This window comes from Cajanus cajan, chromosome 7, assembly GCF_000230855.2.
Source record: "Cajanus cajan strain Asha chromosome 7, NIPB_CcT2T_4, whole genome shotgun sequence".
Lineage (NCBI taxonomy): Eukaryota > Viridiplantae > Streptophyta > Magnoliopsida > Fabales > Fabaceae > Cajanus > Cajanus cajan.
In genome coordinates this window covers 10103770-10156688 of record NC_138523.1, presented here as the reverse complement: position 1 = coordinate 10156688, position 52919 = coordinate 10103770, and the positions used below count along the sequence as shown (strand labels likewise).

Genomic DNA, 52919 nt, shown 5'->3' with positions numbered 1-52919 from the left:
CAAAATTCAAATTCAAAACTTTGTTTACAAATATTGAGATTAATTATACTCAAATTAATGACTTGTTACATGTTAGTGCAAGTACATTATTATTATTATTATTATTATTATTATTATTATTATTATTATTGTATATATTCTATTTTTAAAGTATTAATTGTAAATAGTTTAAGGTATGGAGTCAAAAATACCTAGTATAAATAATATCAGGAATAAATCATTACTACAATATCATTAATAAATAAATGAAAACTATTATTTCAAGAGTACCAAAATATCAAAATTTTACCCATATTTTCTAACAATGTGATATTATATTTGGAGAATATTTTTAGTTAACAACTATTATTAAGAATATTGATTTTAAAATAAAAAACTTTTTTCCAATATGTCATTTTCCAATTAAAGAAATAAAAAATATTTCTTTAATTTAAAAAGAAGTTTACCTTGCTTATGTTATATATCGTTGGATACTCGAGATTCACACATACACATGTCTTAATATTAATATGATATTATTTACTTTAAGTCTAAAATCTCATTGTTTTGTTTTCGAACATCACCCAAAAAGTCTTATACCAATGAAGATTATGTGTATTTTTTAAACCTTTATTCTCCCTTGTGATCCAATGATTTAGGAATTTGTTTCTACTCCAATAAATCTCCCCTCAAACAAAGGATTATGGTTTAACCTCCCTTTAAACGAAAATCATTTTTTTTATCTATGAGTATTCAATGGTGACCCTTAGAGTTGTAGTCACTGCCAACTCTAGATATTTACATTATCGTTAACTCATATCAACGGGACACGTCATTTGATCTCCACACCGTCAGGAAGACTTTCAACGTAAGATATTTCATACTTGATTCCATCGTCTCCCAGTTCCAAATACTTGTTCAAGACTCTAAGCCAATCATCTGGTCAAAACCATCAATTCTAATATGACTCTTGGGAACAAAATAAACTTATTCTTTTATGCATAATAATGAAAGAACACAAACAAGTCAATGTTATAAATAAATTGAAAAAGATCACATAAAATTTTATTTGATGTGGTTCGGCCCTTCATGTTTATGTCTACAAGGATATTCATTATCTCAAAATGTATTACACATATATATATTCTTAAAAATCCTCTCTTCAAGTTTTGTGGGTGAAACTTGAAAATCTTTCTTCACAAGTTTTATGGATGAAACTTGAAAATTCTTTTCTCACAAGTTATATGGTGAAACTTGAAAATTCCTTTATCACAAGTTTTATGGATAAAACTTGGAAACCTCTCACATGTTTTCTAACAAGACTTGGAAACCTTACTTCAAATGATCCTCTCTCTCATTTAAAGCAGTGACCCTCTCTACAGGTTGGATGTTCTTCTCATCTCAAGAGTTTCCAATTATTGACCTAACATCCTAATCTTAAAAAAAAAATACATCTTTAAAATAAATATAATATATTTCAATTCTAAACAATATCTTAAAATAATTAATATTTTTGAAAACTTAAATAGTGTGTTAAAAATTTTGATTTAAAAATTTGAATTATTTTCAACGTGTACATTTACCTCCTTTGATAGTGCACGCATGCAGTATAAATTCATCATTCTTGGAGTATCTATGTACATGTATAATTTTCAAGATAAGTACTGGATATCAACTCTGGTGTTAAAAGCACACGCATTAATTTATTTTTATTGGATGTGAATGGAGGCATTTTCCTTTGAATGATTCGAGGGTTGAAAATATGAGAAAATTTTATAATGGGGATGGAGAAGAAGTGGAGTGCAGAGGAGAAAAATATTAATTGGCTGATTGTGACTGGATAAGGATATGCACAAACAAATTAAATAAATTTTACAGGGAATTATATAAAAATGAAGAAAATGTGAAATAAAATAAATAATATAAATTAAATAAGATGCTATAAACTACTTGGATAAATAATATGAGTACACGACCGTTCGAGGTGATAGAAATCAAAACTTTGATAACCGCAACTCTTCGGAATTTAATAAGTAAACAATTAAGTTGGTGACCTATTATCGACAAATATCAAAAGCGCATTTTTTTATATACTTTTTAAATATTTTTTATTAGTTTAAATTTTTGAAACTTACAAAATTTGGAGGGATGTATTGATTTAGGATTTTGTAAGATTTTAAAAAACTTTTTTTTGAGTAAAAAAGTCTATTGGTATTCAATCAGAATTTTATGTCACTTAAAAATAATCTAGTGGTATTCAATCTGGATTTTCAAAATTTTTTAAAGAGTTCATTAAAATCCATTGGTATTAAAAAATATAAGAATTTTAAAGGATTGTTGTGGGAGAGAGATTTTGAAGGACTTTATAGTGTTACCTATAAATACCAAATTCATAAAATAATCACATCCAAACCCATCGGATTTTGAAGGATTGTTTGAAGTGACTTTTCAAGAATTTTCAAGTGAATTTTTTATCTTTTTTTTTTTCTATGCTCCTGTCTTCTCCATTTTTTCTCTGCTAATAATACTGCACTATTGTTCATTGCTCATACATAATATTGTAGTACTGTTCTCATCCCATTCCCCTATTTTGTGAAACTCCGATATGTAAATGATAGTGTCATTGACTTGCTCTATTTTTTTGTTCGTTCTCTTTAATTGACTTGCTTTATTTTATTCTATATAGTTGAATTTATTCCTTTATATAACACAAAAAAATGCTTGAATTTTCAATTTTTAAGTGGTAATTTTTTTTTATAACACACGTCAAGAAAAAAAAAGGTGAAAGATGAAATTGATATCATAATCTCTACAACAAATATATATATATATATAAGATGAATTTGTTAGGGTTTTTGTGAGTAGAATGAGATGAAAATGCATCTTAGTTGGGGAAGAACCCTCTCAGCATAAAAACTGCGATCTCTCTCCTTCCTTTAAGTTTGTTACTTTTATCCCTCCTCCTTTTATGACTCAACAATTATTTTATTTTTTTTACTATGAATTTTTATTTTTATTTTTATATTGTGAAATTAAGACTTTTTATATTTTAAAAAAATAAAATTAACATAAGACATTGCAGTATCTAATTTTTTAGAGTTTAGGATTTATGTCTTCATTAGCTCATTTTTTAAAAAAGGAAATATTATTAAAATATTTATTAGAATAATTTACATTTATAAATATCGTTAAAAATTATCATATAATATATAACTAAAATAATATACATATATATATATATAGATATATATATTCTCTATATCTAAATGCTTATTCTTTAAATAATAATAATTATAATAATAATAATAATTATTATTATTATATTAATATTATATATATTGCATATGTAATTAGGTAAATATTTTTTGGTAGATTGTGGATTTCCTAATTGATGCCAATTTTTAGCTCCATTTCGAGGTGTAAGATATCTACAAGATTTTGCAAGTCAGGGTAATGACCCTGAAAATGAGAAAGAATTGTTCAATCTTCGTCATGTGTCTTTAAAGAATGTGATCGAGAGAATATTTGGTATTTTTAAATCAAGGTTCACAAATTTTAAGTCAGCACCTCCATTTTTATTTAAGACACACATAACTTTCTACGCAAAGAATGTCGTTAATGAAGATCATACTTTTTAGCCTATTATTCAAACCTAGAAGCAAGAACGAAAAGACGCTAATGCTTGGAGGACTAGTATAGCTATGAATATATGGGTGAATGCTATTTAAAAGGATAAGATATTATAGAGAATTATTATTATTATTATTTATCTAGACATTATTATTTTTTATTATTTTTGTCTTTGACTCTTTTTAAATTTGAATGTATGAAATTTTTTTTTGAAATCTTATCCAATGTCAAAAATCCACAAAAATTCTACAAAAATCTACAAAATCCCACATAATCCATTAAAATATTGATTTAAAAGTCTTGCAGAATCCATTAAAATCCTGATTTTAAGTCTTGTAAAATCTTAAAAGTCATGAAAATCCTGCAAAGTCTTTTAAAATCCGTAGGATTTTTTTTAACCAGAAAAGTCCTTTAAAATCCTAATCCAATACACCCACCTTAGTGAATTACGTGTAACCATCAGACAAATTCTTTCACTTAATAGTTTATAACTATCAGGGGATAACACATATATAACTAAGATAGATATATGACAATTTATGGATATACAAGTGATATATACATGTACAAAATTTGTAGGAACAACTTAAATATTATACAAGTATATACGTATAAACAGTAATTCAAAAATTATAATATATAAACTTAGATTGTCGGTCAATAATTAATAACTACAAAATTATCTACTTTGAGATAGTCCAAAATTAGCACTACCAATCTCGGTAGAAATAATTTTCTCACTTCACGTTTGACATTATTCAAATCACGTCTGACATCATTTTAATTTTAATAATTCTTTCTTCTCATACTTGATACCACTAATCATGTGCTTGACATGAGCTAAGATAGAGAACTTTCTAATTGAAATTGTGTACGACACTATGAAGGCGCGTTCAGCGTAATGGTGAAATATGCTCGTACAAATTTACAAAAATGGCCCAAACCACAAGAAAATCAAAAGATACCAAACATGCAACACTACATTTCATATATAGACATTTCAAGCAACTCAAATCCAACCAGAACTACAACATGCAACATCATGTTCTCAAAATCACCAAAATTTTCACATTGAAAAATCAAGAACCCAAACCAACTTCAAAATTCATACAATTCAACAACACAATTGCAGTCATTTAGTAATCATTTCATGCAACACAATTCAACAATCAACAAACAAATAAATTTTAGTTTCCCTTACCTCGAGATCAAAGTGAATTGAGGAAGAAGAGGAAGAAGAAAGACGTCTCCGAACTAGCTTAGCAACGAAACAACTACGATGATAAATCTTCAGTTGGGCCTTCAAATCACCACTCCGAATTGGAACAATGAACTTCTATAACTCTTGAAAAATTGGAAAAGGAAGAAGAAGAACTTCAAAACTTATCTCATTACTATCTCTCTAAAGTTCTATAAGAAATGAAATTATCAAGCTCAAGTCTCAAAATAAGTCTTATATATTCTTTTTTTCGTGATCAAACCCTGTCCAGTAAAAACCTCTAAACCACTTAAACTCAAGAAAATTCCTTAAGTTCTCAGAATTTATCAACCACCAATACCTAATAACACCATCACATATAATTATTATTAAAAAGAAAATAATTAATAAAACTTACAGTGTTACACTATGCATCTTATTTAATAAATTTATCTTGATTTTGTAGATTCAATGAGTTTTAATTAATAAAATAATAATAATACATATTTAACAATTCATATAACAATTTTATATAATATTTTTCTGCCCATTTTATAAATCATATTATTTATTACATTTAATAATAATTATTAATAACTAGAATGTAAATATATATATATATATATAATTAATATTATACAACTATCAATTCGTTAAAAAAAATGTGAGTTCAACAATTACTAACATTTTTGTTGAAGTATATCCACCAATAGTAACAAGTCATATGATTTTCGAGATCATATGGTACACTGTTCAAATCTATGTTTCAGGTGAGGCCACGTGTCTTATTCCTAACAAGTAGTTAATGAAGCTTTCGGAAGAAAAGAAATTAAATTGATAAACTCAATATGAGTTCCAATTGGAGAAAATCTTTAATTCAAATTACATAAAAATTAAGAGACCAAATATGAAATAATAAATAAAAAATCACAATCAACATTTGTCTTAATCAACTGAAACCGTAAGCAAGTGCTGTATACATATCTATCTTCTATTTGTCTTACATCCCATAAACACAAAAAATCACATCACAAATGACTTTTATTCTCTGAAATTGCAACCGGCATGACTCATGAGTCATAATCATGATTAACTATTAACTATGTCTGGCTACTTGTGGTCAAGATAAAATCAAACTAATAATCTTGATTAATCTTCATACACGATCAATACTATAATTTTAAAAAATTGGCATATTGATTTGATACTTTGATTGATGACAGAAAACGAATAAAGTATTTGATAGTTGCTGTTTTGTTTTCTACTCGCTAAATGCCAATGCAGACCACGCAATAAATATAAAGAATCTCTTCCATTAAAAAATTGAAAACACCCAATTTACAAGGCTATTTTTTTCCCCGCATATATTTTTCATGACTATGAGCATGTGGCTTAGAAAATTATGTACGTTGTTTTTTCCCCTTAGATCTTCTTTTCTTGGAAAATAACTTTGAATTTTGAATAATTTAAATTGAGTCGGATAAATCTATTTAAGTAATCCAATACTTTCTAACATTTATAACAATAAATAAAGATGACAATATTTTTTTTTTATATTTTATTGAAAAAAATTCGTTGTGATTACTTTTTATTGTGAGAATAATTAAATGATTAATTTTGTAAGAATATTTGTAAAGATACAAGGGTTAAAAGCTAAAAGTGAATATAATTATAAATAAATAAACAAGTTATGATACGTACCATTTGTAACTTAATTACGTACCAAGTTATGATATGAAAATGGGATACACTTCATGTCCATGTGCTGCATTTCTTAAATCTTAATACTTCCTTAAACCGACTAAGCTTGTTGCAGCCACTTGATAAATGCTGGGAACATTTTTATCTTATATATATTTTTAAACACACTTCTAATTAGTTTAAATTTATTAAAAAAAGTTGATAAATATAACATGGATTTTTCTTACAATCCTATAATTTTTAATAAATCATAACCGCATTTTGTAAATTAGCTTTCTGTCAAAAGGTGGGCAAAAAAACACATTTTCTACTACACTTTTTCTTTTCATTATCAATGCATAAATCTAGGTATAATTGAATTGTGTATTATTTTTTCGGATGCAAGTAAAGTTCTATATCGTTTAAATCAGAAGATGTATACACACGATTGTTACTATTGGAAGAAAAATCTTTTAGGTGGTATCCAAAAATAAAATCATAAGAACGAAACTTAAAATGGACAATATTTTACTATATTAAACAAAAATTAAATATCATTCAAATTGTATTAACAAAGTTTTAATATCTCAATTATGTATTGTTAATTATATGGTTAGATTAATATAATAACACACACCAAATAAAATTGTAATGATATATTAACGAATAATAAAATTAAGAAATAAAAAGTAAACATCGTTCTAATTTTATAAGAATGAATTTAGAAGAAAAATATGCCACCTTAATCCAAATTTAAATATGTGGATTTATTATGAAAAAAGTGTCTTTACTCGAGTGAAATAAATAAAAATATTCATACACTAATTTAATTTAATATAAATTGTAAAATGAATTAAAAATATAAAACTCACTAACAATAATTGAAGCTAAAATCTGAAAATACCCAATTTTAGTTATTGAATTTTGGATATAATTTTAAAAACTAATTCAAATTTTGAACAAGTGGTATTTTATTTATGAGTTAACCATATCACTCATATTAGTTTATGTAGATGTTTATGAAATGAATATATCAATTCATTTTCTCTTTATAATCTTAATATTTAAATTATGTTTTGTTATTCTAATATAGCTAAAAATATTAAAATATAATCAATCCAATTTTTAAACAAAAATTAATTATTAATAAAATTAAATAAATATTTCATATCTATAATATGATAATTATAAAAATATCATACTTATTATAAATAATGAATGATTAATTGAACAAATATATAATTTTTTTACACCAATACATATTTTTTTTAGATACCTATTTTATTTTTAGAGCATTTTATTTAAATTTAAAATAAGTTAAATTACCTTTTCAGTTATTATAATTTGACTGACTTCACTTTTTAGTTTCTATAATTTTACTAATAACTACATAGTAAATTATTAAATGATATATCAACATTTATAAAATTAAATATGTGACTATTACGTAGATTTAATAAACTTATATTATTTATATAAAAATAACATTTTAAAAAATTAATTATAAAAATTAAATGAGGCACAGATGAACGGTTAAATTACTGATAACTAGTAAATTATTAAATGATATATCAACATTCATAAAATTAAATAAATGACTGTTAATAGATTTAATGAACTCATATTACTTAGATGAAAATAACATTTAAAAAAAATATAAATATAAGATTAAAAATTCTATTATAAACTATAAAACTAAAATATAAAATTAGTGAAATTATAGATAATAAAAAAATATTTAAACCATCAAAATATTATTTGTATATAGTGAGACAAACCTGCTCCAATCAGAGACGTTGGTTCTGATACCTTCTTTACTCAGCAATCAATGTGAACCATCGGCTCAATTATCTATGCCCCATATTCCCAAACCTTAACTAACGGCCGTAGATATAATTTATTGTAAGATTCGAAGCTTACAAAATTTAATCTTGTTGATTAAATCACGACGAATGGCGAAAATGGGTAGAGAATTTATGATTTAGATGTTGACGAAATTTTGGGGATTAAAGAAAGGCGTTAAAAAATGCCGCCCAGTGCTTCAAAATACGAAAACAATGAAGCAGAAGGTGATCGACCTTTAACGCCGCGGCAAACTGTATATAAACGCGTGAACTGCACCTTTATTGGTCCTTTTTTCTTACCATAAATATTCAATGCTTCGGCCTCATCTATTGGGTTCGTTCCTACCTCCCTTCTGTCAACAGTGGTTTCTGATTCCCTTTGTTTATTGCTGTTGCTGTGTTTCTCTTTTAATGCTTCAGAATTGTCTGAATTGGGTTGGTGCTGAATCCGAGGTGGGCTGGTTCTCAACTTTGATGTTTTGCTTAGTTAATTACTTCTGATGTTCAATTTCTGGTTCTTTATTAGTGGTGGATCATTTTGTCGTTAGTTGAATTCCAAGTTGGAACCTTTTCCATTGGAGAAATTTTGGGTTTGTTTTGGATTGGTATAAGCAATCATCTAGAGGGGTGTGATGGAGTTTTTTTTTATTGCTGGATTCTAATGAATTAAAAGAAAAAAAAATATATTTTCTTAGGATGCTTTGGATTTTAATTATGGTGCATCACTTGCCGATTGTTCATCATTGCTAAGCCTACTGTTGTCTCACACTAAAGTTGTGGTTGTGGGGGAGTAGAGTGGTCAGATACATGGAATCAATGGTTTTGTGCATGTTTTCCCATTTTATAATGCATATACTGGGACTAGAGATAGTTAATTTGGATCCAGATAGTATCAGGACAAGAATGGTTGTGATTTGCTTTTAGATGATGAAGCAAGTCTAAGAAGACGACCATAGAGATTAAAACATAACAGTTGTTTGATCTCAGTAGCAATAATGAATTGCGTGTTTGGAAACAGATCAGGAATGTGATTTTTTACATCAAATTAAAAGCCACTAGTTCTAGCTTTTACGTTTTTTATGTCAAGGACACGATTTGCTGGATGTTGAATGTTTCCAAACATGCTCTAAAATGGGTTGTACGCAAAAGCTACACTGGGTAAGGTTTATTTTGATATGCATCTGTGTGTTTGTGAGTCGGTAAGACCGTGAAGATTCCTCACATCATTTATGTACGAGTCTAATCTCTGCTTAGGCATTGACTTTGACCTCACCCAAAGGTTTTTCCTAGAGGGCTGAGTTTGAGCCCTTGCACTGCTAGTAAAATCTACTGCCTCTTGACCTGGTTATCATTGGGCTGAGGCTGCGTACATTTGATATTCTCAATTCTTCCCCAAATCTTAGAATGATAGAGCCTTGTGTTCCAAATCACTCTTTTTTCTTATCAGAGCCATGGAGGAGGGTGATTTTATTTTGTTCTCTGGAAAGGAAAACAAAGTAGACCTTTCCTTTCATAATATTGGTTAGTGTTGAAATCAATCATCATTTACTTTTGTTATTCAAATAATTAACTTCATATTTGTCTATCAATGAGGGTGTATTATTACTTAGGTTAGCTCAAGTTCCTTGGCCAGTCATGCTAGAGCAGGTAGTTGTGTTTGTGATTGCATTTAGAGATACTCAACGTCAAACTATAATGTGCAGGAATATATTATACTTGAATGGTTTTTTGGTGAAATTTTTTTTTGTTGATAAAATATAATGATCCTGATTTGTCCATGCAAGTTGTTGCTATTGTGAAAACACTGAAAAGCAAAAAATCTTCTAATATTAAATATCACCTATAGGTCATGATATTGTATAGATAAAATTTACTTGTCAAATTTGTTGTGAAAAATTCAGATAGTTATATAAATTATACCTGACGGACAAGTAGCAGTTTTTGTTTCATTAACTGTTATGCAATCTATTTTTTTTTTTTATCGAATTCTCTCAGACTTGCATCAATGACTCTAATGTGGATCCTTAATGATTCATTTTAATGGGACACACAACACATGCTTCCAACTCTGATGTATTCAATGACATGATTTGTTCTTGATTTATCATATTTTCATAATTACTGGTAAAGGTCCAATCTGTTAATGTACATCTTATTTTGACAGTTGTCTTGCTGGTGTGGAATCATTTCAACAATTTTCTGGTAGAAGACTTTCAGATTTGTAATCAGGTTTAATACTTAAATATGGGGTTATATGAGCATTCAGACGTTGTGCAGTGGGGTATTAATCTTTTTGACAGTGACCCTGCTTATAGTCCTGGATACTATGGTGACATAATTCAACATGATACGGGTGATGTCTATAATGGACATTACTTCCATAGCCATTATGATCCTGAGCGGAACCAAATAGAGAATGATGAGATCATTGCACGGGCTCTTCAAGAAGAGTTTTCACGGCTAGACATTAATGAGTGTTCAAGATATTCACAGACAGATGAAGAACAGTTCCGTGCTTCTGAGCCTGCATATAATTGGCACAACACATCAATGATGAACTATTGTTCAGGAGGTATCATTTAAGGCACAAAGCTTCTATGTGCTTGTTTTTAGTTTAGAATTATCTTTATTGCATGATTTTGGTTAGTTCAATCAGATTTTTTCACATTCAGGTCATGATTATGCCTATGATGGAGTTGGTGAGTTAGAACCTTCTAGTTCATCGTGTTGTAGTCCTTCTGAAGCAGAGGAATGCTCCTTGGAGCTTACCGACAATTATCCACTTGATGATGAAATAGGGAGGAGATTGAGCCAGATGGTTCCAATTCCTGTATGTTTAGCCTCCTTTGCTTCTGTCAATTTCTTTTTGGATCTGCTGTTGAATATATATACTGTGCTGTTTGCAACCTTTAATGGTCACTTAAGTATGAAATGGATTATTCATTATGTTCCATATTGGTTTTTTTGTGAACTTATGGTGATAAGCTTCTTTCCGACCTACATTTTCTACTCATTACATTAGTTGGCATTTAGAGTAAGTCATAATTGTTTTTCAAATTTTAATTGTGGATTACCAAAGCATTTAATCCTACAGTTTACAAGTTTTCTTACGCAATGATGAAAGAAGCAGCTTCTGGTTTGAATCTTCTGTTTTGATACATGGTGGTTAGTTTTGGGGGAGGCGTTGGAAAGTATATAAAAGATTATTTTCTTCATTCTTGTGTGATGGTTTCTCCAAGCGCTCAGTTTTGGAAGTTCTAGATATTGTTATTTCTCTCTCTTTTTAATGATTGTTTTTATCTCTTTGTTTTCTTCCTACTATCCAGGACGTGTATGATTTTAGAAAGTTCATTCTTTTGATCAGTTGTATGATCTGTACATTGGACTGTGGTGCCTAAAATTTGGTCTTTTCCCCTCTTTTGTAGCATGTTCCAAAAATTAATGGAGAAATTCCTTCAATTGATGAAGCAAGTTCAGATCATCAAAGGCTTCTGGATAGGTACTAGTGAGAAGCATTATTCCTCCTTGGTGTAAAGCTAATAAATTTTTTGTCATGATGCATGTTTTATTGTCCAAATAATTGCCATTAGGGTGAAACTATTGCAACAGATAGGCTTCATTATGTGTCTTCTTTTTAAGGATTATACTTTTTTTACGAGTCTTTAAGTTTTATGCTGATTTAAAGAATATTTTATCTCATGTACGATAAGCCGCTTTATTTTTAAACAGATTGCAGTTATATGACTTTGTGGAGCATATGGTGCAAGGTGATGGTAATTGTCAGGTTTGTTGCTTTAGATATTCATTTCCTTCCAAAATTTTTGTTTATCAGCATGTGCAGAGCAACTCATCAGTTTTTGATCTTTAGTTTCCATTTTATAATAAGTATCAAATCATAATTCTTTTTTTTTTTTTTTATTCCTCTCCAGTTCCGTGCATTGTCTGATCAATTGTATAACACACCTGATCACCACAAGTATGTGAGACGACAAGTTGTGAACCAGGTTTGTACTCTAGTCTAGTGGATTTTATTTTATTATGCTTGCCTAAATTTTAATGTCTGCTTTTTTCTTTTTATGCATTATTCTTGGATTCTGATTATTGAATGATGTTTTTAACTAGCTGAAGTCTCATCCAGAGATTTATGAGGGATATGTTCCCATGGAATATAGCGAATATTTGGAGAAGATGTCTAAGTAATAATTTGCACTCTTATCTCTCTCTTTCTATTTATCTATATGTAAATCTTCTTTTGAGCTAACTAATAGTTCCTTTTTCTTTCGTTGTCAATGAAACTAGGAGTGGTGAATGGGGGGATCATGTTACTCTTCAAGCAGCTGCAGATTCGGTATAAGTTTTGCAACTTAGTATTTCTCTTCTGTTGAACTTTGTTTGATTATATGTTCCGCTGTTCTTCCATTTGCTGTGTGAGACTTTTTTGTTGCTGAACTTCTAGAGAAATAATGACTCAGTAGGGTGATCATTTGATTTTGACAAGAAGTTGCAAGTTTCAAATTTGGTTGTTTTCTTTATGCTTAATAATTATTTTGTTATAGTGGTTACTTCTAATTTTTCTAGAAAATACCTTATATATTAATTTAGCTGTTGACAACCAAACTGTTGTACGTACTTTACAAAATGGACCAGTTATTGTCTTATTGATGAATATTTTCAATTGACACTTTGGTAGTGTTTGGCATAACCATTTTTAAGTTTCCCTTATTCATAAAAGGAGAACTTGGATCAAAATAATTTTGAAGGAAAAGTTTTTAAAAAGTAGCTTTCTTAATGAAAAAAAAAAAAAAAAAAACTTTGAAAAAGTTAGTTTTAGGAGCTTTTGGCTTCTCCTCTTTTTCCTTCTCTATTCCAAATTCCAAGGTCCAAGAACACATACCAAACATTTAGTTTTACAACAGGTGTTAAACTTTTAATAAAGAGTCTTCAATGCAGGGTTGTAAGCCTTCAAAAGAAACTGTTGATTTAAATTTGAAGAATCCATGAATCAAAATTTCCAGGCATAGTTTGCCTGATTTGAGACTGTTGACCCTCTTTCCCTATTTAATTATGCCCGAGTTTTTCAGCCGCCATTTTCTGCTCCCAAATGATGCCATTTTAGTTTATAGCAATAAAATTATATCTGAAATTAGCAATAAATGAATGATATAATGATATGTCGTTTTACTTATGATGGATATACCTTTAAAATTGTTTTCCTTCTTTTTTTCTTTAGTATGGTGTAAGAATATTTGTGATGACTTCTTTCAAGGACACCTGTTGCATAGAGATTATTCCTCATTTTGAGAAGCCAAAAGGAGGTAAGATTTTCTTCCATCTGTTCTAAATTTTCCTTTTGCTTTTTGGGTCTCATTTTCTCTTTAAATTTTTTTGTTTCCTTTGTTAAACCTTGACAACTTCACATCACATTGTTTCTTGAAATCTTTCTGAACCTTGACCATATTTTAACATTCTTTTATAAGCATTGGTGCATTCACAAGATGATAATAAACAAAACTGTAACTTTGGTATTCTGTTATGTAGAAACCTAATTATGGAAATTGTTTTAATGAAGTTTGATTTTTGTGTCGTGTGATCAATATTTTGTGTTATACTTGTTCCACGAATTTTTGAATCATTGATGACTTTGGCACTTGGGCACTGATTGCTTTACTACATTTTTTCATTGTTCATCAATCATATATGATCAACTCGCATTGTCTATTTGTATTGCAGTGATTTTCCTTAGTTTTTGGGCAGAGGTGCATTACAACTCCATCTATCCTCAAGGAGGTAATTTTACAAAATTTCCATATTCAGCTTTAATCAGTTTTAAAACAACTTGGTTGGAGTATGATATATTTGATTGACAAATCCTGTGTATGGTTAAATTACCACCATTTATCTCTAAAATGAGTCTTTGACTCCCCAGGTCAATTGGAATTGTTATCTGTTAGCATTTAGATATTTATTTTCCAAATATTTGGCATGGGGTTGGTTTATCATATATGTATTATTGACCTACTGATTCAGATATACCTTCAAATGAGTCGAGAAAGAAGAAAAGGTGGTGGAACTTTGGGACTAAGCATTAATAGCAGACCAAGAAACAGCTCAAGAATGTACCCAAACGTTTGGTGCCTTTGCATTTTGAACTATTAGCCTGTTTCGATAAATATTTAAAAGTGCTTTTGAGAATTTCTCTACTAAAAAATACTCTTTATTTTTAATAGATAAATTCTCAAAAACGCTTTTAACTTATATCTAAACAGATTTTATGTATCAAAATTCATCCAAGAGTCACCCACCAGCCAATAAGGATGCTTTCAACTCAGCAGGGATACCGAACCTTTAGGGTGCAATAGAATAGCCCTTAGTTTATATTTCCATTGCTTTTCCGGTTATTTTTGTATGACTAATTTGATTTTCATATTTATTAATTATAAAACTGGATGTGCTGAGGCAGCTTCATCCCAATGACATGTTATACATAAAAGGGTTAAAAGTTATAGCAATTTATCTAGTTGGTTTCTTCTTGACCGGCTTATAAGGTGAGGGTTGTTTTCCACTTATATACTATTTAATTGCCTAATCTCTAGTTAATGTGGGACTTGGGTTTTTCTCAATACACCCTCTCACGTCCAGCACTATTGGGTTTGGTACGTGGATAAATGGTGGGTGACCCTTTTTAATGATCTAGGATTGGCGGGACTTGGGTTTTTCCCAATACACCCCTTCATGCCTATGGCGCATGCATTAATGGTGGGTGACCCATTTAAAGTGGATCTAAATGGCTCTGATACCATCTTAGAATAGTGGATTTAAGCCTAATTCAACCCTACAAAACCGGTTTATAAGGTGAGGGTTGTTTTCCACTTATATACTATTTAATTGCCTAATCTCTAGTCGATGTGGGACTTGAGTTTTTCCTAATACACTCCCTCACGTCCAACACTATTGGACTTGGTACGTGGATAAATGGTAGGTGACCCTTTTTAATGATCTAGGATTGGCGGAACTTGAGTTTTTCTCAATACACCCCTTCATACCTATGACACATGTATTAATGGTGGGTGGTCCATTTAAAGTGTATCTAAATAGCTCTGATACCATCTTAGAATAGTAGATTTAAGCCTAACTCAACCCTACAAAACTGGCTTGTAAGGTGAGGGTTGTTTTCCACTTATATATTATTCAATTGCCTAATCTCTAGTCGATGTGGGACTTGGGTTTTTTCCCAATACACCCTCTCACGTCCAGTATTATTGGGCTTAATACGTGGATAAATGGTGGGTGACCCATTTTTAAGAATTTAGGATAGCTCTGATACCATCTTAGAATATTGGATTTAAATCTAACTCAACCCTACAAAACCGACTTATAAGGTGAGGGTTGCTTTCCACTTATATACTATTCAATTGTCTAATCTCTAGTTAATGTGGGACTTGGATTTTTCCCAATATCTTGGTTGACGAGTAATAAAAATATCAATAATATTAAAGAAATTAATCCCTATATATTAAATATGAGTTTTTAGGAACTTTTTTTACAACAAAAGAGTTTGTAGACAATTTTTTTAACTTTTTTTATAATTCAATTTTTATTTATTATAATAATTATGAATTAAATATTAATATTTTAAAATAATTTATCAATAAATAAAAATAAATTTTTGTTATTATACAAATTATTTATCATAAATTTAAACTATAAATTATATGTTTAAAATATTTGTGTGTATTAATTTAAAATATAATTTATATATTCAAATATAATATATATATATATATATATAATTTTAATTATGTATAATAAACATGTCTATGTATTACACAGGTTAAGATACTAGTAAATAATTAATTATAGTTAAAAGTTAGTTAATTATTCACAGATTTAAATTTTATATTATAAATACTCTTTAAATTAAATGGTTTAACATTTAATGATATTATACTTAATTGAGGGGCTAATTTTTTCACTATCGAGTATAAGTTAGATAGTTTTTTTTTGAGGGGGTATAAGTTAGATAGTTAATAAATACATTTATTTATTAATAAATTTCACAACAAATAAAGGCTATTAAAAAAAATTACAATTGATACATCAATATTAGATTTATATTTCTTATAATTAGAAAAGAAAAAGTACTTGTTTGTTATTTATCTAAAAGACAATTGTTTTTTCTTTATATAAAAGACAGAAGAAGTACTATCACCAAAGTTTGTTAGATTAAAATAACGTGTAATTATACTCAGATTGTTTTTTTGGATATGACGATCATTCTTCATCATTAAAAGTTTAAATTTTAAAAATGTTTTTAATCTTTATAATATTTTTTAATATTTGATCTAGTTATTTTACTTGAGGTTTGGTTTCTAAGTTCATATAATTTTAAATTTATTAAGAATTGATCGTTTTCAAGATTACATTTTATTTTCGGTGCTTACAACATAGACTAATTTGTAGCGGTTTTAAAGTTATAGGAACTGAATTACATGTATAAAATATAGTAACTAAAATTAAAATCGAGAAAAAAAAAACTTAAGATAATGACGTATTTAAAGCTTTTGGTCCTTACACGAAAGATGTGATTCACTACTCCCCAAACTTTTCTAAATGTTTTTTATATATACTCATATATATATATATATATACACCGTATGGACCCGAGGCCGGACCGAATCGACCGTGCTGGTTCGATGCCGAAACCGACCCGACCAAATCGACCGAAAACCCGAATCCAAAAATAATCGAACCTTATACCCGAGCAAACCGATCTCTCACGAAATAGAAGGGGTCGGCTTGCTCGGTCCATCCACGGGACTCCACCAGTATGATTACGAAAGGATTAATTCGAGTAATGAGCCAGATTAGCCCCCTAATTTTTCGGGGTACAGTTCCTAATCACGGCCCAATAAGGAACACTATAAATAGACCCCCTTCGAGGTATATAACTAACTTTCAACTACCGCATTTATTACGCCGAGCACTGACTTGAGCATCGGAGTGTCTTTGCAGGCACCCCCCACCTTGCTCCGGACTACTCGGATAAAGACGAGAAGATCGAGACCCGAAACGACCCATCGCAGCTAGGATAATTGGAGTGTGTATCCTAACACAGGAACATTTGGCACCCACCGTGGGGCCGAAGAGACGTTTTCAGCCCCTTAGAACTCTACGACTGAGACCGAGACATGGTAGTAACCCGCAAAGGACCTTCAACATCGACTCAACTGATCCCTAATCCCGAGAACAATCCCGTTATGGCTGGCCAAGAACGATATCCGTACGGAATGCCCCAAACCCAACCGGAGCCTGTGATACAAGAGGTACGGCCCGATGCCGACCAAGCCCAACCCGATCTCCAAAATGAATTTCGCGCGTTGCGCGAGGAAATGGCAGCGATACGAAGACAGAGAGAGGCCGACGCCAAGGAGTTGGCTGAACTGCGTCGACAAAACGCCGAACTCCGAAATCTGAACCAAACCTACGTGCCGACTACCCCGACTCTTTTGGAGGAGTCAGCCTATCATGCTCCGACCGACCAATTTACTCGCACACCGATAACCTCTTTGATAGGCAACAAGGCCGACACCACCACTCACTCACTAAGGCATCCTTTCTCCCGAAGGATAATGGAAGCAACCTTGTTAGACCACTGGAAAAACTTGCCGATCGAGAAGTATGATGGGTCGACCGACCCGAAGAGCACTTGAACGTTTTCCTAACACAAGCAACCCTCTCTACTCAAGACGACTCTGCTTTATGCCGAATATTTCCCACGTCGTTGAAAGGAAGGGCCCTGAGTTGGTTCACGAGGTTGCCGAGCTCTTCTATCGACTCGTTTAACGAGTTGTCATCCCAATTCACCCTCCAATTCGCGACGAGTAAACCGTACAAGACGACCTCGCTAGCCTTAGCGGGGGTTCATCAAGAGAAGAAAGAAAATTTGAGAAGTTTTATGGACCGATTCAGCAAAATCGCCATGGACATCGGCGACCTCAACCCGGCCGTGGCAATGGATCGGCTAAGCACTGCCCTCAGGCCGGGGCCTTTCGTGAATAGCTTGTGCAAGAAGCCTCCAGTCGATATGAATGATCTCCGGCGCCGAGCCGAGAAGTATATGCAAATGGAGGAGCTTGCGGAGACCCGAAACCAGGCTAGGGCTAAGGAAGGCTATGGCAGGAAGGAACCCGGCCGAGATCCGATGAAAAAGACTAATGCCGAGCCTTCGAACGCTCGCCCCCCAAGAGGACCACGCTACACAGTGTATACTCCCCTTAATGCGAGTAGGGCAAAGGTGATGGAGCAGGCCCTCGCATCGGAGATCCTTGTGATGCCGAAACGGGCGAACACACCCCCTAGGGTCGACAAAGCCAAGACGTGTCGATTCCACCGAAACAGGGGACACTCGACGGAAGAATGCTCAGCTCTAAAAGACAAGCTTGAGGACCTTATCAAATAGGGCCACCTCAGAGGCTTTGTCAAACCCCAGGGCCATCAGTCAAGGGAAATGGACCACCACTCTCAAGCTCGCCAACCGAGAGATCGACGTCGCCGATCCTGTTCAGTGGAGAGGCAAGATCGGTCACGGCATTCCAGGGAAGGCAGTGACCGACCACGGAAGGTGATCAACACAATAGCCGGAGGCTTCGCCGGGGGCGGCTCCACCTCTTCCGCACGAAGGCGACACCTTCGCGCAGTCCGATCAGTGAACAGTGTGAATCAACCGAGACTGCCGATAATGCCACCTATCACCTTTTCCGACCGGGATTTCCGTGGTGCCGATCCCGTCCAAGACGACCCCATGGTGATTTCGGTCGAGATGCACAACTGCATTGTAAAGAAAACATTGGTCGACCAGGGAAGCTCGGCTGATATCTTGTACTGGAACACTTTCGTGCAGCTGGGAATTCTGGAAGAGAGCCTAGAACCGTATCACGAGCCACTAGTAGGATTCGCCGGCGAAAGAGTGATGACGAGAGGATGCATTGACCTGTACACCCGCTTTGGTTTCGACCAAGAGTCTTCCCGAGAGATAAAAATCCGTTACATCGTGGTGCATGCGAGTACATCTTACAATATCTTACTCGGCCGACCCTCCATCAACGCGCTGCAAGCCATCGTGTTGACCCCTCACCTATGCATGAAGTTCCCGTCGAGAGATGGGCAGGTAATAACCGTTCACGCCGATCAGAAAACGGCAAGAGAATGTTATCTCTCCAGTCTAAAGGTCCAACCCATCGCCGACCCCCCGTCGACGGCGAAAGGTGTTAACGTAATAAGACAGGAGATGACGAAAGGTCTGGACCTCGACCCTCGCCTAGGTGAAGAAGAGCGAATCGAACCGGCCGAAGACCTCGTTTCTTTTGAACTCGGACGGACCCTCGAGCAGGTCACCCATATGGGATCTCAGCTGAATAAAGACGATTCGAACCAGGTGAAACGAACGGTTCGAGATAACAAAGATCTGTTCGCGTGGACGGCGTCTGACATGCCGGGGATCGATCCTAAATTCCTGTGTCACCGACTAGCCGTATGTCGAGACGCCCGACCAGTCGCACAGAAGAAAAGAAAGATGGGCGACGAGAAGAGGAAAGCGGCCGATGCCGAGGTGAAAAAATTGTTACAGGCTGGATTCATAAGGGAAGTCACCTACACCACCTGGCTAGCTAACGTGGTTCTGGTCAAAAAGTCGAGCGGAAAGTGGAGAATGTGCACCGACTACACCGACCTCAACAAGGCCTGTCCCAAGGACGCCTATCCACTGCCTTGCATCGACCGACTTGTTGATGCTGCCTCCGGACACTCCATATTTAGCTTCCTCGACGCCTATTCCGGTTACAACCAGATAAAGATGCACTCGGCCGACGAGGAGAAGATGGCGTTCATCATTGAGAACGCCAACTTTTGTTACCGAGTCATGCCGTTTGGATTGAAGAACGCCGAGGCCACCTACCAAAGGTTAATGGACAAAGTGTTTCGAGGTCAAATCGGCCGAAACATTGAGATTTATGTGGACGACATGGTGGTGAAGTCCGATTCCGTGGCCGATCATGTGGCCGACCTAGCCGAAATCTTCGATGAACTATGCAAGCACAACATGAGACTCAACCCCGAGAAGTGCACCTTCGGAGTCAAGGGGGGCAAGTTCCTAGGGTTTATGCTTTCGGAAATGGGGATAGAGGCAAACCGAGACAAGTGCTAGGCCGTGTTGGACGTGCGAAGCCCGAGCAACCTCAAAGAATTACAGCGACTGTCAGGAAGATTGGTTGCGCTGTCCCGATTCCTCCCCCGTTTGGCCGACAAGATCAGTCCGATGACGAAGCTCTTACGCAAGGCTTCGACATTCTCGTGGAACGAAACGTGCAAAGAAGCCTTTGTAACATTGAAAGCGACCTTAGCGACGCCGCCGATCCTCACGAGACCAGATCCTCTAAACCCACTACTCGTGTATTTGGCCGTTTCCGAAGAGGCGATCAGCTCGGTTATAGTGCAAGAAAAAGAAGGCACCCAAGCTCCCATATATTTTGTCAGCCTACTCCTACAAGATTCCGAAACCCGATACCAGTTGATCGAAAAGGTGGCACTTGGCCTAGTACACACTTCCCGACGCCTACGACATTATTTCCAGAGCCATCGAGTAGTCGTTCACACCGACTGTCCGATCTCAAAAGTCTTAGGCAAGCCTGAGCTCGCCGGAAGAATGATGGCCTGGTCGGTGGAGCTCTCACAATTTGACATAACCTTCAAACCGAGAGGACCGATCAAAGCTTAGTGTCTGGTCGATTTTGTGAACGAGCTCCACCCCCACGGTCATTTCGAGGAGCAATGGTGGACCCTCCACGTGGATGGTTCGTCAAATTGCCGAGGAAGCGGAGCATGTGTAATTCTGGAGGGACCCAAAGGGATAGTTTTGGAACAATCCCTCCGCTTTCGGTTCAAGGCTTCCAACAACCAAGCCGAGTATGAAGCCCTACTGGCCGGACTGAGACTAGCCGAAGACATGGGTGCCTCGAGAGTCAAATGTTTGACCGACTCCAAAGTTGTGGCCGAGCAGGTCGACGACAATTTCCAAGTAAAAGACCACAATATGATGAAGTACTATCATGCCTATCAAAAGTTGAAGACGAACTTTCAGGAGGTGTTGGTCGAGCACATCCCACGCGAGGACAACGCCCGAGCCGATCAGTTGGCTAGATTGGCCGCGACTAAAAAACCAGGCCATTTGAGAATGATCATTCAGCAAGAGATCGACCACCCTAGTGTCGATGCAGAAGTGGTCGCAAATGTCAATGCTGACCTTGCCGATAAGGACGACACCCAAGACTGGCGAGCCGAAATCAAAACGTTTCTCATAAGTGGAATCACGCCGAACGATCCGACCGAGGCCAAACGGCTAAGAACCCAAGCCAGTAGATACGTTGTCATCGCTGACCAGTTGTACAAACGCGGGTTCTCTACCCCGTTACTCAAGTGCCTAAACCCCGCCGAGGCTGACTACGTGACGAGAGAAGTACACGAGGGTATATGCGAAATGCACTCGAGAGCGAGGACGACCGTCTCCAAACTCTTATGAGTCGGCTACTATTGGCCGACCATGAACACCGACTGCGCAACATTCGTAAAGAGATGCCAACCATGTCAGAGACATGGCAACTTGATTCATCAACCGGCCGAGCAGCTACATTCCTTTCCTCCAGCATGGCCATTCGCCACTTGGGGGCCGACATACTCGGACCCTTCCCAGTTGCCAAGGGACAATGCAAGTTCCTCATCGTCGTCGTGGATCTATTCACCAAATGGATCGAAGCCGAGCCCCTGGCATGTATCTCGGCTCATCAAGTCCAGAAGTTTCTATGGAGGAATATCATCACCCGATTCGGTGTCCCACACACCCTGGTGACCGACAACGGCCTTCAATTTACCGACCAGAAACTCAATGAGTTCCTAAACGGCCTGGGAGTACAGCACAAGGTCACATCGGTCGAACACCCGCAGACGAACGGTCAGGCCGAGTCGGGTAATAAAGTCATCTTAGCTGAGTTGAAGAAACGCCTTGGAGAAGCAAAGGGGGCATGGGCCGACCAGTTACCCGAGGTACTATGGGCCTACTGATGCACGCCCCAGTCGACTACACAAGAAACTCCTTTTCGCCTAGTCTACGGATCTGACGCAATGACCCCAGTGGAAATCGGGAAACCCTCGTTCCGCCGAGCCCACTACGACGAGTCGAACAACGAAGCCGAGCTCCGTGTAAACCTGGACACCGTGGAAGGCGTTCGAGACAGGGCACAAGTCGTGGCCGAGGCCACCAAGCAACGTTACAAAAGGAGATTTGACAGCAAGGTGAAACCTAGAGAATTCCGCAAGGGCGATCTTGTTTGGAGAGCCACAGGCGAGGCAAGGAAAGATCCGAGACATGGAAAACTCGCCCCAAACTGGGACGGTCCTTTCCGAATCCGACACAACTTGAACAACGGAGCGTACAAGCTGGAGCACCTATCGGGAGAACCAATTCCGAGAACCTGGAACTCCTCTCATCTGAAAATGTATTACAGCTGATGTAACGGTGCACTCTTTTCTTTGGCCGACTCTTTTTTCCCTAAGGAGGGTTTTGGGTGAGCAAGGTTTTTAACGAGGCACTTCAATAATAAAAGTTTAAAAATTTCATATTGTTTGCGTTTTTATTGTGTTTTAGGCCGAGCACTACGCTGCGCACCGACGCCGAGCAACTCTCGGCCGATCACTAAAACGGTGCAATCGAGCCTACAGGTTTCCCTCCCGAGCACCCTCCTCAACTAAGGATGTACCTAGGCCGAGCACTACGTCGCGCACCGACGCCGAGCAACTCTCAGCCATCACTAAAATGGTGCAATCGAGCCTACAGGTTTCCCTCTCGAGCACCCTCCTCGGCTAAGGATGTACCTAGGCTGAGCACTACGCCGCGCACCGACGCCGAGCAACTCTCGGCTGATCACTAAAACGGTGCAATCGAGCCTACAGGTTTCCCTCTCGAGCACCCTCCTCGGCTAAGGATGTACCTAGGCTGAGCACTACGCCGCGCACCGACGCCGAGCAACTCTCGGCCGATCACTAAAACGGTGCAATCGAGCCTACAGGTTTCCCTCCCGAGCACCCTCCTCAACTAAGGATGTACCTAGGCCGAGCACTACGTCGCGCACCGACGCCGAGCAACTCTCGGCCATCACTAAAATGGTGCAATCGAGCCTACAGGTTTCCCTCTCGAGCACCCTCCTCGGCTAAGGATGTACCTAGGCTGAGCACTACGCCGCGCACCGACGCCGAGCAACTCTCGGCTGATCACTAAAATGGTGCAATCGAGCCTACAGGTTTCCCTCTCGAGCACCCTCCTCGGCTAAGGATGTACCTAGGCTGAGCACTACGCCGCGCACCGACGCCGAGCAACTCTCGGCTGATCACTAAAACGGTGCAATCGAGCCTACAAGTTTCCCTCCCGAGCACCCTCCTCGGCTAAGGATGTACCTAGGCTGAGCACTACGCCGCGCACCGACGCCGATCAACTCTCGGCCGATCACTAAAACGGTGCAATCGAGCCTACAGGTTTCCCTCCTGAGCACCCTCCTCGGCTAAGGATGTACCTAGGCCGAGCACTACGCCGCACACCGACGCCGAGCAACTCTCGGCCGATCACTAAAACGGTGCAGTCGAGCCTACAGGTTTCGGGGTCGGCTTGCTCGGTCCATCCACGGGACTCCACCAGTATCATTACGAAAGGATTAATTTGAGTAATGAGCCGGATTAGCCCCCTTGGCTAAGCACACAAGTCGCTTTACTTTCACGTTGCGAAATAAACAAGCCAAAAACAAACGCAGAAGGTAAAATTCATTAAAGTATGGCCGACCAATCCGGCTACTTACAAAAAAAATCATAAACTACCGGTGCCAACGGCCAAAATTACAAAAAAGGCACTAACAGCCCAATTACAAAGAAAGAAAAAAATGCTAAGTCCCGACCCACTACACCGCAGCTGAACTCTCTGGATCCCCTTGGCCGACCACATCAATGATCGGATCGTCCTCCTCCTCGGTTGGTGGCACTGAAGGTTGGGTAGAAATACCTCGACCGGGGGCCTCGGCATCCGGCTCGGCCCCTTGAGTGAATTCAGCGTAACTTATGAATTTCCCCCCATAAAAGTCCCGACTAACATCGAAGTTAAAATCAGCCGGGACCTCGCAGTAGTGGTACGCTTGTTGGACGGCATGCCTAAACCCCGCATCGTGCTGCTCTAGAATCTTGTCGGTGGCCTCGGCCTCGAACTTAGCAGCTTCCTCCTTCAGCCGAGCAATTTCGCTCTCATAACTGGAAGCCTCGGCCTTCAACTTCTGAACGGCCAACTTCAGGTCGTCGACCTCTCTTCGGTGGGTGTCGGCGGCCTTCTTCAGATCGTCAGCCAAAGCTGTCACCTTGGCATTTGTAGCCAATGCTTCTCTCACCGTGGCCTCGGCCTCCTTGAGTCGGCCGTGGAGCCTCGACTCGGAGACGACATGCCTCATCATAACATGCTTAGCCACCAGGGAGGTCCGAGCATCCAGCTCACAGAACAGCTTATACTCGGCCTCCGTCGTCATGCTTTCCAGGTATTGCAACCCTCCCTCGGTTGTGAGGTCTAGGCTGACCAAGTTCTCGGTCTGCACCTCCGGAACAAGGAAGTTTGACCCGGCGACGACGACCGGAATGGCGAAGGCACCGCAGCCGGACTGCTCCAAAGACAATTGCTTCGCCCGCTTTGAAGAGGAGCTCGGACGTTCTGGCTCTATATTTTGCTCGGCCGCTCGCACCCGAGAGGTGCTACCCTTCTTCTTCGACTCACCTATGGGGATTAATACGTGAGCAGGCTGATCCCTTTGCATCATGAGGGCCGACCTCGCCGGCGACACTTGTCCACTGGCCTTCGCTTCTTTCGCCCTCTTGGCGAGCATGGCGGTCACATCTAGCTTGCCTCCGGCCATTAATCCTACAAAAACAAATTTTAACATCAATTCAACACACTGTTAAACTACCGAAGCCTAAAGCACATACCTAGCAAAGCCATCTCAAAATGAGATGTTTTTAAAATGTCTAAAAGGCCTCGGACAGGCAAGAGGAATGGGATGATCTTAAAGACCTTTTTCATATATTTTGTACATAGTTCCTTTGTATAGGTTATTTTTGCCTATGTATTTGTGAGGCACTTTACTTGCTTTTTCCTAGTGTTTGTATATTGTTTTTAAGGTAGGCTACTTGGAGAGTTTAGCTCCATTTAACCTCCTTAGTTGATACATTCATTTTGTATTTTTTTCAGTAGGGAAAAAAGGGTGGCATTTAGCAATGCTTGAGGGTGTGACCAGTAATTGGGTCAGAACTGGGCCTAGGCAAAATTTTGCATATTGGACTCATTTTGCTCCTAATTTTTCATAGATTTGATTTAGCTAGGTCTCATCATCATATGATGAACCTAACTAAACCAAATCAAGGATTTTTGAATTAATTCATGGAGCAAAAAGGACCCAAGGCCGCCTAGCCTTCTTCCTTTGTTCATGGCCGAAATTGCTTGTCTCCTCTTCAAGGTTTGAAGCTTGCCTTGCAAGCTTCTAAACCTTAGTAGGTTAAGCCTACCTTACCATGGTTCTTAAGTGAACCATGGTCAATGTTAGCTTCTCCTACAAGCTTGCTAAACCGTGGGAAGTTAAGCTTACCTTACCATGGTTCCTAGTGAACCATGGTTAAGGTTAGCTTCTCCTAGAAGCTACCTCTACCCTATATATTTGTAATTACCTCTCTTGTACTCACTTTTGACAAAATTGAGAAATAAACTTCAGATTTCTCTCATCAAGAGTCTCTCAAAACCGTGGAGAATTTCTTCTCTAAGGTTTCACCAAAGGTTTCAAACCTTGCCTAGGTTCCTTAAGCTTCTACAACAAGCTAAGGAGAACCGAATCTCTTCAAGGCTTCTACTCCATGAAGAACACTTCGTGGAGCTTCTATGTGTCTTTGAAGGTGTCAACTCAAGAGCATTTTCGGTCCTAAGCATGGAATCATTGAAGGAACTTCAATCTCCTTCAACTAGTTCCATCACATCGCCTCGTAACGCGTCGGACGCTTCGTCCAGTAAAAGGGGAACAAGGGGATGCCTTCTCGATCATAAAAACAATCCTTCATATCCGACCCCCATCGAACCCTAAAGAAGCCACTCTTAAAACCTTTATAAGAAGAGGTAAAGGCCCGAAGGAACCCATGCTTCGACTCTCGAGCCAATGACACCCATTTCACAGGCTTGCTCGGGCGACAAGTATAACAGTAAAGGAAAGCTAGGGGTCGGGGAGTGAGACCCAAGCTTAGGCATAGATTCCGAAACGCCTGCATCGCGGCCCAAGCATTCGGATGCAACTGAGTCGGGGCCACGTTGAGCACTCGGAGTACCCCCATTTGAAAATCATCAAAGGGAAGCTGAATGCCGAGGTCTTGAAACCAACACATATAAGCGTAAAAGTAGTCGTCTTCGTCGGGCCCCGGCTCCAAAAAAATGAAGTCAGTGTCCGGCCCGTCGTCCACGCACGCCTCGGCAAGTAGTGGAAATTGATCCTCCCCACTCCCGAAGTAATTTTCCAAAGACACGAATGTATCCAATAGTCCTTGGTCGGACAGCTTAGAGAAGTAGATGCCAACTTCTCTGTCGACCCATTCATACCCCGACATCTCCACCGTGCCGTAGTCGATCTTTGCCTTGGGCTGAGTACTCGAGCCGACGACGCCTTTGCCTCGTATATCACCAACAAACTCCAACTCATCCTCTTTGCCCTCGGCCTGAACCACCTCGATATTTATTTTCGACTGACCGATTCGACCTAAGCTTCTCGCATCTACCTCGGTGGCCTGCGCCAAAGCCACAGCCAAAGACGTCGGGGCCATTACTTCGACCACATCATCCCCACTATCCTCCTGTTTGGGGTGATCGGAAGGGAAAACCACTTCACATTGTAGTGAAGGCAACCTAGATATCTCGCTTGAACCCAACCCCTCCTTGTCTGACTCAGCGCCCGACGCGTCCGACGACGTCCAACTCCTAACCGAGCAATAGTCCTTCTCCATTTATTACTAAAAATAAATAATACAAAAATTACCTTGATCGGTATGCTCGAAATTCTTTAATTTCGAGAGAGCTCAGAGAAATTACGGCAAGTAAATTCTCTCACACCCACCCCCCTATTTATAGGCAAGGTAAATGGGGGAGGTGAAGAGACGTGCCCGGGTCACGACCGTTCGATCTGTCTCATCCAACGGTCCAAATTTAATAACCGTTGCACTTGTAACCGCTAGGGCCAGCGTGGCAGGTCCCACTCACCTTAGACCTCGGGGAAGGTATCGTTCATCCAACGTCTCGGCCTCGGCCCAACCCGACCAAGACCCTGGCATGAAATCCAAACATTAAAGGTCTCGGTATATATCCCACCAATTACCGAGGTCTCATCACTGACACCCAATACTCAAGGTCTCGGTGTAAACCCCTACTTTTACCGAGGCCTCGGCGTTGACCCCCAACAATCAAGGTCTCGGTATATATCCCACCAATTACCGAGGCCTCGGCGCTTATCCACCAATACTCAAGGTCTCGGTATATACCCTACCAAATACTGAGGCCTTGGCGCTTATCCACCAATACTCAAGGTCTCGGTATATACCCTACCAAATACCGAGGCCTCGGCGCTTATCCACCAATACTTAAGGTCTCGGTATATATCCCACCGATTACCGAGGCCTCGGCGCTTATTCACCAATGCTCAAGGTCTCGGCATAGCCCCCCAATCAACGCCTCGACTGACCACGCCTACAATCGTCGAGCCCTCGACGATGGTCCCCAACACTCAAGGCCTCGGGATAAACCCCTCCGGTCAACATCCCGGCTTAAAACCCCGCCTAGTGGTCAGATACATCTGCCCCACCGGGGTCTCAGTAGAGACCTCATTAGTCGGTACCTCATACCATCAAAGACTCAATACCCATCCCTCCGAGTCAAAGCACAGTATCTAATACTCTTAAACTGTCTTCGTCTTTGACATCCTCAACGCTGTGGGGGTTGTATACCGTATGGGCCCGAGGCTGACCCGACCAAATCGACCGTGTTGGTTCGATGCCGAAATCGACCCGACCGAAAACCCGAATCCAAAAATAATCGAACCTTATACCCGAGCAAACCGATCCCTCACGAAATAGAAGGGGTCGGCTTGCTCGGTCCATCCACGGGACTCCACCAGTATGATTATGAAAGGATTAATTCGAGTAATGAGCCGGATTAGCCCCCTAATTTTTCGGGGCCCAGTTCCTAATCACGGCCCAATAAGGAACACTATAAATAGACCCCCTTCGAGGTATGTAACTAACTTTCAACTACCGCATTTATTACGCCGAGCACTAACTTGAGCATCGGAGTGTCTTTGCAGGCACCCCCCACCTTGCTCCGGACTACTCGGATAAAGACGAGAAGATCGAGACCCGAGACGTCCTATCGCAGCTAGGATAATTGGAGTGTGTATCCTAACACAAGAACAATATATATCATTAATTATAGTAAAACTAAAAAACTTAAATAAAGAAAATAAAAAATTCTATTATTTTTTAATTAATAAAAAATATATAAAAAAAATTAATTTGACATTCCCAAATTTGTTATCCAAGTCTCGTCATCGGCGCAATCATCCACATGGTTAGAGGAATTAGACCAAGAAAAGAAAAATGGGGTTCACTCGATTTAAATATTGACATTAAATGACAAACAAATCTACATTGAAAGGGTTAAGGTAATAAGTTATTTCATTACTAACTTGGATTAATAGAAGTGATGAGAAACTCATTCTAGCTGTAAAAAGTAGAATTCTAATTTTTGTGAATGTAAAATATTTAAATTTAAAAAAAATGTTTATTTATTTAACTATAATATATCAATATTATTCTTCTTGTTTATCATTAAATTTTTATTAAAAAAGGTGAATATATGAAATGATGTTTATTTATTAAATTCTTTTTTATTTCCAACAACAAAAACACATTTTTATAATTTTTAATAAAGTAAAAGATGAAAAATAAAATTAATATTTTATAAAAATTATAAAATATCTTATAAAAAAGATCACCTATTTTTTCAAAATTATACTTATAATACTTATCGGGAGAATAATTGTTTGGATAATAAAAAAATATAATTATTTTTAATTATAAATTGTGTCTTTTTACAATTGTTTTCACTAATATAGTAATATATCGTTGATCTGAATAAAGTTTTTAAGTTAAGCACACTTTATCTTTTGTTTGGATGGGGGAAAAGAAATGAAAAAAAATAACTTGAGCACACTTTATCTCTTGGACCTTTTAGAGATTGAACTTTAGGAAGTGAACCCTGTGCACACATGAAGAGGCTCGAGTAAAAACAACGTCAAAGGTGACGATCTTAGCAGAAGAGCTATACTTGCCTGAGGGTACACTCGTAGTCTTCTTAGTGAGAAGGGTCGAACGGATGCTTCAAACGGACTCTTCAAAGGGGGGAGGTACCTGCAAAAGGCACTCCGACGCTCAAGTTAGGACAAGCACGATATTCTCGTGTAATTAATGAACAGTAACGTACCTCGTTACGTGTGACCTATTTATAATACCTGACATGGGCCTGAACGTGGTGGGCCTATTCTAATCTTTACCAAATTAGGTAATACGATGCTATTCAGCTAATCATGTCTTAATTATGCACTTGTCCTTGTTAACTGTGATTTGTACTATAACCCGTTTAACCTATCGGCACATTGCCGAGCCGACAGGCTAATGCTTGGAAGGTTGCATGTCTTCGGCTGTTGACCGGGCCGATAAATGTTTACTTGGTAATCCTATCGGATCGGCATTGGGCCGAGCCGATACGTAGTATGCAGGGATGCATCATGTTGTTTGCATCGGCCTTCAGCCGAGCCGACATGTGCCAATTGACTAATCTCGGCCTTCGGCTATAAGCCGAGCCGATGCTAACGTCAGCCTTGGGTATGGTCCAGTTCGCATGGGTGTCTGACGGAACGACACATGTTGGTCAACGTGACCGATAGGGTCCTCCCGGTACAAGAGCATTTCATCCTGTCCATTGAAATTGGCTTGCAAGACAGATAAGAGGTAAGTTTCTGACTTTCTAATTTTGGTGAATGTTTTTTTGGCTCATTATTTGAAATTTGTGATTATAAGGGAAATATGGAATCTATTGTCACTAAATATGTTATGTGTGGGTAAGGGTTCTTGGAGTTTTTCTTTTCTTTTCTTTAGGCATACACAATATTTTTTAAAATTGGGTCTAGACACTTATTTAAAATTCAATATTTTGTAATGACTCGTCATGATCTTTACATTTAATGTCAAATGACTCACAATGGAAAAAATAATTAATAACTTAAAATTATATATATACATATACGTCAATTATGTACTCTATATCATGCATATAAAGGTAAAACAATTTCATAAGTATGTGTAATATATATAGTAATTCAATAAAAGTAAACTATACAATTTTAAGTTGTCAGTCAAACAACTTCTATACAAAGTACTACAAAATAGTAACACTAAAACGATGTTCTCCCACCATCCGCCATAATGGTTTTCATAATATATAGAAATCCAAGGTCAACACAGGCAACACATATAAATACCTCATAACTCAACACATCAATATATTTCATTATAGATCAATATTGCCTATGAACAAAACAGTTTAAGCAACATATTATATGCACAACACAACAACTATATGTGTTGTTATGCATTTCAACTAGGTGATCTCATACAATACATGTGAGTAGTCTAAGTGGTTTGACCCCTATTGAACCAACAACACAGGAGACCTTTTCAATCCAACTAGGTCAACAACCAAATTTGGATATCAATCCATAACACATAATAGTTTCTTGGATGTCATCGCTTAAATAAGGAAGTCTAGTACTATTATCAGGGTAAAATAACTTGAGTATGAACCTACTATGACATTAGCTAGCTCAACTAACCCTCCTATGGAATTAGTCGACCGACTATCCTCCAAATACTACGCTTCTCTAATACTTAGTTAGGAATTAAGTTTTCGATTTCATACTTTACTCAATTGGTCGTTTTATACACATGTGTCTCAACCTTTCCCACATGGTACCAACTAGGGTCCTAAAGAAGACTCATCTATCCTCTTCAAGGGTTAACTTTCCGATAAAGGTTAACTTTCGATTTATACTTTACTCAATAAGGGTTTCATAAATTTTTTTATACAATATCCGCACAATGAGATATACTTTCAAAATAGTCTCTCCTTTAGTCTTAAGTTAATCAACACAATTTTCAAAACCATGCCTACATGCCAAAAACATTCCCAACATTTATCATCTAAGCAACACGAATTAAGGAGAAATCCATCAGCATACAAATTCAACAATCATCAAAGATCTCATCTAACTTCCCTTATCTCAAGATCAAATCAAAGATGAAGAAAAGGGGGAAAAAAGGAAGCAACTTCATACGAATTCACAACCACACAATTCAAGCTCCTACAAACTTGAATCCATAAACAACACAATTTACATGGGATTAGCGGAGAAGAATCACTCTATAAGAGAAGATTGAGAAAAATACGAGACTCATGGACCAAAACACTTTTTCTCAAGAATTCCTCTCTCTAAATTTTTGAAGAAATGAAATTATGAGACTCAATTCTAAATGAAAATCTTAAATGCCTCTCATCTAGGGTCAAACTGGGTTTCTACCCAAAGAAATCTCCAACTTAGACTAGGAAAGTCCAGTATTACTATAAGGAATAGAACAACTTGGATGTGGGTATAACATGATATTAGTATGCATCAACTAAGCTTATATGGAATTAACCTATTGACTACCCTCTAAATTCTATGCACTTTTCCAACAATTAGTTAAGGGCTTTATCCCTTGACTTGATACCATATTCAATTTGGTGACTTCTAAACCAGTATAGGAGATACAACACTCCATTTTAAGGGTCAACTATCTCAAGAAGGGTTTTCAACAATAGACTCTTAGAGCACCACAACATATAGTCACACAATGGGATATTTCAACTTTCAAAACAAACACTCTCTCCTCTAGTCCTAAGTTCACAACACATCTCAACAACATGTATCATACACTTCAAAACATAGCTCAACTTAAGAGAAGATCTCTACTTATTCAACACAATTTATACAACACTTGGAATATTATTCAATTCAACTTATGCAACTCAACATACTTAGCTTCAACATCCTACAATAGTATTTATCAATCATAAAAGATATAATATTATATAGCTCCATAGTTAGTCAACTTGCAACTTGCAACTTGATGGATAAAATCATAAACATCTTGTAAGTCCCTAAAATTTTAGCCAAATTAATTTGGACCAACCAATTTGACTTCAAAATGATTTTTTCCCTATTTTCACCCGACCACTAAAATAATTGACTTGAAATACCCTTCAGGTAAATCTATCCCAATTTTGTCTAGTCAAGGAAATTTGACCCATTCAAATTGGTTTTAGAATGGTCTCTACCCCAATTTTTTTGGCCATGAAAAATTGGCCTAGAGAAATTGTGTTGACCCTACATACAACTTCACCATTTTTGGATCTCATGCCTCATCAACTCATCCGCAAGTTTAAAAATTGAAATCCAAAACATGGAAATGATTCTAAACAACTTATATAACACAAATTCAACATTAGATTCAACATGCAACATAAATGCATCAAGAAATCATCAATTTTAGCTTTTGGTTCATCAACCCCAAAACCTCAACTTTACCATCTTCAACAACTACCTCAAAAACAATAAATTAAGCCACCAGTGGAAAAATCAACAACAAATGCAACATGCAAAAACTTCAAAGAATCAAACAACAAGCTTCCCTTAATTTAATTACTCTTGAAAGAAAAAAGAATGGAAGAAAATCTAAGAACTCTTGAACTCTCATATGATGGCTTCTCCCTCTAATTCTTAGCTTTTCATCTTTGAATCTCTACTCAACTAGTGTAACATTGCTTTAGGACACTTTTATGAAGTTAGAAGAAGAAAAGGACTCATTTGACTCCAAAACTTATCTCTCAAAAACCTCTCTAAAACTTAGAAATAAACTTATGAAGTTTAAGTTCTTAAATAATCTTGTGTACTTTCTCTTTGTTTTAGATTAACTTTGAGTTCAACACAAAATAACTAACTCTTAAGAATTCTTAAATCATTAGAGTTCAAAAAAAAAATTCACATCAACATATATCAATTAAATATTAAAATTTAAAATAAACATATAACTCACAACATAGTATTACAATATTTTTAAAGACCTATTTAAAAAAAATTATGAAAGCATTTTAAGATATTTTGTTCAACCTCTTGTTTTTATTTTATCTTTTATTTTTAAATTAAATTTAAATATTTTTTAAATAAATTATCAATAAATAAAAATAATCTTATTTGTCATAATATAAATTATTTATTATAGATATAAAATATAATTAAAATATTGATAAGATTTTGAAACATGAATGGATCATCTTGTAACAGGTATAGGAAAGAAAAGAAACTTGACCCTAACCGCGTAGAACCAAAGTTATCAAATAAAGAAGCGTGACCTTGACCGCAACCTTCGGGTAGAACCAAAACTATCAAGTTCTTATCCAAGAACAAAGGAAAAAGCTCTCACAAATGAGAAACTCAAAATATATTAATATTCAATCCACTTTGGATGCTTACAAGATGCTCCTATTTATAGGCTAAGATCAGCAACCTATCACTTACATGTAGTAAATTTCCACTAAGTTCCACTAGGCAATAAATTTCCACTGCATTTATTTTCCACTAAGTAGCCTAAAAGACATGGAAAACCATTTGCTTTATTTTAATAAAAATAAATAAAAAAATTACAATAAAATAAGAAAAAAAAGGCTTAAATAACTTTTAAGTCCAAAAGCTAAGTAAACCATCCAAATAATATTCAGCTCACTATAGCATCTTTAGTAGCTAGTGTTGGGCTGGTTGGACTCTTCAATATATTATTTTTAACTCTTTTTGGTCTTCTTTCTCTTATTGGGCCTTTCATAAATTGAAAGTCATATTTTAAAGAATTAGACCTTGGTAAGTGCCTATCAAATATTTAAAATTATTATTTTTAATTTTAATTATAATATAACTTATATATTTAAAAAATATTTATTTTTTTAAAATTTTAAATATATAAAATACATATTTATTTAGTGAATTGTAAAATTATAGTTATTTCTGTTCAGTTTTTTATTAATGTAAACAAGTTATATTTTCATCAATTCTTGTTGTGTTCATTTCCTCGTACCACTTTCATTGATTTTTCCCCACTTCTTTTTAGTTGAGGAGAAGATGTCTTCTTTTCATCATTTCTATCTCGATTTCATTTCTTCACACTTATTATTATTATTATTATTATTATTATTATTATTATTATTATTATTATTATTATTATTATTATCAAAGTATATAATTATATATTATTTGTGTCTTATATCTTTTAGTTAATCATTTTTAGCTTTATTTTAAACTAAATTTTAATAATTTTTAAATTAAATTATCAATAATTAAAACAATATTATATCATAACAAATTATTTATATAAATCTAAAATATAATTTATATAATACAAGATATTTAGACTAAATTACACTTTTAATTCTTTTATTTTTATCGATCAGTTTTGACTTCTTTATTTTAAAATATATAATAACATGGCATGTATGAATAAAAAAATTAAAAAATATCATATAAAAGATCTTTATTTGAATTTATTTTAAAGTGATTGGCATTTATTTTGTTAATAAAACTTATTTGAATAGTTTCTTTCTAGTTTTTTGATCTTCAAATGTCATTTTATTGTATGTTATACATATGCATAAATGTTAACTTCCTAATCAACTAATTTCAATTTGATTGAAAAATCAAATTTTTATATTTTTAAAACTAAGAAACTAGATGTCTCTATTTTAAAATAGATGGACTAAAATTACAAATTGATAAAATAGAGGAACTAAAAATACAATTTAGACAAATATTTATTCATCAAAAGTTTTCATTGTAATATAATTTATTTATTTAATATAAATTTAATTATATAAAATAAATATTTATCTGATTTATTGTAATGTTAAAATACTAATTCAAATAACCTAACATTAGAATATAGATTATTTATTATAAAATTAAAATATAATTTATACTTTGAAAACACTTATTCATTATGATATTAATTATATATTTAAAAATATTTATTTATTATAAATTAAATTTTATAAAATAAACATTAATTAAATTAAAATACTAGTTTTATAAACTAAAGAGAAAACAGTCAATGCATCTAATAAAAAAAAATCCCCAGATATTAAATATTTATTAATTCTTACAGAAACTATTTAAAAATTACACATTTATGAGCTGTGGTCGGTTAATTACTTAAAAATCACATGAAAATCCAAATTATGTAGAAGCTAGCGTGTTGGTTTCATTAGTGACTGAAATCTTGCAATAGGCCAAACCAAACACCCCATAATGACATTTGCCAACATCATAGAACATTCATTTGCGTTTTGACACGATGAAAAAAATGCTACCTTCTACTCCCAAATGGAATATTCTTCGAAGGGTGGGTCCAAAATTTGTACACATTAAACTGCCAATAATTCACATTCATACCATTTATAATAATTTACAAAACTATTTCGCCCTTTTCTTTCCATCACAGAACAAACCCATTTCTTGAATCTTGTAACTCTAACCAAACACACCTACATTCACGCAACTCCAAAACTAACCCTAAAATCAATAAATCAAAATTAAAAAATTAATAATAAAAAAAAAACTTCTATGGTTCGAAGCGTTATCATTGTTCGCTGAGAGACTCGTCGTTTTGATTATCCTCCGCCGCCGTGGGCTGCAAGAGCAGCGCCGTGAACGGCATGTGCCGGTACCCGTTCGCCGCCGCGAACTCCATCACCGGCGGCGGGCACAGGTCGAGGCGGCAGCTCGGCTGCGGCGGAGGCACGGCGAACATCCCATGGGCGGCGACAGCGGTGAGGGGGCACGCGACGGAGGGCTCGGCGGAGGGAGCGGAGGCGGCGACGGAGGAGACAGGGGCGGCGGGGACGGTGCCGGTGCCGGTGGCGGCAATGATGGAGGGCTCGGCGTGGCGGAGGAGCCACTCAATGGTCTCGCCGTCGGAACGGTGGCCGAGCTCGCGCGTGAGCTGGAATATGCGGGCGGCGCAGAGCGGCGGCATGCGGACGCGGCGGCCGCGGCCGTTGACCTTGGTGTGGCGGTCCTTGGAGGAGCGGGCGGCGGCGGAGGAAGGTCTCTTGGCGACGGCGGCGGAGGGTTTAGTGTCGGAGTGAGAAATGTTGTGTACGACAAGTTGTGATGAGGTCATGATGGTTTAGGGTTTGGAGAATTGGGGATTTAGGGTTTTGATTTGATTTGAGGTATTGAAATTGACCCCACTAAGGGAGAGAGAGTGAGGGGTTATATAGTAATAGTGATAGTGACTAGTGAGGTGAGTGGGCCTTCTCTTTTGAGTTTTCAAATCTCCATTCTCCTATGTCCCTCACACTACAACCCAAAATGGACCATTATACTCTTATTGTCTCCTCATAAATAATATACTGCAAGAAAAAAAAACACTCATTTATTATTATTATTTTTATCTTTAAAAATATAATTTTCTAATTTAATATTAAAAGATTTACGATACTCACGTACTACTGACTTAGATTTCTTGGTTTTTTTTTTTTTTTATTTATATTTCTAATAATATTTTATAACAAAACTTATTGTTGTATTACAGTTTTTTTTATAATAAAACTAACATCTTCCTATATTTTTTAACTTTTTTTTTATTAACAGTGTTTTGGTATAAAATTTATGATACTTCTATCTAAAGCATAAAAATGATATTCGGTAAAATTTTAATTTTCTCCATTTAGTTTTAACAAATGTTTTTAAATCCAAACCAATAATTAAATCAGTCGAGATATTAATTCAATTCAATTTGAACCATAATCAAACCACTATTAATGAAATAATAATAATATAATTATTATTAATATAAAAATAATATTAAATAAATATAATATTATAATTTTATAATACTAAAAATTAAAATACTACGTTATTTATAAGTATTTAAAATTTAGTCTATTCATAAAATTCTAAACTAAATATAACATAATATTTATATTTAAATTTTTATAAAATATAATAATGTTCAATAATAATAATAAGTTTACATCTAAACAAAAAGTATCAAATTAAAATAAAGTAAATTGTAAAAAAATATTAAAATTAAAAGTTAACATAAATGATTAGATTATATTTATAAGACAAGTATTAGAAATAAGTTATTCTAATTTATAAGTTTTTTTTAATTAAATATATGTTTTTAATATAAAAAAAATAAATTAAATTTTTAATTAACTGGTTCAAACCAATTTAACCAATTTTTTTTTATTGATTTTGGATTGGTTTTTCATCGGTTCACTACAAAACGATTTTTAGATTAACCGAACCGATTAAAGACTGATTTTCAATTGAACTAATTAGATCGGTCCGTTCAGTCTTTTTCAAAATCATTGTCTTAACATTATATAATAATAGAGTTATATCTTTTTTCTCCTATTAGTTTGAATGTGTCTTTGAATGTGATAATATTTGGTCAACCTCTTCCTCGTTTGAGTGCTAATGAGGATGCATTGGTTTGGAGTAATGAGGCAAATGGAGAATTTTCTTTAAAACGTGCATATGATTTTCTAGATCCAATTGAGTTAAGGAGCAATTATTATCCTTTTACAACATGGTGAGAGTGGCAAGGTCTAAATTGTATTCGAGCTTTCTTATGGAGATGTGTCCACTAGAGTTTATTAACAAATGAAGTTAGGATATGAGGAGGCATGATCAACTAATTGAAATATCTTTGCCCTATCTATAACGAGTACTCACTAATGTGCGTGACACTTTTTATGATAGGTAAAAATGACTTTTTATGTTGATTTTAGACTTGTCGTAAATCTCGACGGTATATAAAGTATTGACTTTTTATATCGATCATAAAAATAACCGACATAAAAGTTTTATTTTTTAGGTTAATGAATGTTTTTTGGTTGTGCTCTTTTCCTTTCATCACATCTTTTCGTATTTTGTCACCGCTCTGCTATTTCTTTCTCGTTATCATATCTCTTCACATTTTATCATCACACTCTTTCTCTCTCGTCGAATCAGCAACATCAAATAATACATACACCATACACAAAATGCACAAAAAAAAGAGAAGAGAACAAGATATCTAGGAGCGCGAGAACAAACGAATAGTTGCAAAAATGAGAACGAAAAGGAGAAGAGTACAAGAACGAATAGAAGGTTTCGCCAAAAATTACCTCAACAATGTACAAACACTTCTTGTTGGAATCACCTTTGTAGTCTTAACAAAAAAGAAGACGAAACAATGGGTTCGCGCTATTAGTTTAAGTAATAAGAAAACATTATATGGTAGGTAACAATTTACTAGTTATACAATTTTTTTCAATAATGGATAAGTTAACATCTAGCATAGAAAGGTTGAAGTCAAAGTCTGATCAACACATTTTATGACGAATGTTGACTTACTTGTCATAAAGAGAACATTCTATAATAAGGAAGTCAACATCCATCATAAAATATTTTAACATATTTAAAAGTATGTTATTGCGTCACTTTCTATATTATATGAATAACAAATAATTTTTTTTATTATTTATTTTTATACTAGTTACTCAGATACTATCCTTCGTGTTTTATGGGATTGCTGATTGGTTAAAGTAGTGTGGTCATAAGTTGCTAGTGGTATTTTGCATGTTGGTTTTGGAGTAACCTTAGACTCCCTTTGGCAAATGAGGAATAAGGTTGTTTTCAAGGGTACCTACTCTAGGGTACGGTGCAAATGGTGGCTGAGGAGATTCATGCAAGGGTTGTGGGGACTCAAGAAGCTTTCTGGAGACAAACACGCTTTAAGAGCACCTCCAGCGGAGGGTGCTTGTGCTGTGTCTTAAAAATAAGCAACGGAGCTTATCAAAAACTTCCATTGGAGTGATCCTACATGGCACTTGAGTTGCTTAAAAAAATTTCTATGTTGCTTGTACAAGGGACGTTGCTTAGCATTGAGGAGAGAAATTTGATTGGCTAAAATGCATCTACCTGGAAAATGGATCAGATTTAAGAAAATAAAAAAAATTGAAAAGAACGTATTCAGCTCATCTTCGTCTCCTCCGACACCCTCCGCACGACGGACCACCACGAGCGCCAGAACCACTGCAACCATCGCGTGCCACCGCGAGCGCCAGAACCGCAACCACCGCGTGCCACCGTGAGTGCCAGAACCGCAACCACCGCGTGCCACCGCGAACGCCAGAACCACCGCGTGCGCCAGAACCACCGCGCGCGAGGCTCCATATACCCAGACCCGCCCCCGCAACCCCTCCGCCCTTGACCCCTCCGCATGTGACCTAGAACCCCTCGCGACCCCTCCGCCCAGACCACCTCCGCGCACCGGTCGGAGAAGAGAGAGTGAAGAGAGAGTGTGGTGGGAGAAGAGAGAATGAATAGAGAGTGCGGTGGGAGAAGAGAGAGTGAAGAAAGAGTGCGGTGGGAGAAGAGAGAGTGAAGAGAGAGTGCGGTGGGAGAAGAGAGTGAAGAGACGTAAATAAAAAAAAATAAACGTTGTAGAGCCGTTGGAGAGGCGTTGGAGAGCCGTTAGAGAACTGTTGGAGTTGCATGTATAAATTCATGTGCAATATTCAATTCATTTGCATTCTATTCTTCACCTTATCTAATTTATTTGCACTCTATTGTTCAGCTTATCTAGTTCAAATCCACTTTATTGTTCAGTTTTTTTTGCATTTCATTGTCTAAATTTACAATTTTTTTTCAAAATTTTTACTATTCACATAAAAAAAATTATTTTATTTTTTTTCATTTGTAATTTTTTTTATATTCTAGCACATGGATCCCAATTAATTTAATTTCAAAGTTATTTTAATTTTTTACAAAACCAACCACCACCTCCAACCCCTTCCGATGAAAATTCTCAAAATCCTCAATTTTTTACATACCCACCACCACCACCACATTCAACCAATGATAATTCTCCAAATCCCCATTTTTTTATGTATCCACCACCACCACCACATTCAAATAATTCTCCAAATCCCCATTTTTTTTTATGTATCCACCACCAATACCAACCAATCCCAATATATTTTTTAGGCCTTCAAATTTTTCCGAAACAAATTCACCAATTGGTTCCGTATCCGAGTCTCAAGTAGGGCTAGAGAACATCACACTTGATGTTGGAGGGCAACAAGGAGAAGAAATATCTACTAAAAAAAATCACGCGTAAGTTTTTATGTCGAAGAGGATAATTTACTTTTTCAATCATGGCTCAACATTTTGAAGGATCCAATTGTTGGAGTTGATCAAACTGGAAATAGTTTCTGGATTAGAATCAAGGAGAATTACAACAACAATCGCAATCAATTTCCAGTAAGAAATCCAGGTCAATTAAAAAGTCGTTGGTTTTGAATTAATAAAACTGTTCAATTATTTGTCGGATGTTATAAACAAGCTCGTGATAAAAAAAAAGTGGCAACTCAGAAAAAGACATCATGGCAAATGCATATAAAATTTACTCACAAGATGTAGGTGAAAAATTCAATTTTGAGCATGCATGGCTATTATTAAGAGATGAGCCAAAATGGAAATTTGAATCAATGGAGAGCTCTTCCAAACGTTCAAAGATTTCTAAATCTGGGCAATACTCAACGTCTTCTAGCACAGATGCAACCAATGATTGTGAAGAATATGACCCAAGAACACCAATGTCTCGTCCAATAGGTCAAAAAGCAGCGAAGAGAAAAAGTAAAGAAAAGGTTGGCGAAACATCTTCCAACAAAGAGGAGTTGGATAACATGACAAAAGCAATGTTAGAAAGAAGTGCTGCAGTTAAGAAATTGGCTGAAGCGAAGGAAGCAGCTAACTTTATGTAGAGCGAGCATTTGGAGTATTGCAATCTCGATTTGCAATTGTGCGTGGACTGGCACGTGCTTGGCGTGTTGATACATTGAAGAATATCATGTATGCATGCATCATACTACATAACATGATAGTTGAAGATGAAAGACACACGTACAATATTAATTTTGATTATGATAATGGTGGTAACGAAGTCTCAACTACCGATATATCTATTGGTCTTCATCCTATTTTTGCTGCAACATACTTACAAAGGAGGGCACATCTTCGTGATAGACAGCAACACCGACAACTACAACACGACTTGGTGGAACATATTTGGGAACGATTTGGACATCATAATAACGAAAATTAGTGTGTATTTAATTTTTATATTTAATTTTGTTGTAATTTTTGGTATTTCTTTTTATTATGTAATTTCTCTTTATTATGTAATTTTTTTTTATTATTGTAATTTTTGGTATTTCTTTTTATTAATAATTTTATTTTTATGATTGTAATTTTTTGTATTTTTTTATTATGTAATTTTTTTTATTATTAAAATATGAGTTGTAAAAAAATTGAGGTGTCAAAAAGTGTAATATGAGTTGTAAAAAAAGTGAAGTGCTTATAAGCAATTTTCATCGGAACAAAAGTTGTAAAAATATAATATGAGTTGCTTATGAATAACGTGACACATGAGACCCATTTAAAATGGTTGGGAGTTACTTATAAGTAACTCCCATTATAGATGCTCTAAGGCTACTAAAGTGTCGAGTCAAGTTACGACATAAATGTATCATCCTAACGCGTATGGAAACAAATATGTTACTCACATGTTCGATAAAAGAAAATAGCAATTTTCTTAAAAATAATTTATCTCAAGTTAATTGAATGTAAAATTATTAAAATTCCACACGATAATTAATTGTAAACACTGTTTTTTAATTTATAAAAAGTCATATATTAATTATATAAATTTGAAAACCATATTCATAAAATAAGATTCCCAAGAAAATAATTTAATTACAAATATGAATTGCATATACAAACACCGAGTAAAATAATGATTAAAAATCAAAATAAAAAATACATAATATTTATATTAACAATATATTTCCATCGTCCCGACCATTGTGTACAGTAACAACAAAACAAAACCTATTAAAATCATTAAATGCATATAAATTAAAATAAATAAATATTTAAAACATATATTTTAAAGTGAGGAATAGGTGGGAGGAATGGGAGAACGTGAGAGTTGAGGTGGATTGTCTCAAATTTGGTGAGTGACTGACATGTTGACCACTTTTGGAAATTGTGAATGGACTCATATTCATATAGCAAACTTTGCTTCACGGATTCTCTTTCCTAATTCCTATTATTCCCTTTGTGTTTAGAGATTCTTAATTCTTAATTTAAAGTCCATCTTTATCAATGAATTTTTAGTGTACAGTAATTCTTAGAAAATCTATTTTCAATTAAATATATTTTTAGTTTTTATAAAAATAATAATTTTATTTTTAACCCTAATTTTTTTAATCTTTCATTTTTGAAAACGTATATAATATTATTGTTTTGGATTTATGTTTGAAAGGAAGTATAACCCTTTTGTCTAGTTGAATAGAAGTTGAAATGAGAGAAAATAAGAAGAGATAAGAAAAAATAATTTCAGGTTGTTTGTTTTAAATTACAGAAGAAAGAAACTCCGGTTTGGATCTCACATTAAAATAAAATATCTTCTTCGAACATTGAAGAAAATAGAAAAAAGTGTTGCTCCCACTTAAATTTATAAGTTTAACCTTTTATTTATTTTTTTATTTTTTTTATACATTTTTTTTCACACTATTATATATTAAAGACAAAAATGTCTTTACAAAGAAAACTTCTCTTTTTATTTTATTTCATTTCATTTTATTTTTTATCTCTTCTACTTTCAATTTAAACACTTTAAAAATCTGTCAATATTCTATTCATTCTCTCTTCTCTCTTATAAGTTATATCTTTCTATCTCACTTATTTTTTTCATACTTATTTCTTTATACAAACAAAACATAAATAATGTTTTATGTAGGTTAATAGTTCTTTTTAATGGAATAATTATTAAGCATATTTGGATATAAAGTTTGAAAGGATTTTCAATTTTCTATTGAAAAGTACTTTTTATTTTTAATAAAAAAAATTTCAAAAACTCTTTTAGACTATATGTAAATAAGTTCATAAATAGGTTCATAATGTCTAATATTAGAAGATATGTGTTGAATAGATCGTTATTAGAAATTAGAATAATATATGTAAGATATTAGATTCAAATTTTATTATAATTATTATAATTTAAATTGATGATTTTTTTTTATACTTTATAAAATAACATAAGTTGTTTGAAACGGACTTTTAGCAATACACATATTTCACACATTTTTAATTAAAGGCTAAAAGAAATGATTTTTTTTAAGAAGATTAAAAGTGACTATTTTCTTCTTTAAGTATTAAATATTAATTTAACTTAAATATTATTAAATATTAATTACTATACTTTATATTTTAAAATTATAATATTGAGAGACTAAAATTATGAATTTAAAAATACAAGGATCAAAAATTTGAATTTGATGATATAGAGAGATTAAAAGTATAATTTGATTTATTTTTTAAACCATAAAATAAAATTGAAATGAGAAAAATATAGAAAATAACGTTTTAACAGTAGAAAAAAATCTCAAAAATAAAAACTTAGCTTTTCTTCTCTTCTCTCTCTCGTTTTTCTCTTCTCTTCCTTCTATTTCTTTCTTCTTTACCGAGTCCACCATTATGTTGGTGTGTATACTTTGAGTGTTATGGGCCTCAAACACCGACTCAAAATACTTTGGGCTAATAATATGTAATCACTTTGGGCTTTCTTCCTTCTCTTCCTTTCGCTATTATTTCTCTACTTCCTTCTATGGGTGTTCACACCCACTCACAAAAGACATACAATTGAAGCTGGGCCAGGGCCCATGAGCATCCACATTACAAAGGGTGGCCCAAACCCAAACAAAAATTGACCATAGTCATATACAATATTATTGTTTTTATTATTATGTAAAAATAAAAAAAAAGCAACCTAATCCAGTGTCGGAAAAACAAAGAAATTCAGAGGTCTGAAATAGGCTACGAAGTCTTTTCCTTCCGCTTTATCCGTTTCTATCTAAATATCCACCCCGCCATGGTAGCAATGAAACAACACTTGCATTTCCTCTGCACAATGATCATGCTGCAAGTGCAACCTACTTCTACCACCCTTTCATCACTCTAATGTACTATGCTGTTCCTCCTCAGCAGCTATGGAATTCGCAAGAACCATCTTCTATTCGTCTCCACCCTTCCCTCCAAGAACCCACCAATGGCACACTCTTCCCCCATCTTCTTCCACTTCCGGTGCTGTTATTATGACTCAATTACACTTCCCTTTTCTTTCTTTCTATCTAGTAATAACATGTTTAATTGGTTCTGCACTTTATTTTTCCGAATTTACATGGTGTTCTCTTGTTTGATTTAGAAATAGTTGTGGGTGTTATTTTTGTAGCACAAGATGTTTTTGAGTTAGGATAAAACTGGTGTGGGTGGAAATTCAGTAATGTGTCGGGATACATTGCTCATTTTTCAGCTTTATCCTTCCACTGTTCTACTCAATGCTGTTTTTTGCGTTGGGTACCTGTATTGTGTGTGTTATGTACTTGAATTGTATATTCTTTTCACGGATGAATTTCGATGTTATTAAGATTTCGTTAGCTAATTAGTTTCTTAGGCTCTCTACATCCCTATGCTGCTGGTGCACGCGCAGCATTCCTTTATTTGTGCTGTCTTTGTCTGGTCTATTATGTTGAGGAAAAAAACATAATTTAATTCGGTTCAATTTCTAGGTTCTTAGGGTTTGTTGGAGAGTTGAGTTTTGGAAGGGGATGAATGAGGAGGAGGGAGTCTAATAAATATTCTCTAATTTGATATTTTTTTTAAAAAAGAGTTTATTTTCTATGCATTGCCTGTGTAATTTCTTTTATAGTAGTAAAAAATCAACGTTAATATGACTTTTAAAACAAATCTACCATAAAATATCTGTCCTCCATTCTCTCTTTCTCTGAAACTCTGCTACCAAACATATCCTTAAAGAATTACTTTCGCTAATTTGTGGGTTTTTTTCGTTTACTCCTAGTCTCCACAATTTTTCCTCTTTTATCTAAGTAGTGTTGACTGTGCATATGTATTTTTCTCAACCTGTTATTAGTCTGAGTTGAAAATATGTTACATTTCAATGCTTTCAAACTTGCAGTTTTGATGCTTCGCGAACAAGCTTCCCCTACAGTTGCCTCTTGGTCTTCTAATTTTTCAGCACAGAATTTTCCTGCCTCAGTTCTTTTACAAGAGCAGCGAGATGAATACAGGCCTCTTTTGCACATGTCTAAGGAAGACAAGACATCAGAGGTTCAAAATTTATTTATACACTGACTTCATGAAATTTAGGCTTCTTTAAACTGTACAATGAAATCCTTCATATTTTTTTACTTTGTTGTCAAATCAATAAGAATTGATTGCGGGTTCATTGTTGTTATAATATCAATGAATTAAAACTTTTGAGGCCAACTTTTAGTCTGTTAAATGTAATGATGCTATCTATTTTGAATGGATGCACTAACTCTTTTCTTAGGTTGTGATTTATAGGTTTTTCCTACTTCATCACATAATGGACACTGTACTAATGAATCTTCTTTATGTTTTACTCAAGGCAATTTTAAATACAAGGCAGATGGATATTGCCACTGTTCATGAAGAGAATCACACTGGAAATGCTGATCAGGTAGTACTTGAATTTAGGAAGCAACTGCATCTCTGGCCTCAATTACAGAACTTGTAAGACAAACAAAGTTGTTCTTCCATGTCAATTTAATCACATTTAGTAACTGCTTATAGTAAAATTTGTCCAATGCCCATCCTTAGTTGTCTCCTTAAGGTGCATAAACTCTATTGCAGATTAAATTCCTCACAAAGAGAAGAAATTGCTGCTTCTTCAACTTTACAGCCTGTTTCTGTTGAATCGGAGAGGCATACAGATGGTGTGCAATGTAATGGAGTTTCTTTTGCTAAGAAAGCTTTGTCTACCTCAAAACGAGCATCCTCAGTAGCTGAAGACTTGAAATCAATGAAAGCTGATGATGATTCGATTCCTTTTGGGTTAGTTCTATCTTCTTGCCTAACTCTGACATCCTTAATTTATTTTTCCTGTTTATAGGTTAATTTGTTTGGAGTGTAATGCCTAAACTAAAAACTCCCATTCAGTCTGGCCTCTACTAGTTTGGCTGACCCTTCAATTGGAAGAAATAAAACTGTGAGGTCAACACGGCTTCTAGAGAGAAGATCAAAACAAAGAAAGGTACCCAAGTCAAAAGTTAAAGATGATGAAACCTACCTTGCAAGAAAGGATGATGCACAAGAAAGGCTACGGGCAGAAAAGAAGATAAATGAAGAATTTGATCAAAATGACACCCTGCGCTTGTTCTTGTGGGGTCCTGAAACAAAACAACTTTTGACACTTGAACAAGAATCTCAACTGATTTCTCAGATACAGGTGTTTTGCTAGTTCTCCTGAATTCCTTACTTAAACACATGGGATGCTCTATTAACATGGAGTTTGTAACAGGATTTATTGAGATTGGAAGAATTGAAGACCAGGCTTCAATCTCAATTTGGAAGGGAACCAACTATTGCTGAATGGGCTGAGAGTGCAGGACTTAATTGTCGAATGCTGCATGCACAGCTTCACAGTGGTAACAGAAGCAGAGAAAAGCTGATTCAAGCAAATTTACGCATGGTAGTCCATGTTGCCAAAAGTTATCAGGGGCGTGGTCTCAGTCTTCAGGACTTATTACAGGTAGCCTTTGAGAAATTAAAGACCTTCCTTCCCCTGAAGCAAAGGTTGTTTAAAGTTTACATGGTTTTTCCTGGTTAGTTATATTCTACATTGTGAATATCATGCAATAAATTTTTGGATTGCCTCGTATTCTACCAATTAGTAAACCAAGATTCCTGACATTTCTTAAATGTGAAAAAGATGCACCATGATAAAAAGACTATATATGTAGGATATATATAGTAGGGGAATGAATGCTTTTGAATTTGCCATTTTTCATCTTTCATGATCTGAACTTAACCTCATTCGTCAACTTTTCTCAACATAGAACCCATAAATAAATGATTGGCTTGAGTTGGAGCATGAATTGGGGGAAAAAGTACTTTGATTAAAGGGATGTAATCATTGTCTTCACTCTTCGTCAAGTCCATTTAGCAGCTGTATCTCACTATCTTTTACATTTCTTTTCTGGTGCTGTTGCAGGAGGGAAGTGTGGGTCTTATGAAGAGTGTTGAAAAATTCAATCCCATAGCTGGCTGTCGATTCGGAAATTATGCATTCTGGTGGATAAGGCAAGCAATAAGGAAGGCAGTGTATAGACATTCCAGGACAATCCGTCTGCCGGTAAATTTAGTTGTCTAAATTTAAGCTTCACCCTTTAGAAGTGTCAGTGTTCATGAAATACTATTTTGTTGTTGATGACAAGGAACAAATATGATGATGCGGATTGCATTGATATTTTTTATAGTATCTTTGCTATTTACAAAGAAAGCATCAATTCTACTTCTGTAACACAGAATTGTGTTATTTCCAGGATAAGGTTTATATCCTATTGGGCAAGGTAATGGAGGCAAAGAAATTGTACATTCAAGAAGGAAATCTTCACCCAACTAAAGAAGAATTAGCAAGAAGGGTAGGAATTACAGTAGAAAAGATTGACAAATTACTATTTTCTGCAAGAATTCCAATTTCTATGCAGCAAACTGTGTGGGCTGACCAAAATACAACTTTCCAGGTATTGCATGCTAGCTAATCAATGTGATTTTTCCCTTGATATGATGCAATTTCTTAGATCTATAATATGAAACTGAAAAACAAGTGTTGCATCAATATGTAGAATGTTTACACAAAAGAGATTTACAATGGCTTATGATGTTATTCAGCTTCCTATTTTAGTTTGGTGAGTGTTTGTATGGAGGGTTTTGCTTATGCTGATGACTGTAAAATCAAATTGGGAATAGTCTAATGCAAGAATATTGAATTTTGCTCGGTAATTGCTTTCTTCTGTGCGTGATGAAAGGGAACCAGCAGCCTAAAGTATGTTAGCGCTTGGAGGAGCTGGTAAATTGGACTAGGATCATACCATTTCATTTCCGTATGAGATTAGCTAGGGAACCATAGCATACTACCTTAACGAAATGATTAATTATATTTCAGTAGTAGTGATCAGACTCAATTCACTATCTACATTATTCAGTTTAATTCACTACCAACACAAGGTCATTAAAATTTTCATGTGCCAATACCTCCTTTCTGGCATGTGAGATTTTGTTAACTTGTGGAGACAATCAGACAATTGGCAGTCTAAAATTCTGTTATATTATTGAAATGGGCTATTCATCTTATTCTGTTATATTTGTTTTGCATTTGTATCAGCTGCTGTTGCAATCCCGCAATATGATTCCAGCTCTGAATTTTTATGTTATTGCTAATTTGCCATGTAGCTTTGTTGTAAATTTTTGTTCAGTTGGTCTCTTGATGTTAGTGGATGTCTAATGTGATCAAAATTGATCCTCTACTTTTTTAAGGCAACATAACATTACAAATGCTCCACACACAACAATGTTAATAATTTTTTTCTTATAATTGCAGGAGATTACTGCAGATCCCACAACTGAGGCCACAGACGTGACTGTTGAAAAACAGCTTATGAGGCGACATGTTCTCAATGTCTTAAGTACCCTGCGCCCCAAAGAAAGGAAAATAATCCGGCTAAGATATGGTTTTGAGGATGGTGAACAGAAATCTTTATCAGAAATTGGAGACATATTTGGCTTGTCTAAGGAAAGGGTTCGTCAATTGGAGATCCGAGCGCTATACAAGCTGAAGAAGTGCCTTGTCAAACAAGGACTGGATGCTTATGTAGACTTGCTTTTATAGATGAGTAGACACGAAGATTATGTAGTTCATTTTGCACGGATGAGACTTTTCTGGCTACCATTTGAACAACGGTATCAAGTTCAAACTTTTGAAGGCAAATTTAACTATAAATACTGTGATTGAGGACAAATCAGAGGGCATGACGGCTGCCAGTTGGCAGAGGAAAATTGAAGTGCGAATTAAAAGCCGAGGCTTATACAAATGTGAACACTTTTAGGTGAAAATGTTGTAATGATATTTATTCCACAAAAGGAAAGGTTTTTTTAACCTTAAATAAATGATATCTTGTATATGTTTAACGTGAATTTGTATTCTACTATTCTTTTGATTGAATTTCCAATTCCATCGTTTCATAACATGAAGTGGATTCATCCTTTTACTTCTATGCCCCATTGGTTTTTGTTTCATATGATTTTAAGTTTCACTTGTGTGGAAAAATTGTATTAAACATGCCTTAATAAATAAATGTGTTGATTATCTAGAGTTAAAACCAAACCAAGTGCCACGTATTACAATATAAATCTTCATAAAACTAAATACTACATTACTGCTACAAAATCAAATGTCATTAATTATTGTATAATACTATTGAGTTGGAGAGTTAAACAATGAGGAGCACTTCATCAATGGATAGTGAATAAATTATACAAGTAAGTTTGACACTATATCGTAACCCAAAAACTTAAGGTATTATTTAGGTGAGTCATTCTTATTTATATATTACTCAAGAAGCTTAACTCTGATCGATGTAGGACTTATTTTACACTTGGACTCATGACACATATACTAAGTTTATCAATGTCCTTAGATTTCTTAATTGAGACAGCAACATAATTGAACTTCTCAGTTAAAGTTCTAAGGACTTTCTCCATGATAGTGACTATCTTCATGTCTTCTTCGCTACTCCACATTTTGTTGGTTATGCCCATAACTTGAGTAAAGTACTTAGTTATGGTTTCACCAACTTTCATCTCCAGAACTTCAAACTCTCTCCTTAGTGCGTGTAGGGTCGAACGCTTCGCTCTAGCATTTCCTTCAAACTTTTTCTTTATTGAATCCGATATTTGCTTGGATGTTCATTTCTCCAAAATTTGTTTAAGTATCGTATTTGATTTAGAGATATAATTATATGAAAGATAGTTGTCATTAAGAAGAATCTCTATTATTAAGAAAAGAACAAAATTACATAGAAGAATTCTCAAATTATTATTTATCTCTCATAATGCTCTTTAAGGATTGTATTCACTCTTCTACTTAAATAAATTATTACAATCCTACACACTTATTTATATTAGAATACAAATAACACAAGTCTCTTGTTATAAATGGCCCATATTAACTAAATCATTAATTTGTTGCATGATTTATAACTATTAACTATATATGGAATCATTTCAAGCCACGTGTAATAAATCTCCACCTTGGCTTAAATTCCATATGTCATATAACTTTCATCATTCCTCTGTGTTGTTCCACCCACTTCTAATGTCAAACAACATTTGTAACTTCAACTAAGTCCAAACAATGTTTAAACTTTATTGATGGAAGAACTTTTGTCATCATGTTTGCTGGATTATCAGAAGTAATAATCTTTTCTACCAACACATCACCTTGTATTGTGACATCATAAATGAAATGGATTATGACGTCAATATGTTTGTCCTCTTGTGATACATTTGGTTCCTTGTTAAGTAAATTGTGCTTTGACTATCACAAAACATCATAACGCCCTTCTAACTTATGCCAAGATCACCAACAAGACCTTTAGGCCATAAGGCTTTCTTCACCGTTTTTGTAGCATTATTGGGTGACTGTTTCAACCTATATAGAAACTTCTTCAACAAACACACGTGGTTTTCTTTTCATGGTATGACAAACCCTTATGGTTGTTGCATATAAATCCTTTCCTCCAAATCACCACGGAGAAAGGTTGACTTCACATTTAATTGCTCTAATATAAGTCATGAAAGGACACCAAAGCAAGGAGCCCTTGAATAGAACTATACTACACAATAAGGAAAAGAACTTCATTAAAGTCAATACCTTCTCTTTGTGTAAATCCTTTTATAATAAGTCTTGCTTTGAACCTTATTCCATCTTTCTTGTTGAATATTCACTTACAACCTATAATCTTTTGATTAGCTGGTTTATCAACAAGTTTCCAAGTCTGATTCTTGTGAAGGAATTCAAGCTCTTCTTTCATGGCACCAATCCATTGTGACGCTTCATCACAATTAATTGCCTCATGGAATGAATTAGGTTCTCGTTCATCAATATGTTTTTTGCCATAATAATTGTAAAAGTGACAAAACCCTCATACCTTTGAGGTGGTCTAGTCTGTCTTCTTAGCCTATCTTTAGCCAATATATACTTAAACTCTATTATTGTGACTTCATTTTGTGTCTCCTCTGGTCTTTGTTTAAGAGTTTTAGTTTTAAGCTCCATCTTTTTGCTAGCACCATGAAATTCAACTTTATAATCATGGTCCTCATGTGGTCTTTGAGTTAAGCATGGTTGTCTCATCAAAAAGTCACGTCTCTACTAATCATGAGTTTTTATTTTTTAGGGTCCCATAACCTATACCCTTTTACACCATCTTGATAACCCAAAACTATGCATTTCTTACCTTTTGATTCCAACTTTCCTTCATTAACACGAGCATAAGTTAGACACCTAAATACACGCAAAATTGAATAATTTGTCATAGAGCTTGACCACTTCTTCTAGAGTCTTGCATACAATAGTTGTTGAAGGAGACCTATTCACCAAATAACATGTAGTATTAATTTCCTCCACCCAAAATTGCTTATGCAAACCTGCATTTGAGAGCATGTAACAAGCTTTCTCAAGCGATGTCCTGTTCATTCGTTATGTGACACCATTTTGTTGTGGTGTGTGTCTCAATTCTATGATGAGTTATTCCTTCATTTGCACAAAACTCATTGAACTCCTTATTGCAAAATTCTAACCCATTATTTGTCCAAAGTCTTTTGACCTTCTTTTCCATTTGTTTTTCCACTACTTGAACTTGAGGAATACACCACTCTTTTGTTTTAAGACATAAATCCAAACTTTTCATGAATAATTATCAATAAAAGTTAATAGGTACCTTGCTCCACCTTAAGAAGGAAAGTTTGACAGACCCTATAGGTCTAAATGGATATAATCAAGAGTCCCTTATGTTTTGTTAACTCTAGTGCTAAACTTTACACTATTGTTTTCTGTAAACACAATGCTTAGAAAAATCTAGCTTCCCAATTCTTTGTCCACCAAGCAAACTTCTCTTGCTAAATTCATCCATTCCATGCTCACTCATATGGCCTAACCTCATATGTCGTAAAAAAGTTTGGTCATAGAAGAAACCGCAACTACACCTACAACTGTGTTGCCTTGCAAGATATATAGTCCATTTTTCAACCTTCCTTTCATAACTATCAAGGCACATCTAGAAACTCTCAAGACTCCTC

General features: G+C 35.3%; 7 protein-coding genes across 8 annotated transcripts; 6 read left to right on the top strand and 1 right to left on the bottom strand.

The window, feature by feature from the left end:
• Nucleotides 1-8370: 8370 nt before the first annotated feature.
• On the top strand, nucleotides 8371-14875 carry LOC109801341 (OVARIAN TUMOR DOMAIN-containing deubiquitinating enzyme 12). 2 transcript variants are annotated; one of them, XM_020362388.3, is made up of 11 exons: nucleotides 8371-8665; nucleotides 10496-10903; nucleotides 11004-11161; nucleotides 11757-11830; nucleotides 12061-12115; nucleotides 12261-12335; nucleotides 12454-12527; nucleotides 12631-12679; nucleotides 13562-13646; nucleotides 14062-14118; nucleotides 14359-14875. In XM_020362388.3, the coding sequence occupies exons 2-11, from the start codon at nucleotides 10576-10578 to the stop codon at nucleotides 14418-14420; spliced, it is 1017 nt and encodes a 338-aa protein (XP_020217977.1). In that variant the 5' UTR covers nucleotides 8371-8665; nucleotides 10496-10575; the 3' UTR covers nucleotides 14421-14875. The 2 variants fall into 2 exon arrangements, with proteins under 2 accessions (XP_020217977.1, XP_020217976.1); XM_020362387.3 differs by having other exon boundaries at nucleotides 8372-8784.
• A 3963-nt stretch (nucleotides 14876-18838) lies between these two features.
• On the top strand, nucleotides 18839-20533 carry LOC109800524 (uncharacterized). The gene has a single exon (XM_020361304.2). The coding sequence runs from the start codon at nucleotides 18839-18841 to the stop codon at nucleotides 20531-20533; it is 1695 nt and encodes a 564-aa protein (XP_020216893.1).
• A 798-nt stretch (nucleotides 20534-21331) lies between these two features.
• LOC145949809 (uncharacterized) lies at nucleotides 21332-21904 on the top strand. Its single transcript, XM_083060697.1, has one exon. The coding sequence runs from the start codon at nucleotides 21332-21334 to the stop codon at nucleotides 21902-21904; it is 573 nt and encodes a 190-aa protein (XP_082916823.1).
• A 599-nt stretch (nucleotides 21905-22503) lies between these two features.
• Nucleotides 22504-22890, top strand: LOC145949808 (uncharacterized). Its single transcript, XM_083060696.1, has one exon. It carries the CDS (start codon nucleotides 22504-22506, stop codon nucleotides 22888-22890), a length of 387 nt encoding a protein of 128 aa, XP_082916822.1.
• A 13143-nt stretch (nucleotides 22891-36033) lies between these two features.
• On the bottom strand, nucleotides 36034-37057 carry LOC109801347 (TCP family transcription factor). The gene has a single exon (XM_020362396.3). It carries the CDS (start codon nucleotides 36799-36801, stop codon nucleotides 36259-36261), a length of 543 nt encoding a protein of 180 aa, XP_020217985.1. The 5' UTR covers nucleotides 36802-37057; the 3' UTR covers nucleotides 36034-36258.
• A 4005-nt stretch (nucleotides 37058-41062) lies between these two features.
• Nucleotides 41063-41443, top strand: LOC145949807 (uncharacterized). Its single transcript, XM_083060695.1, has one exon. The coding sequence runs from the start codon at nucleotides 41063-41065 to the stop codon at nucleotides 41441-41443; it is 381 nt and encodes a 126-aa protein (XP_082916821.1).
• Nucleotides 41444-44528: 3085 nt separating this feature from the next.
• On the top strand, nucleotides 44529-49831 carry LOC109801405 (RNA polymerase sigma factor sigF, chloroplastic). Its single transcript, XM_020362462.3, has 9 exons — nucleotides 44529-44825; nucleotides 45718-45869; nucleotides 46171-46295; nucleotides 46416-46616; nucleotides 46722-47010; nucleotides 47083-47313; nucleotides 47776-47916; nucleotides 48107-48307; nucleotides 49165-49831. The coding sequence occupies exons 1-9, from the start codon at nucleotides 44732-44734 to the stop codon at nucleotides 49450-49452; spliced, it is 1722 nt and encodes a 573-aa protein (XP_020218051.1). The 5' UTR covers nucleotides 44529-44731; the 3' UTR covers nucleotides 49453-49831.
• The last annotated feature ends 3088 nt before the right edge of the window (nucleotides 49832-52919 follow it).

Bases quoted from the DNA above. Each gene is read 5' to 3' on its own strand.
- LOC145949807 (XM_083060695.1), top strand. From the start codon at position 41,063: ATGGCAAATGCATATAAAATTTACTCACAAGATGTAGGTGAAAAATTC.
- LOC109800524 (XM_020361304.2), top strand. From the start codon at position 18,839: ATGGACCACCACTCTCAAGCTCGCCAACCGAGAGATCGACGTCGCCGA.
- LOC109801347 (XM_020362396.3), bottom strand. From the start codon at position 36,801: ATGACCTCATCACAACTTGTCGTACACAACATTTCTCACTCCGACACT.
- LOC109801341 (XM_020362388.3), top strand. From the start codon at position 10,576: ATGGGGTTATATGAGCATTCAGACGTTGTGCAGTGGGGTATTAATCTT. The intron at 10,904-11,003 runs GTATCATTTAAG...TTTCACATTCAG, and splicing joins GATGAACTATTGTTCAGGAG to GTCATGATTATGCCTATGAT. The intron at 13,647-14,061 runs GTAAGATTTTCT...TTTGTATTGCAG, and splicing joins TTTTGAGAAGCCAAAAGGAG to TGATTTTCCTTAGTTTTTGG.
- LOC145949809 (XM_083060697.1), top strand. From the start codon at position 21,332: ATGGGTGCCTCGAGAGTCAAATGTTTGACCGACTCCAAAGTTGTGGCC.
- LOC109801405 (XM_020362462.3), top strand. From the start codon at position 44,732: ATGGAATTCGCAAGAACCATCTTCTATTCGTCTCCACCCTTCCCTCCA. The intron at 46,296-46,415 runs GTAAGACAAACA...ACTCTATTGCAG, and splicing joins TGGCCTCAATTACAGAACTT to ATTAAATTCCTCACAAAGAG. The intron at 48,308-49,164 runs GTATTGCATGCT...TTATAATTGCAG, and splicing joins ACCAAAATACAACTTTCCAG to GAGATTACTGCAGATCCCAC.
- LOC145949808 (XM_083060696.1), top strand. From the start codon at position 22,504: ATGACCCCAGTGGAAATCGGGAAACCCTCGTTCCGCCGAGCCCACTAC.